Source organism: Apium graveolens, chromosome 9 (assembly GCF_009905375.1).
Source record: "Apium graveolens cultivar Ventura chromosome 9, ASM990537v1, whole genome shotgun sequence".
NCBI classification, from domain to species: Eukaryota; Viridiplantae; Streptophyta; class Magnoliopsida; order Apiales; family Apiaceae; genus Apium; species Apium graveolens.
The window spans coordinates 19628943-19701031 of NC_133655.1; the positions used below are offsets into that span (position 1 = coordinate 19628943).

Below are 72089 nucleotides of genomic sequence, written 5' to 3' on the forward strand. Positions count from 1 at the left end.
AGAATCACATCAGATAACAATCAGTATTTAATATATTACAATTTAAGCACAGATTACATGAAGATAAGACAATCTGTAAACACTGATCATAAAGTCTGATGCATGAGAACAAAAACTAAACAGATTTTGAGAAAGAACCTGAAACCATTCCAAGTTCATTTACCAGTCTTGTAAAAGTAGCTTCACATAGTGGTTTTGTGAAGATATCTGCTAGTTGTTGATCTGTTGGGACAAAATACAATTCCACTGTACCTTCCATCACATGTTCCCTTATGAAATGGTACCTAATGTTGATGTGCTTTGTCATTGAGTGTTGAACTGGATTACCTGTCATAGCAATAGCACTTTGATTATCACAGTAAATGGGTATTTTAGAAAATTTTAACCCATAGTCCAGTAACTGATTCTTTATCCAAAGAATCTGTGCACAGCTTCCTGCAGCAATATATTCTGCTTCTGCAGTTGATGTGGAAATTGATTTCTGTTTTTGCTAAACCAAGAAACCAATCTGCCTCCAAGAAATTGGCAGCTTCCACTAGTGCTTTTCCTGTCAATTTTGCATCCTGCAAAATCTGCATCTGAGTAACCTATTAGCTTAAAATCTGATTCCCTAGGATACCACAATTCTAGATCAGCTGTACCCTTGAGGTACTTGAAAATTCTTTTCACAAATATTAGATGAGGTTCTCTTGGATCAGCCTGAAATCTTGCACAAAGACAGGTATCATACATGATATCAGGTCTACTTGCAGTTAAATAGAGTAAATAGTCAATCATACCTCTGTAGTTAGTATATCTACTGATGCTCCAGTATCTTTATCTAACTTGGTTGTAGTGGTCATGGGAGTTGATGCAGTAGAACTGTCTTGCATTCCAAATTTCATGAGTAAATTTCTGGTGTACTTGGATTGATTTATGAAAGTACCTTCTTCAGTTTGCTTGACTTGAAGTCCCAGAAAATAGCTAAGTTCTCCCATCATACTCATTTGATATCTTGACTGCATTAACTTGGAAAATCTTTCACAAAGTTTTGTATTTGTAGAGCCAAAGATGATATCATCAACATATATCTGTACCAAAAGTAAGTCCTTTCCATGGTTGAGGTAGAACAAAGTTTTTTCAATTGTGCCTCTGGTAAATCCACTTTCCAAAAGGAATTGAGCTAAAGTCTCATACCATGCTCTTGGAGCTTGCTTAAGGCCATAAAGTGTTTTGTCAAGCCTGTAGACATAATTTGGAAATTTTGGATCTACAAAGCCTGGAGGTTGTTCAACATATACCTCTTCTTCCAATTCTCCATTGAGAAAAGCACTTTTCACATCCATTTGAAAGACTTTAAACTTCTTGTGAGCAACATAATCCAAAATGATTCTTATGGCTTCCAATATAGCAACTGGAGCAAATGTTTCATCATAGTCAATACCCTCATATTGAGAGTAACCTTTAGCAACCAGCCTTGCTTTATTTCTTGTAATTATGCCATCACTGTCAGTTTTGTTTCTGAACACCCATTTTGTGCCAACAACGGATCTGTTCTTTGGTCTTGGCACTAGGGTCCAGACTTTATTTCTTTCAAATTCATTTAAGTCTTCCTGCATTGCTTGCACCCAATCAACATCTTGAAGAGCTTCTTCCACTTTCTTTGGTTCAGTCTGAGATAAAAAGGAATGTAGAGACATTCATTTGTTGTTGTTGTTCTAGTTCTGACACCTTCTTCAGGATCTCCAATTATTAGGTCAGGTATGTGTGATTTAGTGCACTTCCTTGCAGATGGAAGTAGATCTCTAGAACTGGATCCTCCCCCATGATTCATGTTGTCTCCATCAGCATTTTCTGATGCTCCCCCTGAAGTTATGCTCTCTGAAATTTCAGAATTTGAGTTGGATCCTTCAGGAATTGAATAATCAGAGTTTCCAGAATTATCAGAATTTGGCTCATCAGCACTTGATGAATCAGAACTTGAAGAACCAGTGACAGGTTATGATGCTTCTTGGAGTCTTGAGATGTGCTATGATCATTAGCTTGCTCCCCCTGAACATGTACATTTTCCTTTGGAGCAATTACCATAGTTTTAATGATATCAGGATTTAACCCGTCAGAACTTACAGGATCAGGATTTAAGTCATCAGAATTTACAGAATCAAAATTTATATCTTCATTTTCAAATCTCAGCTGATCATGATCATTGAAATCTTCAAGTACAATAATCTTTTTATCATCAAAAGATACATTAATAGATTCCATGACAACCCTTGTTATTAAATTGTAGACTCTGAAGGCTTTTGTGGAAAGTGGATATCCAACAAAAATTCCTTCATTAGTTTTTAGATCAAATTTTGACAGCTGTTCAGGATGAGTCTTAAGAACAAAACACTCGCATCCAAATACATGAAAGTATTTCAGATTTGGCTTCTTTTTCTTCACCATCTCATATGGTGTTTTTCAATGTAGCATTCTGTGTAAAACAAGCAGTCTGCACAGCTTCAGCCCAAAAATAGGTTAGTAGCTTTGCTTCATTAAGCATAGTTCGTGCAGCTTCAATAAGAGTCATGTTCTTTCTTTCTACAACTCCATTCTGCTGTGGAGTTCCAGGTGCAGAAAATTCCTGCTTTATTCCATGCTCTTTGCAGAATTCTTCCATGATTGAATTCTTGAACTCAGTGCCATTATCACTTCTTATTATTTTAACAGAATCTTTGACCAACTTATCCAGCGGTCTAACATGATCAGTTAGAGTAGATGCAGTTTCATTCTTCTTGTGCAGGAAATACACCCAAGTGTATCTTGTGAACTCATCCACTATAACCATAACATAATTTTCTTCTTTGCAATGGACATAACATTGACTGGACCAAATAGATCAACATGCAGTAAGTGATAAGGCTCAAGAATTGAGGATTCAGTTTTGCTCTTGAATGAAGATTTTCTTTGTTTTGCCTTTTGACATGAGTCACAAAGACCATCGGGAGCAAATACTGATTTTGGCAGCCCTCTCATAAGATCTTTCTTTACTAGCTCATTTATGTTTTTGAAATTTAAATGAGAGAGTCTCTTGTGCCAATTCCAGCTTTCTTCAATTGATGCTCTGCTTAACAGACAGATTGCAGAACCATCAGAGTTTATTGAAAGTCTGTCTTCATATATGTTACCATGTGTGACGCCCTCAATCTTGGGGTTAGGAAATGAGGACTCACACACACCTCTAATCTAGTAATTAAATAAGCATAAACCCCGATTAACTACTAACAGGATTAACATGATAAAGTATGAGACAAGATTATAACTACCAATCATAAAATATAACTTACAAACCCAAAATATTATTAAATAAACAATATCGATTCCGGCTGGGAACCGACAGATAACCCATTGTATCTTTAAACATTTCCTTCTAGGCGCGAGCTCACTCATAAATACCACTACCTGCTCTGGAAACTGGAAGCCCTCAACACGGTAGGGACCACCAGGTACGCTCTTACGAGCAGTGCGCCTAAGCCTGGCCATCTTCTTTCTTAACTGCCATGGTTAGATTAAAACAAAACATATGAGTATAAAACTCAGCAAGTAACTATATAGCAGTTCTACAATATCAATTCACAATATGCTTGACCAAACTCAGGGCATTCTACTTTATTTGATCTAGGTGGCAGATTTCCAGCTTTTGGGTTAAAGAAAGGTTTTGAAGGATAATGTGGGGCTTTCAAGGAACAAGGCTCAATGCAGGACGAAAGCCGACATTCATCACAAATCATTAAAGGATCAGAATAGATCTTTCAAAAGAGGAAATCAACAGTATTTCAATATATGGAATCAATCATATGATCAACAAATTCAAGAATCAGGGTTCTCGAGCTTTAAGCTTCACATTGACATAATCAACTATTTCCAAAACAATATAAACCATTTTCATTTTCAAGAATCAATTTACTGAACAGAAAGTTTCAGTTCCCTTTTTAAATAATCATTTAGAACCCTTGATTGGATCACTTTATCTTTCCATTTCATTATATACGGGTGATCAGCCCGTACCGACCTCCATTCCGGTCTTTAAGGTACCAATCGACATAATTTCAGCCTTAAGTTGGACTAGCCCCGCTAGCCTCTTACCATGACTGGACTAGTCCCACTAGCCTCTTACGTCCCAATCCAATCCATCATGAATTCATTTGGAAAACCTTGAGTTGGAAAAACAAATAGGTTTTCTAAAATTCATTTTATCATTACCAAGAATTTGAAATCATTCGGACTCTTTCAAGTCGAAACTCATTCTTAATTCAAATTTTAAGGAAACAAAGTTCAGGGAGTGATTTAAAAGATAAGCAAGGAACAATTCATAAGGATTCTGTATCAGGGATAACAAAGCACTTAAGTTAGAAGGATCAACATCTGTTTAGGGATCAATAGGATGATCAGGAAATAAGGTATCATTAAACAGGGTTAACAAGGATAATCAGAGGGTTCAATACAATTCATGGCTTAATAAATAACTTGAACAGAAAGGACAGATTATCAAAGGGTTGAATCATTAAGCTTATCAATAACAGTTTATCAAGAACAAAGGCAGGGTATCTCAAATCAATATCAGGGTTTCGTAATTAACCAGTTCAATACTCTACATGGTATGAACAACATTCTCTTTATAACCATTTACACAAGTAATCAGAGTTACTTGCCTGAATTTGCTTTCCTGAAGGTTGAACTACTGCCACCTAATATAACATTTCCTTTCCTAGCCTGAATGCCCTCACACTCCGAATCTATAATAAGAATCAAAATCTCAATCAGTTTCTCAACTCTCGTTCCCGGAATGATCACTCAATACGATAACTCGATTATATCCTTGACTCGAGTATACGATTATAGCTTATACACATAAGCACATAACACATAGCATATCCTTTTCTCGTAACTTTTATATCCTTATATACTTAGATATTTCTCAAATCACACTAATATAACTCTTTTTATGACCATAGCTATCACTTATAGCTTTTAATAACAAACGATTTAATTCCTTTTTTTCTTTTATTCCTTAATTCGAACCATACATACAAAACACAACCAAGTATATTCAATTTCAATATCATATAATCAATCACAACTAATGCAAATCACAAGAGTCATTTACGCACTTAAACTTCATCCTTTTTAATCAAAAATCCGAATCATAATCACATTAAGAATCAAAATCAACACCTTCTTTTAATCATCAAAATTCGAACATAAACACCACCCCAATCTTTGTCATGCAATCAAGTTCTCACTAGCCATTAAGATAATTGACAAAAACCAACTTAATTCCTCTTTTTACTCCTAAGACCCATTCGGGTTTTTCCATAAATCAAACATGCAATAATCAATTTTGACATGCAAGGTTATATATCACATTTCCCACTTGTTTTAATCCTTTACTAAGTCATTCCATTCATTTAAACACCAAACCATGCATTACCTAGCGACTTCAACTTTAATCAATCCATTCAATCAACATGCATTCACTTAATCATCAAATTAACCCCTTTTTAAACTCATTTTCCATTCGGCAAAAATCAAATTCACAACTCAAGGACTAAACATTGACATGCATAACTTGATCTTCTTTAAAACTAACATGCAATTACTTGATATATTAACTAAGCTATGATCAAGTCATCAAATTCAATTCCCCTTTTTAATTAGCACAAAGCCGAGGTATAACCCAACATGCAAACCTTAATTTTTGATTTTCTAAGCAACATTCACTTACACACATCCATTTACTTCCTAAAACAATCAATGCAATCATTTTATCAATCACATACTTGAGTTTCAGAAAAATACGAAACCCTTTTTCAATCTTTCAAGAAACCATAACATGCAAAGCTTAAAAAATCAAATTATCATATCATGGAAACTCCACCGGCTCTCCTTGGATCATAGCCGTTGGTGGTCGAACTTGAGAGAGCCCATAACGGGTCTCCTCTCGAGTTTATAACCCCAAAAATCTCTTGAATTCACTCTTATAGTTATGTATCAAGAAATCATTTTCCTTGAACACCACCATAGTGATTAATCATCAAAACACTTGCAAACACTTACATGCAAATGGGAATCGAGAGGTATACCGAAAATAAAGACTAAAGGAAGCAATATCTTTGAGTTTGAGTGAGGTTTGAGTGTTGCATGCAAGAGAGAGATGAGAGATGGAGAGAGCCGAGAGAGAGTGAGAGTGTTCGCGAGAGAGGGATGAGAAAGAAAAGAGAAGGGGAGAGTGGGTGCACGGGGAGGAAAAAGAAAAAGGGGGGGAATGGATTTATATACCACCAAAACAAGGGCAAACTTGTACTTTACTAATGCTTTTTATGCTTATATGTCCCTTTTCTTTTTACTCAAATGCAACAAAAATTAGATATAAAATATATCTCTCTCAGAAAGTCGGAAATTATTGCAAGTGACGATTTTAACACGTAGATCTCGAAATTAGCTTTTTAACCATTACTCATAATAGATTTTTGAGCGGACGGTTGATTTTATATGAATTTCGCAAGCTTGCCTTAATAATAACATTTTTCCACATAAAATCAATTTAAAAATGCAAAGACCACCAAATAAATCCACTCACCATTTTTAAAAAGTCTCTAGGACTACTAAGAAGATATCAAAACAAATCCCATGTTTTTGTCTTACTCGGATGATTTTATAAAAATACGCAAAGGTTAATTAAACCTTTATTTAAATCACATAATCCCTTTTAAATTCATAAAAACGTCACAGAACACATAGTCATGCACACAGACAACAATCTCACATATATAATCACATAATGACTCAGGTCTGATCATAGAATTTATCCCTCTTTAATCTTTATCCTTTTCTACGCGTTCCGGGTCACGTTCAGCCTGATGGCCCGACGCTCGGCGTTTTGATTATGCTTCTCATTATCTTTACCAATCAACACGTCACTTAAGACGAAATACTTTATTTAAACATTCATTTCATTCAATCACGCATAATTCACATTTTATATTCTTTAACTCCTTATTAGGACGGGTTCCGTTCTACCTGACGGCCCGATGACACAGCTTAACTCCTAAGCTGACTCTTTAAACTGGAACGTTTTTATCTACGCTCCTATATTCTAATATACAGAAAAGACAATTAATCAGCACTTAGTCACATAATTATAATCGCATCACATAACACATACTTTATTGACTTAATTACGTCACAAAATTCTCAGTCGTCACACCATGTCAGTAACCTTTCAGGACCACTTTGCCTGTAGAATTACTTACAACTTCACAGTGTTCTTCAAAGAAATCCACATGATAACCTCTGTCACAGATTTGACTCACACTTAGGAGATTGTGTTTAAGTCCCGAGACAAGAGCTACTGTTTCAATTATGACATTCCCAAGATTGATATTGCCATATCCCAGAGTCTTTCCCATGTTACCATCTTCATAAGAAACTCCTGGGTCAGCTTTCTCCATAAAGTCTGATAGCAGGGCTTTATGTCCAATCATATATCCTGAACATCCATTGTCCAAAACTAGGATGTTTCTCCTGTTGCCCTGCAATCACAAAGATCACTATTGGTTAGTTTTAAGGACCCAGACTTGCTTGGATACTTTGGCCTTTTTGTTAGCATTTGCAGCGGATTTAGTTTCAGAGTTTATGCTAACATGCTTTTTATCAGACTTTGCATCAGAATTTACACTAGAAGGAATTACTCTAACTTTCTTTAAAGAAGGTTTTATTTGATAATAATCATAGTATAAACTATGATATTCCTTACAAGTATAAATATAATGTCATAAACTACCACAATGAAAACAAGGATTTTGTGGTTTAAACCTAACAGACTGACTCTTAACTCCTGATCTAGGAGGTAAAGAGTTTATATCTTTATTTTTCCTGCAAAAAGAAGCAAGATGGTTAGAGTTTCCACAATTATAACATTTCTTTCTAGGAGCATTAGGAACATGCATATAATTATTGCTTTTATTCACACCTTCCTTTCCATTCCTATTTTTCCTAGCTTCCTTTACCTTGTTCACATTTTAATCTCCTTCAGCTTATGCTTAAGCTGCTTCTTTGTCATTAAACCTATGTTTACTGAAGCTGGTTTGTCCTGTTTTAATTTGTCAGAAATTGACTTTTCTTTGACTTCTGTCTTAGAGTCTTTCATCTTTTCAGAATCAGACACAACAGTTTTTGCTACAAATTTAACATGATTAACTTTAGGCTTTTCATCTTTCTTAGTAAAGTTTGGTTTTGATGACACAGTTTCCTTTTCTTCTTTATCATCTAGGTAACCTAGTCCCTCTTTCCAATTTCCATTTTCTAAGATTTTCTGAGTTGTTCTTCCAGAGTTAGTCCAAGTTTTGATTATCTCCTTTTCCTTTTCCAGTTCAGATTTAAGAGATTTATTCAGTTTTAGCACTTCATCTCTAACATACAAAGCCTCATCTCTTTCTTTCTGAGTTTGATGAAATATAACTAACTCTTTTTCTAAGTAGTCATTTCTGTTTCTAAGAACAAGACTTTCAGTTGTTAATCTTTCATTTGTTAAAGTCTGATCTCTAAAACTAATGAACATGGTTTTAAGATATAATCTTAGCTCAGAAATATCATCAGTATGAAAAACAAGAGTTGAATGAGGTACCTTCAATTCAGCAGCATCAGAACTGCTATCAGATTTGCCATTAAGGTATAGTTCACCTCATCTTCAGAATCTGAAGTGTCTGCCCAGTTTTTATTCTTTGTGATAAGTGCCTGGCCTTTATCACCTTTTCCTTTCTTGTAGTCAGGAAAGATGTGGCCTCTTTCACCACAATTGTAGCATTTGACATTTGAGTTGTCTCCTCTGTCAGACTTTCCTCCTTTGCGTTCAGACTTTCTGAACCCTTTCTTTTCAGAACTTCCACCTTTCCTGGAAAACTTCTTGCCCTTTCTGAATTTCTTGTAGGCTATCTTTGTGATACCCTTCACCATAAGAGCACACAGTTGCATCATCTCTGCATCAACATCCACTTCAGATAAACTTTCAGGTTCTCAATCATCATCATCAGAATCTGATGACTCTGAATCAGACTGTATGATGAGAGCCTTTCCTTTGTCCCTCTTTGAGACAACCACTTTAGGAGATTCCTCCTCAGCTTTAAGTGCAACTGTTTTTGACTTTCTTTCATGCCTTTTGCTCCTTTGATCCATCTCAAGTTCATGAGTCTTGAGCATATCATAAATTTCATCAAGAGTAGTTTTAGTAAGGTCAGAGTTGTCTCTTATGGTAGTAGACTTCAAATCCCAATTTTCAGGAAGAGCTAAAAGGAATTTTAGGTTTGAATCTTCAAGATCATATTCTTTGTCCACCAGTGACAGATCATTCAAGAGTTTGGAAAACCTGTCATATAAATTAGTTAATGACTCATCAGCTTTTGAGTCAAAGTGCTCATACTCTTGTGTGAGTATAGTCTTCCTGTTCTTTTTGATGGCTTCAGTTCCCTGACATCTTGTCTCCAAAGCATCCCGTATCTCCTTTGCAGTCTTGCATCCAATTACCCTGTTTGACATGACATTGTCAATTACACTATGCAACAGATGCCTTACCCTTGCATCCTTGGCAATAGATGAGATGTCTTCAGTTGTGTAATCACCTTTCTCCTTTGGTATCATCTTTGCTGGTTGATCAGCAACTGCAACAGAAAGCTTGGTAGGCTTATATGGTCCATCATTAATTCTATCAAGGTATTCTGGATCTGTGGCTTCCAGGAACATAGCCATCTTTACCTTACATATAGAATACTTAGATGCTCTCAGTATGGGAACCCTAATGGTTTCATATCGACTGTGGGTTTGATTGTTTTGAGTGTCTTGAGTTTTGGTGGGCTTAGGTGGAGTTTGTGTTTCTTCAGACATGATTGTAAACTGGATCTCACTATTTGTATATCAACAGAGAGACTCTGATACCACTTGTTAGGTCACACAACACTATAGAAGGGGGTTGAATATAATGTTTATACAATCAAATCAATTTAGAACACAAGTGTGTAACAGTATTCAAGTTTATTCAATATAATAAGCTCTGTTACAAAGTAGGTTAAACTACTCTCTCAGTGATGAACAATATCACTAAGAGCTGCTAGGTTACAATGAATAATCTTTCTCGTGACTGATAACACATATAGTGTAAACCCTAAGTTGTGTTTATATAGTACACAGTTACAAGATATCTTCTAATTGATATGGAATATAATTTTGTCTCCTAAAATATATCAATCAGATATTATCTTCTACAAGTCTTCTAGTTGTCCAACTCTTCATGCATATCTTCTATTGTTTAATCCAGATCCTCTCCTGTAAATCAGCCGCATTCCTTATCTGAAGTACCCGCACTTAAGTCCTGATATAAATCCTGACGACATTAAGTTCTGATATAAGTTTTGACTTCAGTAAGTTATGATTTCCAGTAATCCTGATAAGTCCTGATATTAAGTTCTGAAACTAAACAAATCAGATTAGACATGACATCACAAATATATCTAACAAAGTCCGTACGCCTAGTGAGGGCTGCGATGACTCAGTTTGACGAGTGTCACGTTGAGCACATCCCAAGGGAGGAAAATGCTAAGGCAAATGCATTGTCTAAGTTCGCTTCCTCAGAGATAGAGAAAAGTTCAGGTAGTGTGTACTTCCGCATTTTGAAAACACGGATTATTGATGTTAAACTTGTTGCCCCTATAGGGTTGAGGGGGTTATGGATAGATTCCATCAAAGCCCATATTCAGACCGGTTGGCTCCCGAATGATGCAACTGAAGCAGAAAGTTGGTCATGCGAGCACTGAGATACTCCTTGATCGATGGAATTTTATACAAGAGGTCTGATGTGGTTCCTTACTTAAGATGTCTTAGGCCTAGTGAGGCACGTTTGGCTCTTGAAGAAGTTCACGAGGGCATTTGTGGTCAACACTTGGGGGCAGAGCTTTAGTACACAAGATAACTCGTTTAGGCTTTTATTGGCCAGAGATGATGGCCGATGCCAAAGAATATGTGAAGAAGTGTGATCGTTGTCAGAAATATGCACCGGTTGTTCGACAGCCCCCTGAGATGCTGACTTCCATCAATTCATCCATTCCCTTTACCATGTGGGGAATGGATATACTTGGGCCTTTTTCCCATGGTCACTGCACAAAGGAAGTTCCTGATTGTAGCTATAGATTATTTTACTAAGTAGATTAAAGCTAAACCTTTAGCCAAGATCACAACCAAGCAAGTTGCACAATTCCTGTAAGAAAACATCATGTGCAGATATGGAATCCCTCGTATCCTGGTCACCGATAATGGAACACAGTTCAACAATGAAGAATTCAGAAAGTATTACGAGGAGAATGAGATCGAGTTGCGATTTACCTCCGTAGCTCATTCACAAGTCAATGGGCAAGCGGAAGTGGCAAATCGTATAATTCTAGATGGGCTGAAAAAGAGGATTGAAAAATCCAGGAATAATTGGGTGGATGTAATACTCCCAATACTTTGGGCTTATCAGACTACTTGTAGAGTCACGACCGGAGCGTCACCTTTTACGTTGGCATATGGAGCAGAGGCAGTTGTTCCTGTGGAAATATCGCATTAATCTCCCAGAATCCAAGCATACAATGCTGAAGAAAACGAGAAAGGGCAAAGGCTATCCCTAGACCTAATTGATGAAGTACGAGATGAGGCACATGCCAAGATATTGGAATATCAGAAAAAGCTTCTTTCTACTATAACTTAAGGGTGAAAGAATGGTTCTTCAAACATGATGACTTGGTTCTAAGAAAAGTGGAAGCTTCTGGTGTAGGGCAGAAAAGAAAGCTTCCCGCAAATTGGGAGGGGTCGTACAAGATCAAAAGTGTTCAAGGAAGAGGATCCTACAAGCTGGAAACTATGGATGATTTTGAAGTACCAAGGACTTGGCACGTGCAGGACCTGAAAGTCTACTATGTATAAGCCTGATGGGCAAGATTATCACTTGGCAAATAGGTTGAAAAGCACCTTGAAGCTTTGCTCGCATAGAATTTTATGTTTTAGTTTTACAAGACTATTATTTTTAAGTTTTAGTTTTACCAAGACTTATGTAAGGGATGTATCCCATAGTTGATGAAATTCATGAAGCTTCCGATATGTGGTATTAAGTTCATATAGCACACAAAGTTATAATAAATAAAACTAAGTTCATAAATTCGGATATAAAAACGTAGGGTTTGATAAGTAAAGAGACTATTACAAGTTCTGATCATAAATAACAAAGCCACGCAGGGCCAATAAAAACTCTAAGGAGCAGAGGTGTCATCGGCATCCATGTCGTCACCTCCTTCGCTCTCATCAGAAGTCTCTGCAGTAGCGGTCTCACCAGAAGAAGAGCCGGCATCGTCCTCTGCGGGTCGAGAAAATGAATCAGGGGGAGGAAGAAGCTGGTCATGAGGGATATCATGAGACAACTACGCGGGTACGGAACCTCTGTAGTAAGGTCTCGTTATCGGGGCACACGTAATCCGTCGGGTTAACATCAGGACAAGCCTCGTTCACTGTCCCGAGGGCCGTGTCCCAAGCAGTCCTGAAGAACACAGGGAACACAATATTATCCCTATCCCTCATAGACTGAGCGAATTCGTCCGTATCCAAATAAGCGTCGATAACTCTATCCTTCTCAGCCTTCAGAGTAACTAGCTCAGCATTGGCCTCCCCTAACTATTCCTCCTTGCGCTTCATCTTCTTCTCCAGCGCAACACATTTTCTCTGTTGTCTTCTGAGGACGTTATCCGCATTATCCGAGGCTTTCTTCCAGGACTTGGCTTGTCTCACATCCGCTAGGAAATAAGCGTTGGACTGAAATAAAATGATAAATAAAGGTTGTAAGGCAAAAGAATGTTACAAGTATATAAAAAAAGAGGAGTTAAAAGGGGAAGACCCTTACCGAGGCTAGAGATTGGGTACCCATAAGCTTTACCCTCTCCAAGTCTGAACCAACCACAATATCAGTGAAGTCCTTAGGGGTCACAGAGTGATAGGACCAATCTCATGCGTGCTTCGTGGAACCAACCACGGTATCCCCTCGACGGAATCCCCAGAGAGGCTGGAAAGCACCAGTAGCTATAGAAGCAAGAACAGCTAGGGTTTCAGTCCCCCCAGAAGAAGCCTCCACTATGGGCTCTTTATGCTTCTTCAGAAAGCTAGGTTTCGTTGCCTTACCACGGAGGTCTAACCCCGCAAGCCGGGCCTTTTTCATTCTTGTTATTTCCTCAACAACAGGCAAGTTCTCATTGTTGATTTCCTTGGCGGCTGCAAAAACAAGGGAAAAACAAAAATAAGTGGTGTCAATAATGCACGAAAGAAAATAAAAATAAGAAGGGAAGAAAAAATACCCTGCACGGAGACTGAGAAAAGCCCCACTTGGATCAAAGAAAACTCCTCTAACAGAATCCAACTGGGAGTTTCGCCGTTATCCTTTATAAGATCATTATATATGGCAGTCTATTCGGGAGTTAGGTGAATGGATTTGGGGCTACCATCACTGACCTTCCCAAAGGAGGATCTAAAAAGTGTGCCCCAGTCTTCATTCTCCCACTTAAGACAGACAAAACTGTCTCTCCATTGTTGGTTATTATCAGGAATTGAAGCACTGTTAAAAATTTGTTTACACTTGGGCCTTTGCCTAATATAAACCCAACTACAAGAGTTTTGGGCACTGTTATAGCACTGGAAAATTTTCCTAAACTCAGCTACTGAAAGAGGGAAACCACTCCTAAGACACAAAACCGTGAAACAAAGAATATTTCTCCAGGGATTGGGGGGAAGCTGACAAGGATTAATTTGTAAATCTGATAACAAAGTGGCAATAAATTCGTGAAAAGGAAAACTAAGCCCCGCAGTAAGGGCGTCTGCATAAACAAACAAAGTATCGGGCTTCTAGTGGCATGTACGGTCACCACCTTCGGCAGGAACTATTCTAAGAGGGGGACGAACGTTAAAGGTTACGTTAAGTTTGTTGATAGCATCTACGTCATACCATTTATTACAATAATCAAAGGAGTCTAAATGAGCTTCAGATGGATATTCATCCCCCTAGTTTTAATCATATCTAGTAACGACATATAAGATGAGCAAATTTTGATGTCGTTACCTCTCTTAGATGCTGAAGCAATCTTGCCTGCCCTTTCTGAACTCTTCTCCGCCATAGATGGAGGCTGAATGAAAGCTTGAGGTTGAATATTGGAGAAAGAGGATGACCGAAAAATGGTGACCTACCAGGAAACTCTAATGAAAAGGAGGAGAAGAGATTTTTTAAGAGGGGAAGTGAAATGAGAAATAAAAAATCTCACTCCACTCTCCCCATTATATAGCCCCCCTCAACCGGTCAATGGGCCGGTAATCTAGGATTCCAACCGGCTATAGCCGGTCAAAAAAGCCCACCCCATTAACGAGGGCCCAATTCTGGAACCTTCTAGATTCCCCTATAAAAATAAAATAAAAGAAAAGAAAAATGATATACATGTATACAGAGAATTCTGGAACACTCAAGAATTGGGTAAATAACAAGCCCAGAAAAATTGGGCCCAAAAAGGGAAAGCCCGTGATGAAAGGCCCAGTAAAAAGCCCATGAATGAAAGGCCCGGCCTAATTAAAATCAAATCAAGAATTAAAATCCTGGCCTAATTTCGGTCAGGATTATGATTTAATTCCTGATCGAAAGCACCTGCTTGAAAAACACCACGACCAGGAAATATAGAGGCGTAATTCGGTCAAAATTTTTAAAGTTCGGACAGAAATTTTGTCCAAATCCTGGTCGAAAGATCTTCGTCGAAAAAACATTCGATTAGGAAAATAATGATCTTTAATTCGGTCAGAAAATGGGATAAGCATCAGGTCTTGACCGAAAATTCGATCAGAAATTCTGATCGAACATTCCTGGTCAAAAATTCCACGAGCAGAAAATATTGGACCTTAATTTGGTCAGAAAGTAATATTGCATTAAATCCTGACCAAATTCAGTCAGGATTCTAATCGAACCAACATGACCGAAAGTAGCTTCGACCAGGACTTTTGGGACCATTCGACCAGGATCCTGGTCGAATGGATTCTTGGTCGAAAATTTTATTAAAAATAAAAATAAAAAATAATGATCCTTAATTCGGTCAGAAAATGGGATAAGCATCAGGTCTTGACCGAAAATTCAATCAGAAATTCCGATCGAACGTTCCTGGTCGAAAATTCCACGAGCAGAAAATATTAGACCTTAATTCGGTCAGAAAGTAATATTGCATTAAATCCTGACCGAATTTGGTCAGGATTCTGATCGAACCAACCTGACCGAAAGTAGCTTCGACCAGGACTTTTGGGACAAAATTTTGGTAAGAACTTTAAAATTTTTGATCGAATTACGCCTCTATATTTCCTGGTCGTGGTGTTTTTTGAGCTGGTGTTTTCGATTAGGAATTAAATCAGAATCCTGACCGAAATTAGGTCAGGATTTTAATTCTTGATTTGATTTTAATTAGGTCGGGCCTTTCATTCATGGGCTTTTTACTCGGCCTTTCATCACGGGTTTTCCCTTTTTTGGCCCAATTTTTCCTGGGCTTCTTATTTACCCAATTATGGAATGTTCCAGAATTCTATTTATACATGTATATCATTTTTCTTTTCTTTTATTTTCTTTTTTTAGGGGAATTTAGAAGGTTCCAGAATTGGACCCTCGCTAATGGGCTGGGATTTTTTGACCGGCTATAGCCAATTGGAATCCTAGATTATCGGCCCATTGACCGGTTGAGGAGGGCTATATAAGGGGGAGAGTGGAGTGAGATTTCTCATTTCTCATCACTCATTTCACTTCCCCTCTCAAAAAATCTCTCCTCCTCCTCTTTAGAGTTTCCCGGTAGGTCACCATTTCTCGGCCATCCTCTTCCTCCAATATTCAACCACAAGCTTTCATTCAGCCTCCATCTATGGCGGACAAGAGTTCAGAAAGGGCCGCCAAGATTGCTTCAACATCTAAGAGGGGTAACGACATCGAAATTCGCTCATTTTATATGTCGTTACTAGATATGATTAATACTAGGGGATGAATATCCATCTGAAGCTCATTTAGACTCCTTTGATTATTGTAATAAGTGGTATAACGTAGATGCTATCAACAAACTTAACGTAACCTTTAACGTTCGTCCCCCCTTAGAATAGTTCCTGCCGAAGGTGGTGACCGTACATGCCACTGGAAGCCCGATACTTTGTTTGTATATGCAGACGCCCTTACTGCGGGGCTTAGGTTTCCTTTTCATGAGTTTATTCCCACTTTGTTAGCAGATTTACAAATTAATCCTTGTGAGCTTCTCCCCAATCCCTGAAGAAATATTCTTTGTTTCATGGGTTTGTGTCTTAGGAGCGGTTTCCCTCTTTCAGTAGTTGTGTTTAGGAAAATTTTCCAGTGCTACAACTTTAACAACCCAACTAATTAAGGTTTCTCAAGATAATACTTATTTAAATCCAAACTCCATTAAAATCTGATAAAACTTTCAATTCTTGAAATAAAATACAACCAAATTACAACCAAACCAACAAACTCTAAAGAAAATCTAAGAAAATACAAAACTCCTCAAAGTCTTGGAACTCGCACTATTCCCCTTAAACAACCCACCTAAAAGAGAGAATACCTGCCAGAGGAAAACAAGAAAAACAAAAGACCGGCAGTGAGCGAAAGGCTCATATACGGATATAAAATAAAGCATAACTGAACAAAGATTAAAAGATGACGAAGCTAAGAACACAACTGAATATCTGAATGAAGCACAATAATAATAGTGAATGAGATAATATAAAAAAATGAATACTCAACTCACAAAACAAAACTAAATGCTTACCACCCAAAACTTATCATATTCTTACACATATCCTTATCAATTATACATAATATTCACAAATAATATAATTGAAAGAATAATGATAAAATGAAATCATACCCTTACACATACTCTTACACATATTCTCACACTTACAAAATAATACATAAAATAGCTTACATACAAACATGGGAGATAATCTTACACTTACAGGATGTCCTACATTTTCGGTAATCCAGAAATATGTAGTCATCAAAACTTACAGGGGCTTGCACAGCACAAAGCAAATGCTACACAATATCTTACAGGGGCTTGCACGACAATAAGCACGTGCTACCCAAAAGGCCAAATCATACACATACTAGCCATGGTTATACGTGTCCCACAACTTCGGCGATACGCCCATACAATTTAAGTACACCGCATAGGAGGTGCCAAGCACGAGATTATCCACTCGCGACGGATGTCTTACAACTCCCAAGTCATACAAATAACATAAATAACTCAAAATAAATACTCGAAGATCACACACTCAAATATCTTACATCTCCAAAATCATATATAAATTTATCAAATAACCTAAAAACACTATAACCCAACATCACGAAACAAAATAACATAACAAACTACTAATTATTGATAAGCTCAAATCTGATCAGTTTCAAAGAATGTCAAATTACTACATAAAGATGAAGTCAACTGAAAAAGTACGAAACACAAAAGTCGTAGGAAATTCCGATGCCTTTCCAGAATGGTAAGGCTCGTCAAAAACGAACAAGTAATGAATTCAGAAAACAAATAAATGCGGAATGCAGAACAGAATTAGCCCCTGATTACAATTATATTTTGATTTTTAAGACATCAAAATCACAGAATTTAGCAGCAGAATGTAAACGCAAATTGCAGATATCGAAAAGAGCTTTCCAGAATGGTATTGCTCATAATATTTGAACAAATATTCAATTTAATATGATTTTTCAAAGGTTGGATATTCAAATCCCGAAGTCAAACAGGCAGGTCATACAAATTATAGAAAAACTCATATTTAGAGACCGAATTTCACAAACGGCAAGGAACGAAAGTTGTAGATAATTAAAAGACCTTTCTGAAATGACCAAAATCAACAAATTCTAACAGATAACGAATCAGATATGAATTTAATAAGAAATCAGATCGTATACAATGAAGAATACGGAAACGAAAAATAAGAGAACAAAGAAAATATCCGTACACACCAATTCGAATTCGAAAAGAAAGAGTACAAAAAAGATGTCCGTACCTCGAGATCTTAGTTATCGAGAATGCTAACAAAGAATTCAAAACCCCAAATCACAAGAACCCTAATCCCTTAAACTCAAAATCCATAATCTTCGATTTGACTTTGTTGTTCATCTATTTCTCCTTGTCTTGCCTTCTCTTTTCCTCATTTTCTATCTATTTTACTCTCTCCTCTTCTCTCCATCTCTTTCTCTTTTCTCCTCTTTTTATAAAACGTAAGTAATCTCTTTTTGTTCTCCCTGTTGTTTTTTTTCAAACCCTAACTCTTTCTTGCTCCTTTCTTTTTTTTTATTAAAACCCTCACTCTTTTTTTATAATAGCCTTACTATTTTTTTAAACCAATACCTTAAAATAATATTCTGAATATAAGAATAAAAATAAACTTATAAAACTATTTTAACTACAGCACACTGACATTAATAAATAATTAAATCAAATAATTCAACTAAAAATAATTATAAAAAATCGGGATGTTACAACAACAGTGCCCAAAACTCTTGTGGTTGGGTTTATATTAGGCAAAGGCCCAAGTGTAAATAAATTTTTAACAGGGCTTCAATTCCTGATAATAACCAACACTGGAGAGACAGTTTTGTCGGGCTTAAGTGGGAGAATGGAGACTGAGACACACTTTTTAGATCCTCCTTTAGGAAGGTCAGTGATGGTAGCCCCAAATCCATTCACCTAACTCCCCAAGAGACTGCCATATATAATGATCTTATAAAGGATAATAACGAAACTCCCAGTTGGACTATGTGAGGAGTTTTCTTTGATCCAAGTGGGGCTTTCCTCAGTCTCTATGCAGGGTATTTTTTCTTCCCTTCTTATTTTTATTTTCTTTCATGCATTATTGACACCATTTATTTTTGTTTTTCCCTTATTTTTGCAGCCGCCAAGGAAATCAACAATGAGAACTTGCCTGTTGTTGAGGAAACAGCAAGAATGAAAAAGACCCGGCTTGCGGGGTTGGATCCCCGTGTAAGGCAACGGAGCCTAGCTTTCTGAAGGAGCATAAAGAGCCCATGGTGGAGGCTTCTTCTAGGGGGACTGAAACCCCAGCTGTTCCTGCTTCTATAGTTACTGGTGATTTTCAGCCTCTCTGCGGATTCCGTTGAGGGGATATCGTGGTTGGTTCCACGAAGCACGCATGGGATTGGTCTTATCACTCTGTGACCCCTAAGGACTTCACTGATATTATGGCTGGTTCAGACTTGGAGAGGGTAAAGCTTATGGGTGCCCAATCTCTAGCCTCGGTAAGGATCTTCCCCTTTTAACTCCTTTTTTTTATATACTTGTAACATTCTTTTGCCTTACAACCTTTGTTTATCATTTTGTTTCAGTCCAATGCTTATTTCCAAGTGGATGTGAGACAAGCCGAATCCTGGAAGAAAGCCTCGGATAACGCGGATTAACGCCTTTAGGAGGCAACATAGGAAGTATTCCGCGCTGGAGAAGGAAATGAAGCGCAAGGATAAAGAGTTAGGGGAAGCCAAATGGTGAGCTAGTTACTCTGAAGGATGAGAAGGACACAGTTATCGATGCTTATTTAGATACGGAGGAATTCGCTCGGATAGGGATAACACTGTATTCCCTGGGTTCTTCAGGACTGGTTGGGACACGGCCCTCGGGACAGTGAACGAGGCTTGTCCTGATGTTAACCCGACGGATTACGTGTGCCCCGATGATGAAACCTTACTACAGAGGTTCCGTACCCGCGTAGTTGTCTCAAATGATATCCCTCAGGACCAGCTTCTTCCTCCCCGAGTCCTTTTCTCGACCCGCAGAGGACGATGTCGTATCTTCTTCTGGTGAGACCGCTACTGCAGAGACTTCTGATGAGCGCGAAGGAGGCGACGACATGGATGACGATGACACCTCTGCTCCTTAGAGTTTTTATTGGCCCTGCGTGGCTTTGTTATTTATGATCAGAACTTGTAATAGTCTCTTTATTTATCGAACTCTACGTTTTTATATCTAAATTCATGCACTTTGTTTTATTTATTATAACTTTGTGTGCTATATGAACTTAATACCACATCTCGGAAACTTCATGAATTACATTAACTATTGGGATTCATCCCTTACATAAGTCTTGGAAAAACTAAAACTTGAAAATAATAGTCTTATAAAACTAAAACATAAAATTCTATGCGAGCAAAGCTTCAAGGTGCTTTTCAACCTATTTTTCAAGTGATAATCTTGCCCATCAGGCTTATACGTAGTAGACTTTCAGGTTCTGCGTGTGCCAAGTCCTTGGTACTTCAAAATCATCCATAGTTTCCAGCTTGTAGGATCCTCTTCCTTGAATACTTTTGATCTTGTACGACCCTCCCAATTTGGGGCAAGCTTTCCTTTCTGCCCTACACCAGAAGCTTCCACCTTTCTTAGAAACAAGTTACCTTATTTGAAGAACCATTCTTTCACCCTTAAGTTGTAATAGAAAGAAGCTTTTTTTTATATTCCACTATCTTGGCATGTGCCTCATCTCGTACTTCATTAATTAAGTCCAGGGCTAGCCTTTGCCCTTCCTCATTTTCTTCAGCATTGTATGCTTGGTTTCTGAGAGATGAGTGTGATATTTCCACAAGAACAACTGCCTCCGCTTCATATGCCAACATAAAAGGCGTCGCTCCGGTAGTGACTCTACAAGTAGTCCGATAAGCCCTAAGTATTGGGAGATGGGTGCGATATTTCCACAGGAACTCCTGGATTTTTCAATCCTATACTTCCGCCCATCTAGAATTATACGATTTGCCACTTCCGCTTCCTGCCACCATTGGGCTCGTTGTTCACCACCGTCTTCCCCATACTTTCCTCCACCTTGATATACTTCCCGACCCTATCGTGGAGCTGTAACACACTTTCAGGGGGCGCTTGGCTAAGGACATCTTGAAAAACACATCTCTAGTTCCTTGCTGCAGCGCTATCATAGCTACCTTGTCATCGAGGTTCGGAGCCTTCATACCCTCCTTTGTGAAACGGTTCAGATAGTCTCTCAAGTACTCCTTTGCTCCATGCACAATGCTCATGAGAGATGCTGAACTTTTCTCATGCACTCTTCCGCTGATAAATTATTTGAAAAAAGCTTGACTTAGATCTCTGAAGGACCCAATAGAATTCGGTGGCAAATGACTGTACCATCTTTGAGCCATTCCTGACAGGGTTGGGGAAAGACCCGACAATTAATAGCATCATTCACGGGCTGCAACAACAGTGCGTTAGAGAATGTCCTGAGATGATTAGCTGGATCTCTAGTACCATCATATGCTTTGATGATGGGCATTTTAAACTTCCTTGAGATGTGGACATTCATTATTTCTTCATTGAATGGTGGAGTTGGATCATCAGGATCTCATAGGGGCAGAAGATCACTTGGATCAGCCCTTGGGACAACAACCCTTCTTCATATTGGACCATCCAGGTCTATGATTGGAGGAGGATCTTTCCGCCTCGGAGGAAGTGGGGGTCTTGGGGTCACGTGTGCCTCCAGATCATGCTTCAACCTTTGGATCTCAGCTTCATGAGCCCTGATCCTCTCCTGTACTTCTTGGGGATTCGTCCCTCGGGTGCTCCTAAGACGCTGATTAGCATCAGGCATCGATTCTTTACCAACACGCCTCTTTCTTGGAGCCACATCATTATCCGATTATTTGGAGTCTCTCTCAGTATAAGGCCTAGAGAATTCTTGATCCTCCGGAATAGGAGCCAAACACGTATGTAATGGGGCGTCTACCCTTGTGCTTCACTCCGATTGGAGTGCCCACTCCCTCCAACCTCTGGGTATAAGGGCATCCCGTAAGGGGGGTTAGTGGTCACAATTGTTGAATACTCATACCCAACGGGTTGAGGATTCACAGGTGCTTGTGGCTGCTGAAATTGAGGATTCATCCCTTGAAGAGTAGGAGTATTCGTCCCTTGAGGCTGTGCCTCGGTTGTTTCCACCAGAGTTCCTCCTTGGGTGGAGACATAGGTTGAATGTGGGGGTATATATCCACTGACGAAATTGGTTGGGTTGTCCCAGCCGGTGTTCCTTCAGGGGCGTTATTTCTGCTCCGTGTGTTCACCATGGTTGTTGTTATGTTTTCCCCACAATCGGCGCCAAATGTTATGGATTAAAAACTAGGTCGAATTTATTGCTAGGGTTTGTGAGCTTCGAGGCTCGGTTGGACTGCTCTTGTGTTTCGTGACTCAATTTGCCTTAACAAGATGCCTACGTACCTTGCTGTATGCCAAGGATTAAGTCAAAAACGTAGTTCTGATCTGTGGGGGTGAGACCCCTTATATAGGCATGTGATGCCTTGAATTAGATTAGGGTTAGGAGACTTGGTGAATAAGTCTCACAATTAGAGCGGACTTTGGAGTCTTAGGAAGTAGGAAACTGATTCCTTATCCTATAAGGCCTCTTGGAGGCTGATCCACAAGGACTCATATCCTTTCTAGGACTTTTGACAATAGCCAATTTTTCCCATTTTTATTAATTACGAAAATAATTAATATTTAGGGGTTTTGGGCCTTCATAAATGGGCTTTATTGTTGGTCCAACCCGGGCATAATTAATATCGCATTAATTAACGACATTTTGTTGTTCTCATGCATTAATTAACAACATTTTGTTATTCTCATGCCTAATTCACGACTTCTACGCAACAACATTTTGTTATTATAATGCCTAATTAACGACACACCTACACACTCTTCTTTTAATTTTTGACTAACTACACTCTCCAGGGTCTGAAAAGAGGCGAAGTGAATCACAAAAGGGCACCCTTAACCTAATATCAAGGTCATTTTTTAAACAATCCGATTCGAGGCGTTAATATGCCCATCCTCGACACAAGCCGACAAAGTATTCTACTGGATCACTGTGTTCCAGACTTTAATGAACTAACCCAATGTCATATTATAAGAATCCTTTTTCAATGTTCAGATGATTTTGTAATAAGTTCTTCAATATTAGTATTACAATGATAAAAATGACCACTTAAAAAATAATGATAAAAATGACCACTTAAAAAATAATGATAAAAGTAACCACTGAAAAGCAATGAGAAAACTTCTATTCAAAACACGTGAAGTTAATAATTTCAACCAAGTAATCATTTCAACTGTTTAGTCATTTCAACTATTGTCACGCTGATTAAAATAACCACTGAAAAAGCAATATTGAAAGTAACCACTACAAAATCACGGATAAAAGTAACCACTGAAAATCAATGACAAAACTTCTATACAAAGCACGTGAATTTAATAATATCAAATAAGTACTCATTTCAACTGAGTAGTTACTTGAACTCTTATTATTGTCACAATGATAAAAGTAACCACTGAAAAAAACAATAATGCAAGTCACCACTACAAAATCACTGATAAAGGTAACTACTGAAAAACACCGATAAAAGTAACCACAATGACAAAACTTTTATTCAAACCATGTGAAGTTAATTATTTCACTTGAGTAGTCATTTCAACTGTTTGGAAATCATTTCTTACCATTTCTTCAACTTAAAACGTGATTGGACAAGTCATATTTAATTTTATGTTAAAAATAGACTATATTATCACTTCTCGTATTCATTTGTTCTATATATACTTTCATTTGATTCAACAAATGAGATATGCTCTTGCTGATATTCACAAAGCAAACATTTATCAATCTAGAGTTATACACTTGTTGATATTTATAAAGCAATAGGTAGGAATTGGTTTTGTGATGATGATTTAAGGTACTCAGTGAATCAGAATTTATGTTACTCAACAGCGTCAGTAATAACGATGGAGAGGGAGTGGGAATGGCGTGTAAGGTGCCTTGCATGTTGTGTAAGCCAACGTGAAGCTCATGGAGTACGAATACCAAAACAACGCGACATTCACATGCAACGAGACACTCATGACCAGCTAAAATTAGCGTTGTTTCGTGCGAAAGAGATCAATTGAGGATGCGCTTAACTCGCAAGGATCTAGAAATAAAAAGTAGAACGGGGGAACCTCGGATTCTATCAATTTAAATAATCGAGGCCTCTTCCATCAATTAAAAAATTAATTAATTATAGAGTAAAATGGACTTTATATACGTGTACTATGTGTGTTAGACCACTTGAAATACTGAACTTTAAAAACTCTCACTTTGTCTACTTGTACTTAAAACGTTTTTGCAATTTGTGTATTTCTGTCAACTCAGCTTAACTCCATTACTTTTTGAAGGGTATTTCAGTCTTTTTGCATTCATCTTCTTCCTCAATGTTACTTCTTCTATGAAGATCAGTTATCACTATTTGGGTTAGGGTTACAAACTTCATAACATCAATCGATGATTTCGAGCTGATCTGAAAATAAAAACACCTTAAATTTGTAGTCTAATTGAATAACCCTAATTGAATAACCCTAATTGAATCTTGCATCAAATCGTTTTGAAAGTCGGTGAATCTCAAAAACTGATTCTAGGGTTCATATCTAAAATTGGGGTTTTTTTGTTTCTAGATATTTTTCATTGATTTTGATGTTATAAGTATATCTACTCATTTGCAATCTATTTTTTCATAAATTTGTAGTTATCGTGCACAAATTCAACATCATTGAAACGTGAATGTTGACCGAAATGTTCTTAAACTTTTAGGAATTTTTTTGATTTGTTGGGTGATTGTTTGAAATCGTATTTGTTGAATGTGAGATGGGAAGATGTTTTAAATGGATTGCGAATTGAAAAATGAAGAATTCGTGCCATTTTAAGCTCCGAAACTTCGCTGGATCCTGATTCCAAGTTCTGCATATAAGTAGTAAACGACCAATTTTCCCCATGTCAAAGTAACTGCAACGGCGTTGCCATTATTTGACAGAAATACACAAATTGCAAAAAAGTTTCAAATACACCAAGTAGGAGTTTTTAAAATTTAATATCTCAATTGGTCTGACACACATAATACACGTACACAAAGTGCGCTTTACTCGTGTTTTAACGAATAAATATGGTACCGAAACTTTAAAATATTCTTGTTAAAAATATTACAAATCATGAAGGACCAACACCTAAAAGTGGAAGCATGTTGGATTTAAGATAAGTTTTGCTCAAGTTTCCACCATACCCCTACAACACCTAAGTAAAATACCATCAATCTCATTAAAGCAAATTACATTTTACAAAATAAATTACCGAAATGAGGTGCAGAAACCCAATAACGGAACATGATAGTAAGTGTCTTACACAGAATATAAAGCAAACATCATAAATAAAATAACAGTGCATTGCAGCATCTAGCATGCAACAATACATTACATTGATTCATATAATCAAATTACAGTTCACAAAGATAAACTCAAGCCATTGGCTGGGTTTCTTGTACTACTTCAATGCTCTCCATTTTCCTATATAAGAAAAAATAAATAATAAGTTAATAGAGGATACGAGTGAGACACAGGATAAGAGTAAAATACATACTTCCTAAAATAACCTTTCTTGACAAGGTCAATCCTCTCTCCAGGACTCCTAGCACAAAACAGAGACATTTGTCCATCATATTTTGTCATCTCGTTTTCAGCCCACGATAACTCGTCATCTGTCAATGCCCCTTTTATCAGTTGTAAACTTTCAGCAAACTTATTATATTGTTATAGGTCTGACTGGAGTGGTAGGATCATGTCAGACAATCCAGACCCACGTGAAACCCCCGTTGCTGATGATCCCTAATATAATTCTATTGCAAGGGGCCGAAAGGACAAAAAAATGAAACTGAGGTATTCACCTACATTTTTCCGTCGGACTTCGAAGGCTTGATGGACAAAGTTCAATGTATTTTGCACCAAATATGTTTCAGGAAGATTTAATTTTTGACATTTCTCCATCCTTCACAAAGAGTACATTCACAAAAAATCATAATTATTCATTTTATATCGATAGAGTCATAACATTATGTGCTAAACTGAATACAGCAGACACTGCAAAATGCATAAGTGACTATAATAATAGTGAGCACTAGCAGCTAGCCATAATTCATCATACATAAAATAACATTGCAAGCACCTACGAAGCAATTTCACAGAATTGAAAGCAACAGTACATCACACTGATTCAATATTATGAAAATTAAACTCCAAAATTCAAATTAACCTTTTGATATATAATACGGAAGCACAATCAGTTTCAAGTCTTCAACTGAAACTCTTATCTGCAAGAATAAGCACATTCAAAGATCATTTGCATGAAATCATAAAAAAAATCAGAGGTAAAAAAACTAAACCTCACCGGCAACATCAAAATGTTTATAATATTGCCACAACGAAGCATCTTCTCATCTAAGTGTATGACTTTCATAAGGATTATGGTAAGTCTTTACCTTAACCAATTGCCAAATAATCCCAAAAATCATGTCTTAATTAAAATGTATAATCTGCGGGAAAAACATATTAATGTTGTCAACCCTTGGTCATTTTGAAATGGACTTCAAAACACACACAAACCTAATTAAATTTCAAAGTAATTATCTAAATTAGTAGATAATTCAAGAAGGGCAGTGCTTTACCATTGGGTGGGAGTCTCCCGTGCTTTCGAGCTCTTCCGCTAATTTTTTTTTCAGGTTTCGAATACGGGGGTGACATATTAATAGTATAATTATTCCCCTTAAATTACTTGACAAGGACAAGCGGCAACTCAATATATAATACAGCTACATTCTATTGTGGCATTATTTCACAAATACCTTGCCAACGAACTTCCTACACAAACTAAAGCTAGGAAATTCACTTGATGCTGAGATTTGCAAAAGATGCGGGAAGGAGGTTGAAACACAAGACCATCTTATTTAGGATTGTGAAGACTTTGTTTAGGTCTGGAATTTTATCCAAAAGTTGTGGAGTTTGTACTATCAAAGGACTATTGTTGGCAATCTATATTGTCTCTCAAAATCTTGCAGTTAAAATTGCTTCAAGAATTACTGTTTCTGCGACAATATTGATTGCCAACAAGAGTCCTTTGATAAGTCCAAACCCACCACTTTTGAATAAAATTCCAGACCCAAACAGAGTCTTCACAATCCCAAAAAAGATGGTCTTATGTTTCAACCTCCTTCCCGCATCTTTTGCAAATCTCAGCATCAAATGAATTTCCTAACTTTAGTTTGAGTAAGAAGGCCGTTGGCAAAGTCTATGCGAAATAACACAAAAAAAAAATTGAGCATTAGATTTACATCCTTAAAATGAAATTGCATACTCTATATGACAATATGTATTTCAGGGCTTCACCATTTTTCTTCTATGAAATTTTTGTATGAACTTTTGGTAAGTTGTCACATACCACAAAAAGGTAGAATGATTACATGTGATTAGAAAAACATTTTATAATTTTATTTAAATTTGTCATTTCATTTTATGCTCAGTACAATTAGTTATTAGATTCTAAAATTGTTTGCAAGAAATTATTACAATAAAATGTAGTTGTAGTGTATATTGCGGAATTCAGTTGATACTTGTCCATGTGAAGTGATTTAATGGGAATAATTATAGTATTATGTCACCCCTGCATTCGAAAACTGAAAACAAAATTAGTGGAAGAGCTCGCAAGCACGGGAGAATCCCAACAAATGGAAAAGCACTGTCATTTCTAAATTATCTACAAATTTAAATAATTACTTTGAAATTTAATTAGATTTGTGTGTGTTTTGTTTTTGTAGTCTATTTCAAAACGACCAGAGGTTGACAACATGGACATGTTTATGCCGCGAATTATACATTTTAATTCAAACATGATTGTTAAGATTATTGGAAATTGGTTAAGACAAGGTCTTACCATCATAATTCTTATGAAAGTCATATACTTAGATGAGAAGATGATTCGCTGTGACAAATTATTAGACACTTTGATGCTGCCAATGAGGTTTAGTTTTTTAACCTTTGATTTTTTTATAATTTCACGTAAATGATGTTTGAATGTGCTTATTCTTGCAGATAAGAGGTTCAGTAGAAGATTTGAAACTGATTGTGCTTCGGTATTATCGAATATATCAAAAGGTTAATTTGAATTTTGGAGTTTAATTTTCATATTAAATTAGTGTAATGTATCGTTACTTTCAATTCTGTGAACTGTTGATGTTTGCTTGCTAGCTGCTTGCAATGTACTATTATTTTATGTATAATATTTGATTGCTAGCTGCTAGTGCTCTGTATTATTATATGCTAGATTATATTACTTATGCATTTTGTAGTGTCTGCACATGATGTTATGATTTTTTGTGAATGTACTCTTTGTGAAGGATGGAAAAATGTGAGAATTAAATCTTCCTGAAACATATTTGGGGCAAAATACATTGGACTTTGTCCATCAAGCCTTCAAAGTTCGAAAGGAAAATATAGGTGAATACCTCCGTTCCTTTTTTTCCTTCCGCCCCCTTGTAATAGAATTGTATCGGGAATCATCCTCAACGGGGGTTTCGCACGGGCCTGGATCGTCTGACATGATCCTACACTCCAGTCGGACTCATCAGTATAATAAGTTTGTTGAAAGCTTACAACTGATAAAAGGGGTATTGACAGATGAAGAGTTATCGTGGGCTGAATACGAGATGACAAAATATGATGGACAAATGTCATTGTTTTGTGCTAGGAGCCCTGGAGAGAGGATTGACTTTGTCAAGAAAGGTTATGCTAGGAAGTGTGTATTTTACTCCTATCCTTTGTCTTTCATTCCTATCCTCATTATTTTTTTATTATATCGAAAAGTGAAGAGCATCGAAGTAGTACAAGAAAAATCCTACCAATGGCTTGAGTTTGCCAATGGCTTGAGTTTGTCTCTGTGAACTGTAATTTGATTATGTGAATCAATGTAATGTATTGTTGCTTGCTAGCTACTGCAATGTACTGTTATTTAAATGTATGATGTTTGTCACTTGCTATCATGTTCCGTTATTGGCTTTCTGAACTCCATTTGAGTATTTTGTTTTGTAAAATGTACTCTACTTTAGGGAGACTGATGTTGTTTTACTTGGATGTTGTAAGGGTAAGGTGGGAACTTGAGCAAAGCTTATCTTAAAGCCAACCACCTTTAGGTGTTGGTCTGTTGGTCCTTTGTGATTTGCAATATTTTTAACAAGATTATTTTTAAGTTTCGGTACCATATTTACTCGTTAAAACACACACATGTAATTAATTAATTTTTTAATTAATGGAAAAGGCCTCAATTATTTAAATTGATAGAATATGAGGTTCCCTGTTCTGTTATAGTGATAAAAATAACCGTGCATTGCACAGGTTTATACTAGTGTATATATATATATGGGCGATATTACGAATAAAGTACTTGAATTTCTTTTTTTTAATTATATAACTATACTCATAGGAGAATAGGGAGCCTGACGTAGAACTCAAGAATATCCCAGAAGCACTTTAATAAAACACTGCCGTATTGCCTACCACCTACCACACACTCGATTTTACTCAAATATAGATGAAGTGTCTAATCATACTCCATTTACTCTTAATATAGATGAAGTGAATAATCTGCTTGACATGGGTAGAGTTAGTTTGTGTTCAGCATATGCGCGTGACGTGTAAATCACTTGAAACAGCATCATTAGCTTAAATTGTCTAATTTTCTAAGATTAACCTCAGCTTTCTTTTTCTCACACACATAAAGCTATTTTATGTATCTATTTTTCAGGGTAATTTGTGAAATAACACAAGATAATTATATATATATATGTTGGGAAAATATTCCAGAATATAACCTGAATTAAGTCAAGTCATGTATTCTCAAGTCACAATCTTAGTTGTGGGGTTAAAAAAAAATTTGTAGGACAAATTTTTCATTATGTCTGGTCAAATTCTGAATTTAAAGTTTTAAGAGTTTAATTTAGGTATACAAAGTATACCATATATTTATACACTGATTAAGTTGTCCCCATTTCCACAATGGCGGCTATGCCATCTAGGTAAAATAGAATACTAGGAAACAAGTTTCACACTACTGCTCATGCAAAGGGTTAAAGATTATGTCTGATTCCTATTGAAAGTGATCTACATAACTTTCAGATGCTCAAGTACAGTTTTCCCTTGACAGATTATCCTCTAAAGAAGAATCTAGATATGAGACAACAAGATCAGCTGCTTTGCACCCAGAGGATATTGCTTTCCCGACAGAGAGTCCTCCCCTATGGTTTCCTAAAATGTTCAGGAAATTAGAGAAAAGTAATTAGTAAACTAAGTGCAAAAGGAAAAGGTTGACTTCTTGTTAGGCAATTAGAACCCCAAATATGAAAGAAGAGTAATGTCAAAGACTATGTATTACACAGATCAGGGTAAATTTATTTCCCTGTTAGAGGTGCTATTTCACCCAAGGAGAGGAGTAGTTATTTGTTTTCGAGAGATTATAATTGACTAGCAGTAAATGGGTGGAAAAATAAATGACTACAGAAATGTATGGTGGTTGTCACTACTAAATAAAACAATTCATTAATTCAATATGATAACAATAACATATTAGTAAATTATCCAATCACATAACAACGTATCCTGCTCCACATGCACCTTACTACAGGATATATTCCTACTAGAATAGATTTGGTTATTTATTGTTGAATTGGGAATTTGAAGAGTTGGGTAGTAGTAATAGTCTTACAGCAAGTTAAAGCATTATCCATTTAATCCCAGTAGGAGCTGGAAATAAAACAAGTAGACTCCCCATGATGTGAACACTAATTACCTGCGTAAAAAAATCCTGGAAGGTTCTTTTCCATCTTATCAATTGCTTCTATGGCAGAATTGTAGTCACAACCATAAAGGGGAAATGCTTTACTCCAATACAAATGACTGCAAAATGAAGAATAGAACTTGCGATAATTGGATTTGCAACAGATCCATAATATAACAAGCCCAAAAGACAATGGCTTAAGAAAATTGATAGAAAATATAAGCACCATTGACTTGTAACACATACTTCACAAATGTTGGCTCCCCTTCCGCACCCAGTAATTGTCTAAGATCAGAAGTCACGATCTGCTTCAGTTCATCTCTACAACAATTAAACATGTAAAGCCTTGTAAACATTTGCAACAAAAAAGTAACAGAAGAAAAACAACATAATTGAAATGTGCACGACAACGACGTAAGCAAAAATAGAACAAGCACGAGGAAAACATAGTGAAAGAGATAACCTTGAAGCTTTTGCTAATTCTTGGTTTCTACTTCCCCCAATAAAAGTAGTATAAAGATACAAATCACTAGGTGCACGATCAGGAAACATCATAGAGGAAAAGAGAGTACCTGCATAGCAAAAGATAGTGAAAATACTGGTATGTGCTATAGTTTCTTTATAATCGATAACCAAGTATTACCAAGTGATTTCAATCCATTTTGCTGCTCTTTGGAAGGAACAAGAACTCCAAATCCCTCAAGGGGTCGTTTTACATTCTTCTTCTTAAATGAGGTGATAACAATAGATAGTGGCATATAATTCACCTACATTATTGACAGGCATACCATATGAGAGAAAAGAATCCATAAAAAAGTTTGCAAGGTCTATTAGTCTATGGAAAAGTTTGTTTATGCATTGTCATAGCATATGTGAAAAAGTAAATATGTGCATCACTACAAAGTGATTAACTTAAGTTGTAGAAGCATAAGGATGAAGTAGATGAGCAAGTATTGTGATTTAAGTGCAAAAATAGTATTTTATTGTACACCCATAGATGCAACGAACCTCAGGAATGAAATCAAGTACAAAGGGTTTTCCTCTCTTTGTAATCTTCATTTGTTTGACATCGCAAAGTGGAGCCTGTTGCATATTAGTTCCTTTTAGTAAATAATGTCTTAATTTGAGCAGCAGAAATTCGACACCTTACAAGCTTGGCATGTTTCTTCGAATTGTTTGCAGTTTCACAATGAGCTCCATTACAAAAGAATGAAATTCAGTGATGGAAAAGGCTCGGGAAACGTATTACTGTCAAGATAGGTGTTAAAAACGATGTACTCACTGTCATGATGACTGCATCAAAAGATTGTTCTTTTAAGTGCTTGCCGAAATCTGGAGCATATGAAATGGACCAATTTTTCAACTGAGGTTCCTGGATGCAGGGACAAGATAATTCCAGAACCCTTGTTTGCAGGTTGAGTTTATCTTTGCCTACCTCTTCGCAGAGTGCATCAGTTAGTGTCTACAAAAGAGATAAGTACTTGCTGAAATAGAACACGGCTAACTGAAAGTCTGAAACACATAAGAATCTCTTTTTTTTTTGAAATGTAGTCACTATGTTTCACAGCTAGAGAAACAATTTCATACTAGTCTTCGAATTAATAAGTTTTATAAAGTATAAATGTGCCTTGTAACTAAAGTTTAAACTCTCAATCTGTAATGTTAAGACAACTCCATTTCTAACAATAACAAATACTATAAATCCATGCTTAGCAGTTGGCCATTATTTAATTTAATATCATATTGCAAAATAATGTCAATAATAGCGATTCAAGAGAACTAAAATAATTAATATAATAAATGTATTAGATTACAGACAAGTATAAACCTGCACATTGCAAGTGGTAATTCTTCTAATATCTTATTACAAACACATATCAATAAAAAATATTCTAGGGAATTTGAAGTTAATAAAAAATAATGCATTTCATAATTATGAATAAAATATTTAAGAAACTAGAATTAGGCAAAGCACTTGAATTTATAATATTCATACAAATATAAAATATAAACAATCAAATAGTTTTTGAATAGATTATTAGGACAGAAAAACACTACTATTATAGTTTTTTTTTTTTTTTTTTTTTTTTGCTAAGTTACTATTATAGTTTTTATTTTCATTAGTGTAAAGAGACCTTGATTGAATTACATGTAATATATACTTGTTGCATCCCACATACATGAAAGAGATTCTAAACTAAATTTTCACTCATATTATAGTGGTTAATGTTTTTCTAAAATTATCAATCCCCGCAGGTGAGTTAGACATGAAGTAGTTTTGTGATTTGATCGTTAGGACACTTGTACATGTATATAGACTACTTAGTTGTAGTGTGTACTAATTATAACAATTAATATAACCTACTATGGTACTATAATTATAAAACACTTTTGGCGGTGTGTAATAGTTGTAAACTTGAAAAAAATTATCAGATATAAGATTGTGTTATTAGTTGTTTGCTTATGTAGGATCTAAATGTTAAAATTCTAGATGCCAGTATTGAGACCGTAACTTGTATTGCAATGGATGCGGGTTAGGGCATTACATATTTTGTTTTTGATTCTTTACGATATTAATTTATTTATTTTTTAGAGTCCTATTCATATACACTTATTCATAAACAATAAAAAAAATAGGGATATTCTCAATGGTACCATTGTACAATTGGCTTTTCTATTTAGTACCATGCGATCTAAGTTGTACAATTGTACTTGTGACTTCATCCATCTCATACCATTTTGTCGAGCAAACTTTATTTACATGTTATAAAATTATGAAATATTCTTAACAGTACCATTGCACAATTGGCTTTTCTATTTGGTATTATTAAATGTTTTTTACTTTTATATGGAACCGCTTTTCCTTTCTAAAATCATATAGTTTCCCATAAATTTTACAATGTATCTATTATCAACTGGTATGTTTGTATAAGACCAAATATATAGATATGTATTATAGGAAGCAGTGTTTGAAACAACGAGATGGAAGAGTAAACTGGAGAGTGTATATGAGTATCTGTTTGTTATATTATCAGCTGTGTTATAAATGAGGAGGCTATTGCCTGTTTTATAGAAAGCAAAACTTGGTCTCTAAGTTGTTGACACTAAGCCCTAATGATGACATTATGATTGTGATGTCATGAACCATAAGCCATGCCTACATCTTAACACTTATACATTTTTCTCCCTACCAAGTCGGTAATCCTCTTACTATCACTACTTCACATAAGCATTCTAGGTTATTTATAAATTATAAGTCATGTATCCAATTCTCTAGTGAAGTACAGGACCCGCTTTACCTGAAAATAAGAGCCAAAAAGGCCGAGTTCTGCCATCTTGTCAAAAGCCTTTATAAAGAGGCAATGGTAGGCATAGGCCTAATCGAAGGGCAATAAGCCGCTCCACAATGGTAAAGTCTCATGTTGGAATATAGATCTTACGATTGGTAAAAAAAATTACATTTTTTCCATGCAAATAAAAAATTTATTGTACTTTTTGTCTGAGGCATCGTCGTCCGGCTCCTCATAAATGATGTGCTCCCTTTGCTCGGTCCAAAAAGGATCCGGATCCAATTCCGACCTATAATTTCGCACGTGAGGGGTTATTTCTTGGGTTCGTCCAGTTTGTTATATGGAGGCAGGCGGAAGTTCGGCCCGATTATTGGTGTCGTAGGGGAGGGATTTACCTTTCTAACGCCTCAATTGTCTCACTAGAATAGTCAGGCTTGTTTCTCTGCTGCCAAACTAATACTAAGGCATAAGGAAGTGGCTATTCTTTTTCATTACTCCGCCACAACAACAGAGTCAGTCGTTCCCTTGAGTTACGAAGAAAAGAAGAAGCGAATCCCCTTATTAGGTAACTAAGTACCACCAGCGCTCTTACCCGAGGAGACTGACTTCACTAGATGTCTGAACACTCATTACTGACGGAATACGCCTAAGACGAAGAAGTCAACTACGACATGGATGACATGAACTCTTCTTTTTCTAGGGTATTCCAGCCCGAAGTTCTACTGCACGTTCATTCAACGCCTGAGCCCGAGCGCCAGAAGCGGCAGATGGGTGAAAAGCATAATCATTAGTAGTCATAGTCGTCGTTGGTTCAGGTTCAACATTTTACACCCGAGGAAGGTACAGCCCAACTATTTTAGAGGATAAAATCCAAATCAATCGCAAGGTCCCCAATTAGACAATGGAATTCTGTCTGATGCCAGCACCTGACGATTCCAAAGGCATGAACGGCCCGCACCCGCACAAAAAGAGATTCTTAGCACGGAGTATAAAAGAAAGATCCCCCGTTGGGAATGAAATTATGCTCCCTGTCCCGTTGATATTGGAATTTCATGAACGCGGAGCCAACGAGTCAGTCGAACAGCTTATATTGTAAATAAATAAAAGTGGAAGAGCCTTTGTCAGGTTTGGTGAGAGGGAGGTACTGAAGGGCGCTCATCTTTCATCTTATTGCCTCGAGCTCTCTTCGATAAAGTGTAAAGGTGTACCCTGTTGCTCCTTGATTTCAAATAAACAACTGAGTGCCTTCTGCCCCTTTTGGTCTACTCTTTCTGTGTCTATGAATCTCCCGCCCACCCACATTATGCTATTTGGCTTCGAAAGAATAAGAATGAACTTCTATGAAATGAAAGAGTTTAACGGGAATTGTCTTGATCGTCGGATATCATTGATAAAAAAATAGGAAGAAAGTGTTCTCGAACGATTTACTGCAATTCCTCCCAGTATGGAATGAGTAAAGAATCAAGCTACAAGGGGATTACGCGACTTACAACTATTCATTCCGAAATTTTGAACTTTGTTCCACTCAACTTTTAATGCTTCCTACTATTTGCTACAGTAATTTTTACTATTTTTCATGCTTGCTACTATTTACTATAGTTTTGATATTGTTCTTGTTGTCCATCTTCAGGTTTGGCCTATTTCTAGCTCTGATACCAGATTGGGGATCGTTTACTATATCTGATAACCCTAAAGAGGGAAGGCACACAGATATATAAATCATAAAACATGTTTTATGAATTATGTTTTTATGATTTCTCTACAATCCATAACAATTTAAACATGACAGTTATTTTTATATATTTAAGCATCCTAACATATTAATCGCATACCAAATAAACAAAAACCATTTAAACAATTATAAAGTTGATGAATCAAGAACAGCTCACCGGAGTCCCTGGTGAATGCTATGCCCCTATTTCGACTTCCCCGTCATCTTAAGCTTTGCAACTTCAGGCGTCTCAATCGACTATCTACCGTTCCTTGCTTCTTCATTTTTATAATTATTATAATAGTAGATGTTTATTGGGTACTTAATCTATATGAAATTCTGCTTAAATATATATATATAAACTGTATGCTATCTTGTTATAGATTGCAGAGGTGAGGTTTTTAGCTGGTCATTAATGTATAAGGAAAAGAGATTTGTATAAGAAAACTAAGAGAGAAAATAACTAATCAAGTGATCGATTTCAAAACTCATAAAAAAACCACACTTCTTTTGTTACAATTCTCCTCTTTTATAGAGGGAGAGATTTCTATTCTTTTCTGACATATTATTCTTTCTGTTTCCTTCTTTTTCTTTTCTTCTGTCTTCTTTTTCAACTTTTGCAATTTTTCTTTAGTCCCGCTTTCTCTTTTACTTATGTCCACTTATGAATTATTCAGTCTTCTTTTTCAACTTTTGCAATTTTTCTTCTGTGCTTTTATTCCTCCTGCTTCCTCTTTTTTTTCATCCACTCCTTTTGATGCCTTCTGCCTTCTGTCTTTTGTCTGGAATTCCATAATTTTTGGCTATCTATATTTACTAATATATTACGGTCACCAATTTTCATTGGGCCGTGGAATCATATATTAATCATATATTACAATCACCAATTTTCATTGGGCCGTAGAATCATATATTACAGTCACCAATTTTCATTGGGCCGTAAAAACATTTTCTAATCTGTCATGGTCACCAAACTTTGTTTGGGCCATAAAATTACTTTAATATTACATGTTGAAATAACAAGAATTATTACAATCTTACTCGAAAGGATTAGAACATGCTCATTCCTTTACTAAGGGTTTTAAAACTACTACAATCTTCTTTCTTTGTCCTGTAATAATATCCTTAATAAACTCCTTGGTTTTTGGTGCATGATTGTAATTTCCATCCTGTTATGCAGGACTGCTAAATCACTTGTATCTGTTTTCAAAACATCATTATTATAATATAATGTTAGTATTTCTTCTACGTCTCCTTTCATACTTGTTCCTAATACACATGTCTTCCTCCCTTTTATAAGATCTTCAGGTTTGGATTTTAGAACTGATAATCCAATTGCTCTTTTATTTAACATCCATTCTTGAAATCCTTCTATTGTGCATGGCATAGGAGACTAGTATTATCGCCTTCTATAGTAGTATTCCTACCATACTTGAATATCTGACATATTATTATTGGTTTTCCTACAAAGTCGGTACAAGCATCAAATACCTGTACTCCATATATTCCTCTTAGTCCATATGATTGCATCATTGCATTAACGCTTTCAACTATTAGTGGTGGAAGTTTTGATATGCTTCTTAATGTTTCATCAACCATGATTTTATCAATAAATCCCCACATTAATAAGCATTCTACCACTTTAGGATCAGCGTCTTCTTTACAGATATACCTTGGATATTTACTAAACTTTCCAGTTCTGAGGATGGTATTATTGGACTTGTAGTCATAAAATTTTGTTATCTTTTCAAAGGCTTCTATATACTCTTTTGGATATTTAATTCTATCTGATATAGAAACTTGATGTTTTGGTTGTTCTGGTTTGGATATTTCTGTTTGGGTAAGGGTTGATATTGTAGGAGTTGCAGCTAGTTTTGATACAAAGGTTTGGGGTGTAATATTTTTGGTAAGCTTTATAGCTCCTTCAAGAGTTTTTATAAGGTTTGGTAAGCTTTATAGCTCCTTCAAGAGTTTTTATTAGGTTATTAACTTCTTGGGTCAAGGTTGCAATTTGTTCATTCTTCCTCTTGATTTCTTCTAGTATCGTTTCCATCGGTTGAATATTTTTATTATCTCTGTCCATTTTCTCTGCTAAGAAAATCTGCAAGAATATTTTTAGTACCTGATATATTTTTAATAATAAAATCATAAATAAAGAATGCTTGCCAATTTCTTCTCTTATTTAATTCTGGTAAAGGGTCAATTTTATTGAAAAATATGCTATACAGATAGAATTTAATTATTTTGGAGCAATAGAATTTACAATAAAATCATATTTTCAGAAAAATATTGATACTCCTCTACATATATAGGTACTAGACGATAGAATAATAGGAAATATACAAGATTCATTAATAGCAGTAGTAAAAAGAAACTTGATATATCAGATTTTAAAATTTATAATACAACCTGATTTTAGCATATCATTAAGAGATGAAAATAAAGAAAGATCTTTAACATTTACCTTCACCTTATAATACCGAAATAACTAAAGAATATAATAATCTAGAACCTAAGGAAAATATATTAGGAGAAAGAATTAGATTATTAAGAGCATATTTAACTCGAAAATGTGAGGAATATAGAATTCAACAGAGCATTAAAAAGGATAAAAAACAAGGATTAAAAGAAATCTGTAATTTCACAGAGAAAAAATTAATATTTGGATGTGATTATCAAAATTATAAAACTAGAAAGAAATATAGGAAATATAGAAAAACAGATTATAATAATCAAAATGAATATTATAAAAAACAAAATAAAACTTATAGACCTTATAAACCATTTAATCGAAGATTTAAAAGAAGAAAATTTAAAAAATATAGAAATACTCCTCAAAATAGAAGGAGATTTAGATATAAGAGAAAGTTTAGAAAAGGAAATAAAACAAAAATAGCAGATTGTAAATGCTGGAATGGTAATGAAAAAGGACATTATGCAAATAAGTGTCCTAAATTGCAACAAAAGGAGTAAAATACATAGATACTACTGAATTAATAATGAAATTAGAATATATAAGAGAAGATAATAATAACTGGTATGATGCAGAAGTATTTTATATAAGTGAAAAAGAACTAGAGGAAATAAATTATATAAATGAAAATGATAGTGATGATGAAAGTTTAACTACTGAATAGAATAAAATGGTAGCTATATATATTGAAGCACAGGTAGAATATAAACCTACTAAATATATAGAACAAAAGATATTTATAGATAGCGGAGCATATATCTGTTTAGCTAAAGAAGAAGTATTTACTCAACACAAATGGAAACGTACTAAAAATAGAATAATAGTAACAAGATTCAATAACCATAAAAAAGAGATAGATATAATAGCAGAAAATGTAAGATTTATATTAGGAAAAACAAGATTTAGGTTACCTATAATATACCAAGAAAATAATATGAAACAACAAATGTTACTAGGAAATAACTTTTTAGATTCTTTTAGAACTCAAATAATAAAACAAGATAGGATAAGTTTGTTAACACCTTGCGAAAAATGGATAGTATTAAAAAAAATAGTACCTGTAAAATCAATAGAAATAAGTAATATCAAAGCAGAAATAAAAACTAATTTAGAAATATTAAAACAAAAATATTTAAAAGCCTTAGAAATAAATTTTGGAGAACATCCAATAAAGCTATGGGAAAAAGAAAAAACATACGCCGAAATAAAACTAATAAACCTAATGATATAATTAGGAACAGACCAATAAGATATAGTCCAACAGATCAAAAGGAGTTAGAAGTTCAAATAAAAGAATTATTAAACTTAGGACTCATACAAGAAAATAAAAGTCCGCATAGTAGCCCAGCGTTTTTAGTAGAAATCATAATGAAGTAAAAAGACGAAAAGCTAGAATGGTAATAGATTATCGAGAACTAAATAAAAAGACTATATTTGATGGATATTTACTACCATATAAAAGAAATTTAATAAACCAAACAAGTAATTAAAAATTGTTTAGTAAATTTGATTGTAAAAGCGGATACTGGCAAATAAAATTAACTAAGAAATCTAGATGTTTAACAGCATTTAGCGTACCACAAGGACATTATGAATGGATAGTACTACCATTTGGATTAAGAACAACCCCACAAATATTCCAAAGAAGAATGGATAAAATATTTAGAGAAATGAATGATTTTATTCAAGTATATATAGATGATATATTAATATTTAGTGACAATCTAACAGATCATTCAAAACATCTAGAAATATTTATTCAGATTATTAGAAAACATGGAATCCTATTATCAGAAAAGAAATCAGAAATATTTAAAAACAGAATAGAATATTTAGGATATATTATAGATTCTGAAGGAATTCAATTACAAGAACATATATCAACAAAAATAAAGAATTTTAAAGAAATTTTATAAAATAAAAAGTACAACAATTCTTAGGAATAGTAAATTACGCTTCAGATTATATAAAAGACTTGCCAAAATTAAGAAAACCACTACAAGATTTAATAAAGAAAAATAAAACTTTATAGTGGAAAGAAGATCATACAAATGCAATAAGAGTACTAAAAATAAAGATAGAAAATTTACCTAAACTACGATTACCCAAAGATACTGATCAATTAGAATTATTTACAGATGCTAGTGATATAGGATGGGGAGCAGTATTAGTAGCTTTTGAAAAAGACGATATTAATAAAGAAAACCCTTTAATATGTAGATATGCAGCTGGAACTTGGAAAACTAATGAAAAGAATTATCATATTAATGAAAAGGAATTATTAGCGGTAAAATTAGGAATTAAAGATTTCATTATTATCTGTTACCTGTAAAATTTGTTGTAAGAACAGATAACACTCAGATCATTTATATTCAATAAAATTGACCCTTTATCAGAATTAAATAAGAGAAGAAATTGGCAAGCATTCTTTAGTTGTTATGATTTTATTATTAAAAAATATATCAGGTACTAAAAATATTCTTGCAGATTTTCTTAGCAGAGAAAATGGACAGGGATAATAAAAATATTTAACCGATGAAAACGATACTAGAAGAAATCAAGAGGAAGAATGAACAAATTACAACCTTGACCCAAGAAGTTAATAACCTTATAAAAACTCTTGAAGGAGCTATAAAGCTTACCAAAAATATTACACCCCAAACCTTTGTATCAAGACTAGCTACAACTCCTACAATATCAACACTTATCCAAACCAGAACAACCAAAACCTCAAGTTTCTATATCAGACAGAATTAAATATCCAAAAGAGTAGCCTTTGAAAATATAACAAAATTTTATGACTACAAGTCCAATAATACCATCCTCAGAACTGGAAAGTTTAGTAAATATCCAAGGTATATCTGTAAAGAAGACGTTGATCCTAAAGTGGTAGAAATCTTATTAATGTTGAGATTTATTGATAAAATCATGGTCGATGAAACATTAAGAAGCATATCAAAACTTCCACCACTAATAGTTGAAAGCATTAATTCAATGATGCAATCATATGGACCAGGAGGAATATATGGAGTAATGGTATTTGATGCTTGTACCGACTTTGTAGGAAAACCAATAATAATATGTCAGATATTCAAGTATGGTAGGAATTCTACTATAGAAGACGATAATACTAGTCTCAAGTCTCCTATGTCATGCACAATAGAAGGATTTCAAGAATGGATGAAAGAAAAAAAAGGAAACAGAAAGAATAATATGTCTGAAAAGAATAGAAATCTCTCCCTCTATAAAAGAGGAGAATTGTAACAAAAGAAGTGTGATTTTTTTTATGAGTTTAGAAATCGATCACTTAGTTATTTTCTCTATTAGTTTTCTTATACAAATCTCTTTTCGTTATACATTAATGGCCAGCTAAAAACCTCACATCTGCAATCTATAACAAGATAGCATACCATTTATATATATATTTAAGCAAAATTTCATATAGATTAAGTACCCAATAAACATCTACTATTATCATAATTATAAAGATGAAGAAGCAAGTAACGGTAGATAGTCCGTTGAGACGCCTAAAGTTGCAAAGCCCAAGATGACGGGGAAGTCGAAATAGGGGCATAGCATTCCCTAGGGACTCCGGTGAGCTGTTCTTGATTCATCAACTTTATAATTGTTTAAATGGTTTTGTTTATTTGGTATGCGATTAATATGTTAGGATGCTTAAATATATAGAAATAACTGTCATGTTTAAATTGTTTAAATTGTTATGGATTGTAGAGAAATCATAAAAACATAATTCATAAAACATGTTTTATGATTTATATATCTGTGTGTCTTCCCTCTTTAGGGTTATCAGATATAATAAACGATCCCCAATCAGAGCTAAAAATAGGCCAAACCTGAAGATGAACAGCAAAAACAGTATCAAAACTATAGTAAATAGTAGCAAGCATGAAAGATAGTAAAAATTATTGTAGCAAATAGTAGGAAGCATTAAAAGTTGAGTGGAACAAAGTTCAAAATTTCGGAATGAATAGTAACCGATGAATAGTGGAAATTGAATAGTAATTATGAATATGAATAAAAATTTGAAAATTAAATGAGACCTCCAGCAAAATTACTAAGAGATAATAATAATAAAAGTTATAAATGTAAAATAATAGCAAACCTATTAATTTAAACAAAACAAATGTGTAAGAAAATTCTATATAGACAGTTAATATACTTATATAAATAAAATAAATAAATATTTGATTTATGGAAGATTACAAGTTAAAAAGTATTAAAATGATAGCAGATAAAAACTTTTACTTCTAATAAAGATATAAATCAACATATTGAAAGTTGTAAAATAAGTATGCAAATAATAAATGAAAAATTAGATATTATAGCTAGGTTACGAACAATGTTGGAAGAAAGAGATGAAAAAATTAGAAGACTGGAAGAAGAAAATCTTTTAATAAAACGAGAAAAATTTATTAAAGAAACTAATATAGAAATTCAAATAAAAGACTTAAAAGAAGTATTAACTGAACAATATAAATTAATAAATGATTTAAGACAAAAAATTAAAAAACGAATTGGATAAATCCAAATGCAATAACTAGAAATAATAGAAAAATAAAAAAATAATAAAAAAATCAAGAAAAAATAGAAATAGAACTAGATAAATTGCAAGAAAGAAAAAATAAAATTGAATGGACAAGAGAAAATAGGGATGAAATAATAAGATGTTATCAACAACTTGGAAATATGATAATAACATTTAGAAATAATAAACTAAGAATACAAGGATTTAAAAGAATAATTTTATCAAGTAATATAACTGGATAATAATATAGTTCGAAAAAATGTCATTAAAAAAATCAAGTGAAAAACAAGATGTATATTATCAAATGGATGAATACGGAGAAGGAACATCACAAACTCTAAGTTTTAAACCGGATATATATAATCAAATCCAAAGTGAAACAGAAGAACTAACAATAAAAAAGATATTCAAAACATCATATTTTGAAAGAAATAAAGAAGTTAGATATATAGCTCAAAAATATGAAAATGTAATAGATATAGATACGATAAATGGAAAAGCAAAAATAAATTTAATAACAGATGGTTTGATAAAAAGAGAACTATCCAGATTAAAACAAAAGGAAGCAAATAAACTAAAAAATATTTATTTTGGAGCAATAGAATTTACAATAAAAGCATATTTTCAGAAAAATATTGATACTCCTATACAGATATATGTACTAGACAATAGAATAATAGGAAATATACAAGATTCATTAATAGCAGTAATTAATAGCAGTAGTAAAAGGAAACTTGATATATCAAAAATTAAAATTTATAATACAACCTGATTTTAGCATAGCACTAAGAGATGAAAATAAAGAAAGATCTTTAACATTATATTACAAACTGTTGCCTTTGTCTTTGTCTCTGTTTGTTCGAAAGCAAGAGTTTCCCCCAGAACTATGTTTCAATCTTTATTGAAAACGGCCTAGCTAACGAGCAATCTTTCTAAAGTGCTAATGCGCCTTATATCAGAATCTTAGTAAAGCAACCTTTCTCCTGAACGATGGGTGGATTCCCAACATTAGCCAGCCGCTTAGATACTAAAACCTACTAGCCAATTGCAACCCTAGCTGCCAAAGACTTGGTTATTTACCATAATTGGACAAATCGAAAGAAGCTCTGAAAGATTTTTCCGATGCAAGGTGCGCTGCTGACGCGAGATAGACTGCTACATCAGTGCCAGAGAGAGCTCCAGCTTCTTACAAAGCTACTGATACCGCACCAACCCCAGCTCACACTCGACATGATCTTTGACAATCATGAGTCAGGAGGGAGGTTGTTTACTTGCTACTCTATATGGCTTCAATCTTTCTTCTGGGTGACATTCTCTATATACTCAAGTCTAATAAATCGAACAAAGCCATAGCTATAGATCAGGGATCGGAATGTAAGTACTTGTAACAATAGTCACTCTTATTCTTGTTCTTGCGCGAGACAAGGGCTGGCCCAGGGATCACGACTTCAACTTCAGGCCACTACTTGAAATTAGAACTTCAAGGCTTTAAAGGAAAGAGACTTATAGATTGGCTTCATTATAGATATAATTAAAAGTATAAACTTGTAACTTATTTAAAGGATATTCCTAATGGTACCACTATACAAATGGCTTTTCCATTTGGTAATCTTAGGAATAATGTTTGGCTAACAGATGACTAACGGAGTGGTATTAGATGGATAAAGTCAAAAGTACAATGGTATCACTTAAAAGTCAAAAATGTTGCATAGTAACAAACATAAAAACCAATTGTTCACTAATAGCATTAGGAATACCCAAAAATATACGAAAATAGACATCCACGGTTTATACACAAGCACATAACACAAATACTCTTTATTAACTTTGAATATATCCCAAGTTCAAATTCTGATCTATTAAAATATAAATAATAAAATAACAAATACTGAAAATAATAAATAACAATAACAAATATTAAAAATATTTTGTGCATTTGCACGTAATATAAGCTAACATCGTTAAAATTCGAAAACCGAAAGTTTCGTAGGTAGTTTGGCTGGTACAAAAAGAATAACGCCAGTCAAATGTAATGCTAAAGAATTAAATATTTAAACCATGTCTCCGTAAACAACATATCATAATTTAATAGTTTAATTGTTAATTTTAAAGAACAAAGTAATAAGGTTCGAATCCATCGAACACATATTATCATTTTTATGTTATTATGATATTGGCCTTCCATAATATATTTTCTTTAAACTACATGTTAAAATATAAATAATACAATAACAAATATTAAAAATTATCCGTGCAATGCACGGAATATAAGCTAGTATCCCTTTTTGAAAATAACGTTTTCGGTGAGACTTGCTCCCGTTGAAAAACAGCTTTTTGCATGGGGTGCATACTTTCTGTAGAACAGCTATTTTTAAATTTGACCAAACAGCTATTGATGTCTGCAACAACAATACTTAACAGACCCTAAAAGTTGAAAATCCGTTTCACTAGTACCTGATTTTAGTACTTCATTTAATATCACTCCTCTATATTCTTTTTTATTTCTTCTTTATTTATATATTTACCGCTTAAAACATAATTTGTTACTTATTGTTCATTAGAATTATACTACAATCTTTAACTAAAGGATACAATTAGAATTTACTTCAAAAGTTAACTAATAGATATAATAAAAACTTTATATGGACACACACATGTATGACAAATCCAATCGTTCGCGTCCAACTACTTTTCAATTTCTTTATTTTGCAGTTATAACTCATTAGTACTACATGCCAAAATTAAAATTAAGACTGGTTAAATATATTAATAATAGTGTAACGAAAAATGCATTCAATTGGGAAAAAAAATGACCCAAGTTCCCACTCATGCTTCACACGAAGTTACCTGCTAGTATATATAAGTTACTTGCCGGTATGTATAACAATTATTCCAAATGAAGTTAACAATCCGGCACGTTTACCTGCATTCCACCCAAAAACGAAAATGAACCGCGTGTACGCCTCTTAGACTTTGAAGAAGCATTCATTCCTCCACCCTCTACCTTTTTGGCAGATATTTTAGACCGAAATGCACCAACTATGATTGAACCAAAACTGTAATGATGGAACATTGTCATCGTCAAGCAGTAAAGAAACATATCTTTACCACCAACAGCAGAGAACAGAGAATAATGTTATAGATCTTCATACACGATTCCCATGTAGCAGTAGTGGTTGAAAGCAGATAAAATATACCTTTTCTCTAGATTCCACAATTCTGGAAATGCATGGACCATCTGTTTAAATAAAGTGAGCATATCATTTAAGAAAGTGAGTAAAAGGTTCAGATCTAATGTTGCAAAGATGCTAGGCTTGTTGATTCAATTTAGAAACACAAAATGTGCCATGTCAATGAAACTTTAGCATGCATCCAGTGACTATAACTAGAAAGGTTAAAATAACATAAAGATGAATTAAGTTGTCCTTGGTACTGAGATAGCCTGGATTAATCTGAAGAGATGAAAGAGATACTAACAGAGAGGGATTCAGGATCTCCAGCATTAACACCAGCAACAAAAGGGTCAATAAGATAGTCAACAACCTTGCAAAACATAAATTAAGCTCACAATACCAACTACATAAAGTTCAACGAGAGAAAATTTACTCAAATTGGGTAGCTGTATAAATCAGAAAAAAAGGGCAAACTAGATACTGAGCTGTATAAATACCTCCTGCCCAAAATGACGCCGAAAGAAGCCACCAACGCTGAAGAAACAAAATAACAAATTAGCATGTCCAGAACACTATAAGCAACTCGATACTGAGCTTTCTAATCTGCTTAGATCTTACAAAAAAACAGCAACATGTCATTAGGTATAAAAGAAGAGGAAAGTAAATATTACACAGAAGTATGATTGGCCTTAGAATACTTTTTTACTTAAAAGCTGAGAAATGGGATACGAAATGGTAGTCCAATATCTAGAATCATATCTATAAGATTAAGTCACAGATCAGTGATAATATTTACTTGGAAAAAAAATAACAAGATTTAAATATTGATTTTAGACAAGAATATAAAATGTGAGGCATGTATAAATGATGACATGATCAATCTTTTGCATTAGACATTAAGTGAGCAATATACAAGAGATGGCAAAGACGGATAACCAAAACTTTATACAACCATAAAACAGGACTTTAAGTTTTCCCTCTGTAAGGCATCCTTTGAACTTGTGATTTTCTTCGCGCACACTTTTTGTAAAAACATATAAAATATACAAAGTCACCAGCCATGTATTGCAAGTTGTAGATATCTATTTCAAATTTTTCAACAAGTAGTACTGATGTTTAACTCATTTCCAAGCCAACATGTCGCTGAACCAGAATGACTTGTTTTGCAGTAAAATATTAAAACTGGAAACACACAATTACACAGCAACAGCCAACACTCAACAATATAGCAGTAAGAATGTAAAGTAATTTCAAAATATTCAGTAACCACTTCTCCACGAGTGCGAGCTATATACCAAGAGACATACAGAAGCTGATAAACTTGCAAGCAAGGGGGGGAAAAGCAAAAGCATAGAATAGTTTCGGATAAACGTGGGCTGCAAGGTGAGAAATATAACTGAACTTGGATTATGTTTAAAATGCTATGTGCCAGGATTCTTCTTCGCGCCCGTTCATACACTTTTGTTTTTATAATTACTGCAGTATTGTAAAAAAGTCTTGATGCAACAGCAAGCTCATGGGTATGCCCCAGATAATACTTTTTTAATGATTATCACTGAAAAGAATTCATCAGCATATCCAAAATTACAAATTATTGATTAAAAAGTAATACATCCAAAAACAATAACAAGAAACCATGTCCGACTCAACAAAAAACGAAAAGAAGGAACCATGTCCGAGCCTTAGTAGTTGAACAAGACACAAAAGGCCAAGGCCAACGCTAAACTAGAGACATTATTAGCGAAGAAAGTTTTTATCTATCACCTTTCATGTGTCTCCAAGATCTCCGAGTCCTTTTTTTTCTTCCACAAGAATGGTTCCAATAGCATCTGAACCTGTACCAGTTACATACACTTCACAAGATTAAAGTCCAGAACTAGAAAGCTAGTTTCGAACTTCCAAATTATACTACCATGGAAGACCTTATCTAAGTGTATAATGCGGGATAACCACATTACATATTATCAGAGTTTCTCTAGTCCTAAATTGGGGAACTGCCAAACGTTTCTAACATGTGAATATCAAAGCCAACAAATCTATTAGGAAAATAGCACATCTTAAATCAGAAAATTAGTATAAACACATACAAACGGACCTATTTCACTTTAGTTTAAGTGGACACCATGCATAATACTATCAGTTCTTCCACAGAAGATTAGAACATATAATTAACCCCGAAAAAATTAAGACATGCAGAAGCATATAGTCCTCTTAAGTCTTAATCTTAAATCATGCAACACATACATGATTCAGGAAAGGTCTATCACATTATAATATGCTATGTAGGCTTGTCAAACAGCAAAGAATCTTTAGATCAGGGGACAGGGTTCTACTTTTGTATATAATTCAAATGCAGACCAAGGAGCAAATTTATTAATAGTTCATTTTTATATAATTTTTTCTATACGAGTACTTATCCCCACCGCATCATTTTCTACACAAGTTGTTGTCAACTTCTATGCATAATACATTCCGAAGAAAAGCGCCTCATCATACACTTCTCCAATCCCTTAATACAACTATTAGAGGATGCATATACTCGTTAGTTTTTAAATACAACCAATCAAATTTGAAAGTGATGAAGCAAGTGTGTGCGCGCGCGTGTGCGTACCTTTGATTGAGTTGAGAGAATATTGCTTTTGATCAGAGCAATTGGATTTGATGGTAGCTGATCAAGGACACGCATCTTAGTACAGTAACGTATGTCTATGAAACACACCTTTAAGCGATTGCATGCTAGATAAAGGTGAAATACACTTAATCAACAGCATACGGAAAAGGAAATTACCAGTACTGGAGTTCCATCTCTTACAATATAGCGTTTGTTCTGTGATATTGGCTGCAATAGGTTAAAATGAAAAGGCAGTTCAGATATAAGTTTGAAGTTTGATATCTGCTTAAAATCCAAAGCACAATGCTTCAGCTTTCAAATCATAGTATCATACATAATTATACTTGTTTCTTAGGATTAAGTACAAATAATATAAAGCCAATAATCAATCACCAGTAAGGCAAACTCCCTTACAAATTGTTGTTTTTCACGAAGCCTAAGATTATCAAGCAAATAACTGACATCCCCCTCAGCCTCTGTCTGCAAAAGTTGAAGCCATTATAGCTTTATTAGTGTCATTGAACTTTATGCGCTTTTGTGCAAGTAAGTCTCTGAAAATTTTTGCAACATTTGACAGTCCCTACACACCATAGTGTTTGCACCCTCATCCCATACTAGACCATCTTGGGATACACTTTTTAACTTGCCTCCAGCTCTCTCTTCAGCTTCAAATATTGTGACGTTCAAACCTCGCAGTGACAATTTGTAAGCAGCGGCAAGGCCACTAGAAGTCAAAGAATATTGTTAACTCACATTCTGATAATATCACCCAAATGGTCAAATTTGTAATTGTTGCCATTTCAAAGTAGCATTGGCCAAAGAAATTGATTAAAAATATAAGAGACGGACTAATAATTGGAAAACTTGTCTCAGATTCTGATCTCATGTAATTAGAGACACTGTGGGTAGTCCTTTTTTGTTTTACAACATTACCCTTCAATTACACATTAGATTTATTTTAAAATCAAATGCACCATCCAATTTCTAATAATATGTCATCGAGGCCACGAATACTACACTTCTATCTAATTTATCCCTAATTTCAAGGTATAATTCCAATTTAGTAATATCACGTCGCTAAGACCACCAACACTACATTTTTAAATAACTTATCCCCAATTGCAACATACATTTGGTATTATTACAACCCTGAGACTACGCTATATAAAAGAAATAATTTACATTTCATAATCACGTAACGAAGACCACCAACACTATGATTGTAGCTTAAATTCAAACACACATTACAAAATATCTAGTAAGGAAGAAGTCTATAAAAAAATTAAGTATGCGGTATAGATATATTTAATATGAATTCAGTTACTTCCAACAGTGAATTCTACTAATAAGCAAATGTAAAAAAAGTGAAAAAATTGAAATAAATTTAACATATGAGTGTGATGAACAGTAAAATTGAGATACCTAACACCGGCACCAACGACCGCAACTCTTTTTGCACCACCTGAATTCACGATTTCATTTTTTAGTTACGAAAATCACACAGATTAACATTTCAATTTTAATATGAATAACAGTACTTAAATTATCATCGAGAGCAGGATGTTGTGTGGAGGGGGAGAGGGAGCAAGAGAGAGAGAGAGAGAGAGAGAGAGAGAGAGAGAGAGAGACTTTTGTCATCTCGAGCAGGAGCTGAAGCCATTTTTGTGAAGGCTGCTTGTGAATGAGAAATGGAAGTCCTATATTGTATTCCCTCTTCTAAAAATGTGAGGTTAAATATCCGTTAATTCTTTTAAAATATTTATTATTACTTTTTCTTTCTCGAAACAATTTAAAAATATACGCTTATTTATTAAAATTAAGAAATTAATTTAATTATAAATAGCATGTTTCTAATAAATAAGATAAAGTAAGTAAATTAAAATTATAACATTTAAAAAAAAATATTTTTTACATCATATATTTTTTTAATTAATTTTTACTGATTAAAATTTTTCTGCTTGCCAAAAGTTGGACCCACTTATAAGTTGCTTTTTATGAAACCTTGGGCTGCCGCTGCCTGTAATCAAGTTCCCTGCCCTGGCTTTACAGAAGCACGTCAAAATAATACACTTGCAATGATTTTTTAAGTGACATATAATTGCAAAACATTAAACTATCACAAGAGCATATGCACCCTTCCGTCAATTCAATCAATGAAATTGGTTACAAGCTAAATCCACTCCATCAATTCATTAATTACTATTCATTGAATAAATAATTATATTATATATCATAAATTTAATTTCATCTCTATTATTTAATGGTCCTACAAATAGTATTCAATTATATATTGTTGGATTATTTTAGATTTTTGATAAGATTGTAGATAAATTTATATTTTTGATAAGATTTTCTCGTTTCTCAAGTTCTAGCATCTCCCTCGACATTTGAAGGGTTTCCTCGTCTCTTTTGATGTTAGCATCCACTAGTTGTTTTTGGTGACATTGCATATTATTGAAGATAGTCATAGACATCTCTTCTTTTTCGGTCATCCGTTGCTTTCTTTTCTTTTTTGCATGTTTGGCTTTACTCTCATCGGTCTAGCTGGACTCAAAAGACTTTCTGTTTCTCGGTTTGACTCTGGAGTTGTGAAACCTTCTTCATCAACGCGGTCATCACTATTCAAATTGAGTGGTGATTCAGTTTTTGTTGGAAAATTTCGTTGAAATGGTGGAGAAGTAGTGGGAACGTCTACAAATTGAGGATGTGTTGTAACTGCTTCATAACATTTCCATTTGTCAAATATCTTATTCATTTCCTTGAAATATAATCCTTGAGACTGGATTATCTAAAAAAAAATTTTGGATACTAAGTTAGCACATGAATAATATAAAAGCGTATTTAAAATATATATATATAAAGTTTACCTCATCTACCAAATTGGTTCCGCTTGCACTATATCGACTTGCTTGATTCTTTGCACATTGTCATTTTTTTAGTGTTCTCTTCAATGGTGCCCAATGTGAGTCAAGAGCAACTTTTGAACGAGGTTCGGCATGGGGATTTTTCGGAGTGCCACACCAATTTTTTGCATAATCCTCATAAATTCCTCCCATAAATTATTCTTGTTCGAATATCGACCGGTGATCGGATAAACAGATTGTCGAGCCCATGAAAAACATAATTGTAATTCCTCGGAAAGGAGCCAATTAGTATCCATTTTATAAAAATCACAAAAAATTGTAACAAAATATGAGTGTGTAAAATTTTTGTAAGAAAATATGAGTGTGTAAAAATTTGAGTTACAAATGAATATTGGGACCAAGTTTTATAAGCAAAAAAAATTGACCGTTACTAAAAAAATAGTTGTTATTAGAGCTGTTATAGAGTGAAAAGGACTGCAAAAAGTAATAAAAACATGCTTTAATATTGGGTCCCACATATTAATGCTCGTTGAAGACTCCATCAAAAATTGATGGATTGCTCCCTGAATTGATGGACCATTAAAAATTGGAGGAACAATAAGTACTGCGCTGCGTAGTCACACGGCAGGAAAAAATAAAAAATGCTCATGAATCAATATTTTAACGTGAGCGCTGCATATGCTCTAAGTGAAACAAAAAGTTCAGCAAGCTGCCTGCATGATTTCAAAAAAAATTGCAAACTACAAAAAAAATGCTCCAATATTTATTTATTTATACTAAAAAGAGTAATGGGTTCAAGATTCAACCGCCAATGATCAATCTCCTAAATGTGTTTGCTCTAAGAGAAATTGCATTAGAGCTATGTTAAGTCTAACACAACCATTTTAATCATCAGAACTCATTAGAGTTATATGTACTTTAGGAGCAACCAAATTGATTCAAATTTTCCCCACAACAAAATTAAAGATAGGAAATGAGGAGTTGCTAAAGAATGCTGCTCCTCAGCTTCCACCAAGCTCCTTCAACTTTGTATCACGAATTTTTTCAATCGACTTGACATACTTCTTAGTCATTTCATCGACCTGAAAAAAAAATCCAAATAAAAACTCCTTCCATCCTCCCAGTTTCCCCTTATACCTGTTCAGAAGTAAATCTAATGGAACTTACTTCCTTTTTCAGCCTTTTGATGTCATCTGTTGATAAGCCTGCAATAGATAAACCTGTTTTCTATTTCTCTTTTTTTCTTCGAGATTGAATTTCTTACAGTATCTCGTGCTTGGGATAAGGTGTATTTAGAAATTTGAGTAACAAGAGTGGGGTTAACAATCAGAAGCTTTTAGATGTACATACAGGCCACAATCTACACAAGAACAAAATTGCATCTAATAAATATTATTGGCAGTTGTCTATTAAAAAAAATGGCAAATGAAGTTATATGTGGGACATGATAGTTTGATACATCTCATACACTTAACACAAATCTTTTGTGTGAACATCATTACCAATGCAAGGTTATCAATTCTAAAAATAAGACAAATCTTCAGAAATTTATAAGATAATGTACTTGCTCAAAGAAAAATCACATTAGAGTTATGCAAACAGTCAACTTGCAATAAGGGGTCAACAGTAAATTCTGCTAGCACGACCATCTACTGAAAACCGAACAATATATCATGATGATCTGAAATAGCACAATGTAAATTTGAATATCTGTCAAAAACCTCAAACTGAATTCTAATACACTAAACACATACTCCTCAAGTGATAGACATTCTGTCTACTACATCTGTACCCATGACGAGACTTTTTCTTATATCTACACTTACCGTAACATTTAGTAACTTTCTCATACTGCAAAAATAACTTATAATTTAATTGTTTGATCAAACACATCTTTGCATTCGAGGATTAATAAATAGAGAACTGAAAACAGGGTGACAAAGCTATAATCTTAAAGGTGTACCTTTCGTCTGATTCTTCGTATCCGTTGTTTGACATGTTCACAAGAATTTGTCACCAAATCCCAAACAGCCTGGTAAGAGGTAAGATGTTACTGAATAGTTATACTCTATCACAAAGAAGCACGCTCTAAAAAATAAATAGACTGTCACTTTACCTTCTTCTGCTTCGGAGTCAACCTGATAAAACATATAAAACAATCAACTTAACCAATGACACAATAAATCACATATTATTAAGCACACATATTAAGCAAGTTGAACTTCAGTCCTCATATACTAAAATAAAATGGCGCACAAAAACTTTTTTAATACTGTCAAGACTTAAACATACATAGCCATCGCCTAACCACATTTTGAAGCTAGATAGATAAAGTACTTACCAACGCACAAACACACACAATCCTTTTCCTTGTATGTGAGAAGACAAACCAATTGGAGATGCAACAATAGCTTCCTGCAATCCTTGTATTATCTGAAAAAGTTCCATGTCAAAGAACTACTTAAATTCCAGCAAACTCACTCATTACCTTCTTATATAAGCACATTCAATACAGATGCGCCCAACAAAGATAGAGAGTTGCATACTCTATAAACATTGCTTGAAATAACGTAAATGCCCAAGGATAGCTAAAAGATTTTAAATTATAAAAACTTTAGAAGAGTTACTTTAATCTATCAATGAAAAATCATTCAAACATTCAATTTGATCTAAACTTAAACGGTTATAGATAAACTGTCGAACATATCAACCAACAAAAAAAACAGAACTTTAGGTCCTTCGCAAATTTTACTGCTAAACTGTCCTCTGCATTTGAAATAAGAAAATCAACATTAAAGAAATAGATGGAACGACGTAAAAGATAAAAGCAATTAGTACAATTGGATGATAAGGGGTTATAGACTTATAGTGAATATATGCAGATTATGTTTATTATAAAAGGAAATATCAGCCATCTCGCTTTCTACAAAAATGTGAATCTCCACCCCATTGCTTTCTACAAAAATGTGATCCACCATTCCTGATAATCAAATGACACAAGATATCTAGTAAACCGACCACACTTAAAACTACAAGCAAACTTTCACTGAAGATTAAATATAAAAAACAGATACCTAAGCACGCCTTTCCTGTTGACGATTTGGCCATATCATGTTCTAATGTTTTAACTGATGTCTCCATCTGTGAAAGAGCAACAGACCTAATTGCATTCGCAAAGTCCACACCTCGAACTGTGCCTCCTTCATTATCAGCTACAAAAAGTATAAACTTTAAGCATTTACCATAAATTGTACCGAATAAATATGTAGATCATAATCATATAAAATACTCACAGAACTTAGCACATTCCACATACAATGTCAAGGCTACTATTTTTTGAAACAATAGAAATAATTTGTATGCTTTTATTTTAACATATTTCATCTACTATTCAATAAATAGTGAACATGCAACAAAATAGTATTAGTATTTTTAAACGTGCCCATTTCTAGATCCGACCCATAAAAATATAAGGAGAGCGGGGATGTTACTTTGGGTGTTGCATCGCTGGGCGAATCCTCTACTAAGTTGGAATAGGGTAGTGGTGAATGTGTGACCAGAAGGAGTAATCGGATTGGAATTATTATAAATAGATGAAGCAGTGGAAGGAAAGTGGGAACGAAGAGAATATATGAGATAGGATTTACGAGAAGCTAAAAAAGAACGCATCATTAATAGTGAGTTGTTCATTGCAAATTGTTACTTCAGCTTCTCGGTGGATTTTTACTTAAGGGTTTTAATAAATCTGTATTTATTTTAATCTAATCATAAGCGTACAATATTTATTGCAAGTACAAGTTGACAAGTGAGTCATATTTAAGGAGACATGTTCTATTGAATATAATTCAATTATTGTAAATTGTTTCAAAAGTGGGACGACAGTTTGTATAATATTTAACTAACTAACAAACTAAACTAAATTAATGCTAAACGAATTCAGCTACACAATGGATATAAAAAATTAATAAATCATGATATCGGTCAATTGCACAAATTAATAATAAAACATAATCAATTAGACATAACATAATACATCGAACCACTGTGAAAATTGTGTCAAGATTATAGTGAAAATATGGCTTTTCATGTCTGAGAAAAAATTAATCGTTAATAACTAAACAAGTAAAATAATTAAGACAAGAAAGAAACATGATTAAACTAATAAGAACAAATAAGAAAATCAATAAGGAAACTTGTAATCTTCCATCTTGTCTTAAGACTAAAATTCATGCATTTCTTAAGTATTTTAATATTCTAATCAAATTACTTACAAGTGTGAGTTCTAGACCGAGCAGGATTATGTGATGAAAATTCACAACTGTCTGTTCACTGCAGTTAATGGGCAACTCCAGTTGTATTCTCCTTCTTAGACTATCTCTGAATTAAAGAAAATCCCGTGAATTTCGCGTGGACTGTAAGATTGTCATAAACGGACTTCTGAAACTCAAAATAAGGCCCAAACTGTTTTGACATCCTGGGTGACACAATAATACGAATTTTTCTCTATTTTCACTTTAAAATAGGACTTTTAAGTCTAAAATTTCTTTGTAACCTAAAATAAAGTATTAAAACTTATTAAATAAATATTTGAATCAATACAAAACACAATAAATATGAGGACAAAATCATTTAATATATATATAGAGAGAGTGCTATTCCACAAGAAATATTCTTATAATGGAAACTAGAAATTAAATTTTAAAAAAATCTAAATCACGCCGAAATATAGCACATATGGTATGCAAATCGATCGTTAAGAGATGGACAAAAATACAGTGAAGTCGGATTTTAAAAAACAAATATCGCTTGGCGGGAAATATCAAATTAACTTCTGATAACAACTTCAGTCTGTATAATATCACAATTTGAGCAGTTGTAGATCTTGACTTGGCTTCACTTTCTGATCTCTTCGATGTCAGAAGTTGTTTTGAGATAGTTCTTTAACAAACATCTCTCAGCATATTTGAGTTCATCAATCATCCTCCTTTTAGCATCTTTGAGTTATGCAGTATATTCACCAGTTTGGAAGATAACATATCTGAGATCATTAATTTTTGCTTTTCTCAACTCCTGATCTAGTCTTATAACATAGGCTTTGTCAGACTCTAGATTGAATCCAAATCCCTTAATACCAAGATATGTTCTGATCGTTGCAGTATTAGGCTTCATATCAACAATATCACCCTTGTGATCTCTGTACTTGGGATAGTATGTGATGTCAGACTATATAGAATAAAGCCTTTTCTGTCTCTGAATTTGAGTCTTCAAATAGTTTGCAACACTTTTGTTATTATGTCATTCACTTGAAGTAAGAATAAAACATGTTCTAGTTCCTCAAAATACTTCAGTGGTATAGCATTTTCCTTATATGGTAAACCCTTCCATATGTCATGAAATATAACAAGATGTGTTCTTTCAAGAAGGTATGGTAGACCATCTGTACAGATTCTAGTTGATTCAATCTTTCAGGAGTTGCTCCAACACCTGGTTCACTTAAGGAAGTTGGATCATTGGTTGTGTTCTGCACTCTTCTTTCATCAGCACTACCCAATCCAGATTTATCTCTTGCTTCCTTTCCAGTAACCACTCTTGCTTCAAAACCACTTGTTGCAGTCTTCAAAGGTTGAGTCTGTTTGGCTTTAGTGAATCCTGGTAGGAGTAACTTTAAGGATTTAACATGAGCAATGTCAGAGGTTTCCTTTGACTTATCTTCTGATATCAAATCAACTTGAGCTATGTCAGAGGTTGCTTGCTTCATTGTTATATCAGAACTAACTATATCTTGACTCTGAACAACTTGAGCCATGTCAGAGGTTGTTTTAGAAATCTTCCTTGAGGTCAGAGTAAGATCAGCATCTTCAACATAAATTTCTTCATCCATAGGAGGCACATAAACCTTTACAGGTTCACCAACTTTTTCTTTGCCCTTGGACCTTGGATCTATCTGCAATTGTGATTTGGCCTTGGTTGCCACATGATTTGTCCTTTCTTTTATCACAATGCCTTTAGCCGTAGTAAGTTTCTTTTTAACAACAGAAGCTTCAGATTTGGAGTTGACCTTTTCTAACTTAAGTCTAGCTTAAACTTCCATTAGACTCTCAAAGTCCATTCCTGGATTTTTTTTCAGAAATAACTGTCTTGAAATTTCTTCATCAAGATCCAAAAGTTCATCAGAACTTATCCTTTTACCAGTATTAGAAGTTATTCTTCTCCCAGTATCAGAACTTGTTCTATGACTTGTAGTTCCAGCTCTACTTGATGAGAGACCTCCACCCATTCCAGAGTTTCCCGGGTCATTACCATCATCCTTTTTCTTCAGTGTCTTATCAGGTTTGCATTTGGACTTAATTACTTTCTCCCCCTTTTTGGAATCAGCAGGTAAAAGAAGAGAGAGAAGCAATTTCATTGAGGATTGGATCTCATTGATTTGAGATTGCTGAGAAGCTTGATTTTTCAAAATTTCATCAATCTGAGACTGTTGCTTCTCTTGGGTTTTCTCAATGTTGGTAATTTGGTCGAAGGAAGGTTTGAAAAACCTTTTCTTGTCCAGCTTGATAAGTGTATCTTTCTGCATTAAGGATTCTTAAATCTTGTCCATCTTGGTCTGAGTTACAGACTGTTGACCTTGAAGGTGCCTTGTATTGTATCTTGAAATCTTCATTGACTAACAACTCATCAGCTTTTGCCAAATGACCAGCAAGAATATTTTCAGTAGGAACAAAGGTAATTGAGTTCCACTCCTTAGTCCACTCCTGTTCTCTAGGAGTTTCACTCCAAGGTACTGGTGCTTCCCCTGTAACAAACTTTTTGACTATTTCAGCCTTTAAAGGAGCTTGCAGAGGTGCATGTCCAGAAGGACCAGCTGCATCAGCATCTAAATTTGTAGCAGCATTACCATTAGCATCAACATTTGCAGCATCAGAACTTACAGAGTCAACAACTTCAGCGTCGTCTGATACAAGAATAGAATGAGAAGCTATGGAGGCTTCCACATCATTATCTAAAGACTGATCTCCAACTAAGTTCTGATCAACATCCATATTCTGATGCTCACCAAAAATCTGATCTTCAGTGTCTAGATGCAGAGAAGGTGTTGTAGGCAATTCTGGATGAAAATCAGCATCAGGAATTGGTGTTGTTGGTGGAGTGACTTGAGTTGTTGGAGCTTCTAGATGCAAAACTTGAGGCACTTCCAAGTTATGACTGTCAATTTCATCACTTGGCCCCTGGGTATCAGCATTTATTGGAGATACTGGAGGTGTAGGAATGTGAGTGGATTCTGGCTCATGTAGTGGTGAGTGATCAGTAGCATGAGGATCTGAATCAGCACTAGGAGAATTGTGAGCTTCAACAGGGTCTTGTGAGATCAGAGATTCCTGATCCCCTTCCTTAGCTGCTGCTTCCATTCTTTACCAGAATCTTCATGTCTTTTTGCCAATGTTTTGAATCTTTTAGCTTTTAAGGTGACTGTAGGAGCTTTATCATTAGAATTATGCTTTCCAAGCCTTTTTAGAGGCCTAGAACTCCCAATATCATCATCATTCTGAGAAGAGACCTTCTCAGCTTCTTGAACAATAGGTTCTGATACAGGAACCTGTTCCTCAGCATCTGATTCATCTCACAGAATGAATCTCCTTCTCTTCTGTTATGTCTGAGGTACTTTCTTAGTCCTCTTAGATTTGGAAGATGAAGGTTGCACTGTAGGGTCTGATGGTTGAGGTTGAGAAGTTTGTGGTACTTAACAGGATCATAGGTTATTAAGGCTTGTTTGACAGATAAAGGAATTAAGAGGGGTCTTAACACAACCTTCTTATTATCAGTAGATAATAAGTCAGTAAAAGCTCTTTTAGCTATTCTGAATGATGAAATTAATTCACCATAACCTTGGGGCTTATTATCACAACAGAAACTATAAATAAGCTGACAGAATCTAGCAAATTAAACAGTAGATCTATCTTCATTCATTCTGTCCCCAATAAAACCTAAGACAACACTTGTATAGTCAAAATCAGTTTGATTTATGAGAGCATACCCGATTTGTTGGCTGAATATGGGAATTGCATCAAAATTGGAACATTTGTTTGCAAAGGCTTTAATTATGCAATCAAAGAAGAAAGTCCATTCCCTCCTAATGAAAGATCTCTTCAACTGGCCCAGCTTTGCCAATGTTCTTTCATATCCCAGACTGGCCATCATGTTTTGAAGAACTGGCTCATCAACAGTAGAGTAAACACAGTTCTCAGGTAGCTGCAGTGCTTGTTGAACCGTAGACAAAGTCACAACATACTCATCCTCCCCAGATGAAAAAATGATACTTGGGGACCCTTGAGCACCACCATCATCATACACACCACTTCTCCAGAACTCTAGTACTTGAGTACCAGAAACTGCTTCGGGTTGAGTCAGAGCATACCCAATATCAGAACTAGCAAGAAAGTCCTGAATGAAATGAAGTTCAGAGGGTGCTTCTGACTTGCTAAGAATAACAGAGAAGTTATTGGGAACACACGTTGCTCCATCGAAGATTATGTCCTTGGGTGCCATGAGAATTTGTGAGAAAGAAAGTTGCCTGTAAGGTGTTTGAGAAAATGTCTGTATGAAAAATCGTTAGTAGATGAGAGAGAATAGAAGTAAAGAGAGAGAGATAAAATGTGAAAGTAAATAAAAGATTTTATAATCTTTTCTCTCTTTTACTTATACACGGTAGAAAAAGTAACCGTTGGGACACCTGTCAGACATGCAGCAGTAAAAGATAATTAATGGGCACGTGTATTCAGTAATCATTACTTATCACATGCAGTTTTTCAAGGAAAAACCGTTCCACTTACCAAGTAATCCCATTAATCAAGGTAGTTCAGTTTTATATTTAAAATTTAAAACTGTTCTCACTTAATAAATTTTTATCACTGCGTGACCAATATTCTGTAAAAATATGACAAATGAGAGAATAACCAAAAATAAATCAAGTAAATAAATTCTGCCACGTCAGAATCAGAACTTGATTTGTATCAGAGCTTGAAGGTCATCAAAATATGGTTAGTATCAGGATTTAACATGTTATCAGAATATCTAACGACTCAGAGACAAAATCTTCCATAAATATAAAATTTCATTAATATATTTAGCAAATACATTTCATGAAATTCAGATTACATGCTGAAAAGTACAAGATTGTCCTAAGCTACAAATCCTAACATCAACAGCTTTTGTCCTAAGCTAAGAAGCCAGACAAAGCTGACGGTGAAGAGAAACAGGTAGGAGAAAATATTTCTTCTTCCTACTCTCAACAAAAAGAACAGCAAGACGAATAATACGCTCCTGATGTCGGAGAGCTTCCAGCCGTTCCTCTTCCAGTCGCTCAAGATGGCGATAGTAGTCCATGTAAAAGAACAAGAGGTCTGTGAGAACCTCTTGGGGAACCGAGTCCCAAATTTCATCAGGGATGGCAGTAACATGCCATTCATGCTGCCATTCTGTACACCTCATATTGATAGTGAAGGTGTCATAGTTCAGAACTAAGTTGTAATGAACCATGGTTGTGATGAATGAAAAAGAAATGAGTTGGAGGGTTTGAGAGAAAATGAGAGATGTGATGGCTGAAAAGAAGTGTTGGTTTAAATAGCCAAGAGACGCAAGGAAAATTGAATGGTTATAGGTAGAAATAATTCTACCTCGTCTCCCTAGACTGATGAGAATAAAAACAGCCATTGGAAGTGTAAAACAGGATTTAATGCGCACATGAAACAAGTAAAAATTACTGTGTATAGACGTGTACCACTAAATTATATTGACTGTTAATATCTCACCCAAATATATTCTGATTTTAAATAAGACTGTTTCAGATTTTAACCACAGATAAGCCAAGTAAAGAATCATAGTGTAATATCAGAACTTAGACTTATATCAGAACTTAACAGTCATCAGAACATGATTTCTTAACTCGAAAAATGAATGCCTATTTCTGTAGTTCTTCACACAAATTTTGATTTCGTTTCTTCAGAACTTAATCATCAGAACTTCTATCATAACTTGTCCTCGGAATTTATGTAACTGACACTTAAACGTTCATCTAAAACACCATTTATCACCACAGTAATTTTCATCATTCATATGGAGTGTATGTGTGTGCAGTAAGCTAAATATCAGATAAAGATTAAAGTCTGATTCACTTCAGTACATCTTAGAAATAAGGCATAACTAAGAACTTTGCTCAAAATCTGTCATGATTCTGAAGTCTACTTTAGAATGAGTTCATGCATGAGTCCACCTCAACTGTTTTGTGCTCATTTTATGCATCTTTTGAAATTCCATTTTACAGTGGCTTCTCAGTGTAAGTGAGTCACGACTGCTTATCAGAATTTATGTTATTATCAGAGTATTTCTCCAATAATCATAGAGTGTGAAAAGTCACCAAGAAAAATATTTATTTTTGCTTTTCTGATGCATATTACTTAATACCAGCAATGCACTTGGGTCTTCCCTTTCACAGTTTTTGCTCTAGATCTCAAAGGAGTACCTGATTTTTATTTCTTTTTCTTTTCCTTTTCTTTTGATAAGTGAGGCTTATTAGCACTTAGTACATTCACAAGATTTACTAACATCAGAACTTAACAGATGAGAAACATTATTCTAGTTTTTGACTTAGTAATAAGATAGACAAAGTAAAGTTAACTAAGCTCAATATCAGAATTTGCTTGTGTCAACAGATTTCCACATAAACAATTACTTCAAACATGGGATTTGTTAGTATATTAAAGACTACTAGGTCAGCATGTAGCAAATTTATCCTCATTGGATTGAATAATCACAGAAATAGTCATATCACTATCAGAGTTTTAGAAATTCACATCAGACAACATTCAGTACTTAAGCAATTTTCAATTAAGCACAGAATACACAAAGATGATAATATCTGTAAATACTGATCATAAAGTCTGATGCATCAGAACAAAAACTAAGCAGATTTAGAGAAAGAACCTAAAACCATTCCAAGTTCATTTACCAATCTTGTAAAAGTAGCTTCACACAGTGGTTTTGTGAAGATATCTGCCAGTTGTTGATCTGTTGGAGCAAAGTGTAATTCCACTGTACCTTCATCCACATGTTCCCTTATGAAGTGGTACCTTATGCTGATGTGCTTTTTCATTGAGTGTTGAACTGGATTACCTGTCATAGCAATAGCACTTTGATTATCACAGTAAATAGGGATTTTAAAATATGTTAACCCATAATCCAGTAACTGATTCTTCATCTAAAGAATCTGTGCACAACAGCTTCCTGCAGCAATGTACTCTGCTTCTGCAGTTGATGTGGAAATTGACTTTTGTTTCTTGCTAAACCAAGAAACCAATCTGCCTCCAAGAAATTGGCAGCTTCCACTTGTGCTTTTTCTGTCAATTTTGCAACCTGCAAAATCTGCATCTGAGTAACCTATTAGCTTAAAGTCTGATTCTCTAGGATACCACAATCCTGGATCAGCTGTTCCCTTAAGATACTTGAAAATTCTTTTCACAGCTGTTAAGTGAGGTTCTCTTGGATCTGCTTGAAATCTTGCACAAAGACAGGTAGCATACATGATATCAGGTCTACTAGCAGTTAGATAGAGTAGAGAGCCAATCATACCTCTGTAATCAGTAATATCTACTGATTTACCAGTATCCTTATCCAATTTTGTTGCAGTGGCCATTGGAGTGGATGCACTTGAACAATCTTGCATTCCAAATTTATTCAGCAAATTTCTGGTGTACTTGGTTTGACAAATAAAAGTGCCTTCTTCATTCTGCTTGACTTGAAGGCCCAAAAAATAGCTAAGTTCCCCCATCATACTCATTTGATATCTTGACTGCATTAGTTTGGCAAACTTCTTGCAAATTCTGTCATTTGTAGAACCAAAGATGATATCATCAACATATATCTGAACCAAAAGTAAGTCCTTTCCATGGTTGAGGTAGAACATAGTTTTGTCAATAGTTCCTCTGTTAAATCCACTTTCCAGAAGAAACTGAGCTAAAGTCTCATACCACGCTCTTGGAGCTTGCTTAAGGCCATAAAGTGCTTTATCAAGCCTGTAGACATGATTTGGAAATCTGGAATCTACAAAGCCTGGAGGTTGTTCAACATATACTTCCTCTTCCAACTCTCCATTGAGAAAAGCACTTTTCACATCCATTTGAAAGACAGTAAACTTTTTGTGAGCAGCATAAGCCAAAAATATCCTTATGGCTTCCAATCTAGCAACCGGTGCAAATGTTTCATCATAATCAATTCCCTCCTGTTGAGAATATCCTTTCGCAACCAACCTTGCTTTATTCCTTGTAATTATGCCATCACTATCAGTTTTGTTTCTGAACACCCACTTTGTACCAACAACAGATCTGTTCTTTAGTCTTGGCATTAGGGTCCAGACTTTGTTTCTTTCAAATTCATTTAACTCTTCCTGCATTGCTTGCACCCAATCAGCATCTTGAAGAGCTTCTTCCACTTTCTTTGGTTCAGTCTGAGAAAGAAAAGAATTATAGAGACATTCACTTGAAGTAGCTGTTCTAGTTCTGACACCTGTATGAGGATTTCCAATAATTAAGTCAGGTGTATGTGATTTAGTCCACTTCCTTGCAGATGGAAGGTTTTCTCTAGAACTGGATGCTCCCCCATGATCCATGCTATCTTCATCAACATTTTCTGATGCTCCCCCTGAAACCATGCTCTCTGAGTTAGATCCTTCAGAAATTGAGTTTTCAGAATTATCAGAACTTGGCTTATCAGAACTTGATGAGTCAGAACTTGAAGAGCCAGTTGTATGTTCTGATGCTTCTTGAGATGTGGTTGTATCTTCAGTATGCTCCCCCTGCACAGGTGCATCTTCCTTTTGCGTAGTCACCGCAGTTTCAATAATATCAGAATTTAACCCATCAGAGTTTGCAGTATCAGGATTTAGACTGTCAGGATTTTCAGTATCAGGATTTAAGTCTTCATTTTCAAATCTCAGCTGATCATGATCATTGAAATCTTCAAGTCCAGTAATCTTCTTATCATTAAAGGAGACATTGATAGATTCCATGACAACCCTTGTTCTTAAATTGTAGACTCTGAAGACTTTTGTGGAAAGTGGATACCCAACAAAAATTCCTTCAACAGCTTTTAAATCAAATTTGGATAGCTGTTCAGGGTGAGTCTTAAGAACAAAACACTTGCATCCAAATACATGAAAATACTTCAGATTTGGCTTGTTTTTCTTCACCATCTCATATGGTGTCTTTCCATGCTTGTTAATGAGTGTTGCATTCTGAGTAAAACATGCAGTCTGAACGGCTTCAGCCCAAAAATAGGTTGGTAGCTTTGCTTCATCAAGCATAGTTCATGCAGCTTTAATAAGAGTTCTATTCTTTCTTTCAACAACTCTATTTTGCTGTGGAGTTCCAGGAGCAGAAAATTCCTGCTTGATTCCATGGTTTTTGCAGAACTCTTCCATTGTCAAATTCTTGAACTCAGTGCCATTATCACTTCTTATGATCTTCACAGAATCATTGACCAATTTATCCAGTTGCTTGACATGATCAATCAAGATAGATGCAGTTTCACTTTTTGTGTGCAAGAAATACACCCATGTGTATCCGGTGAACTCATCCACTATGACCATAACATATTTCTTCTTTGCAATAGACATGACATTCACTGGACCAAATAGATCTACATGAAGTAGGTGATAAGGCTCAAGAATTGATGATCCAGTCTTGCTCTTGAATGAAGATTTTCTTTTTTTAGCCTTCTAACATGAATCACAAAGGCCATCAGGAGCAAATACTGATTTTGGCAGTCCTCTCACAAGATCTTTCTTGACCAGTTCATTTATATTATTGAAATTTAAATGAGAAAGTTTCTTGTGCCAATTCCAGCTTTCTTCAATTGATTCCCTACTCACCAGACAGATTGCAGACCCATCAGTACTTGTTGAAAGCTTGGCTTCATAAATGTTACCACGCCTGTATCCTTTCAGAACAACTTTTCCTGTAGATTTGCTTACAACTTCACAGTGTTCTTCAAAGAAATCCACATGATAACCTCTGTCACAGATTTGACTAACACTCAGCAGATTGTGTTTAAGTCCTGAGACCAGAGCTACTTCTTTAATGATGACATTTCCAAGATTAATATTGCCATATCCCAGTGTTTTTCCAATATTGCCATCTCCATAAGAAACACTTGGGCCAGTTTTATCCACAAAGTCTGATAGCAGGGCTTTATTTCCAGTCATATGTCCTGAGCATCCACTGTCCAGAACTAGGATGTTTTTCCTGTTGCCCTACAATCACAAAGACCACTAATGATTAGTTTTAAGGACCCAGACTAGCTTGGATCCTTTGGCCTTATTAGGTTTGTTAACATTTGCAGTGGATTCAGCATCAAAGTTTATGTTAACATTTTCTTATCAGCATTTACACTATCAGACTTTGTATCAGAACTTACTCTAGAAGGAACAATGCTAACTTTCTTTAAAGAGGGTTTTATTTGATAATAATCATAGTACAAACTATGATATTCCTTACAAGTATAAATGGAATGCCATAAACTACCACAATGAAAACAAGGATTTTGTGGCCTATATCTAACAGACTGACTCTTAACTCCTGACTTTGAAGATAAGGAGTTTATGTTCTTATTCTTCCTGCAAAAAGAAGCCAGATGGTTAGAACTTCCACAGTTATGACATATTTTTCTAGGAGCATTAGGAACAGACTTATAATCATTGCTTTTATTCACACCTTCCTTTCTATTCCTATTTTTCCTAGGTGACTTTACCTTGTGTATTTTCTTTACATCTTTCAGCTTATGCTTAAGCTGCTTCTTTGTCATTAAGCCTACGTTTACTTCAGTTGTCTTTTCCTGTTTTAGTTTGTCAGAAGTTAATTCCTCTTTAACTTCTGATTTCTCAGTATCAAACTTTATAGCTACAAACTTAACAGGTTTTAACTTTGGCTTTTGTTTAACAACTGTAGGCTTAATTTCTACAGTTCCTTTATCATTCTTATCATCTCCATAACCTAAGCCCTCTTTCCAGTTTCCACTACATAACAAATTTGGAGTTGTTCTGCCAGAGTTAGTCCAAGTCCTGATAATCTCTCTTTCATTTTCTAACTCAGTCTTTAGAGATTCATTCATTTTAAGTACTTCATCCCTAACATAGAAAGCATCATCTCTATCTTTCTGAGTTTGATGGAACATGACTAACTCTTTTTCTAAATAATCATTCCTCTTTTTATAAGCAAAATTTTCAGAAGTTAATCTTTCACATGTTAAAGTTTGATCTCTATAACTAATGAACATGGTTTTAAGATATCTTCTCAACTCATTAATGTCATCAGTATGAAAGGCTTAAGTAGTTTGAGGTACTTTTAACTCACCAGCTTCAGGACTGCTATCAGCATTTGCCATCAAGGCATAGTTCACCTCACTTTCAGAATCCGAAGTGTCTGTCCAGCTTTTCTTCTTTGTGACAAGAGCCTTGCCTTTGTCACTCTTCACTTTCTTGCAATCAGGAGATATGTGGCCTTTCTCACCACAGTTGTAGCATTTGACATTTGTGTAATCTCCTCTATCAGACTTCCCTCCTTTGCCTTCAGATTTTATGAAACTCTTCTTATCAGAACTTTCACCTTTTATGGAAAACCTCTTTCCCTTTCTGAATTTCCTGTATGCAATCCTTGTGATTCCTTTCACCATAAGAGCACACAGCTTCATCATCTCTTCATCAGCATCCATCTAAGGAAAGCTTTCAGTTTCTGAGTCATCATCACTATCAGAACTTGATGACTCAGTATCAAACTTTGTGATGAGCGCTTTTCCCTTGCCTTTCCTTGAGGTAGCTGCCTTGGGGGATTCTTCTTCAGCCTTAAGAGCAACTGTCCTTGACTTTCCTACTTTCCTCTTGCTTCTTTGTTCCATCTCAAGTTCATGAGTCTTGAGCATCCCATAAATTTCATCAAGAGTTATTTCATCAAGATTATAGTTGTCTCTTATAATTGTTGCCTTCAAATCCCAACTTTTAGGAAGAGCTAACAGGAATTTAAGGTTTGAATCTTCAAGATCATACTCCTTATCAACTAGTGACAAATCATTCAAGAGTTTGACAAATCTGTCATATAAATCAGTCAATGACTCATTAGGCTTTGAGTCAAAGTGTTCATACTCTTGAGTGAGTATTGTCTTCGTGTTCTTCTTAATCGAATCAGTTCCCTGGCACCTTGTCTCCAAGGCATCCCATATCTCCTTTGCAGTCTTGCAGTTAATTACCCTGTTTGACATTACATTATCAATGGCACTATGCAGCAAGTATCGTACCTTAGCATCCTTAGCAATTGATGCTATATCTTCAGCAGTGTAATCACTCTTCTCCTTTGGTACAGACTTTGCTGCTTCACCTGCAACTACAACATCGAGCTTTGTTAGCTTGTGAGTTCCTTCATTGATTCTGTTAAGATATTCTGGATCTGTAGCTTCCAAAAACATAGTCATCCCCACCTTCCATATGGGATATTTAGATGGTTTCAGTATGGGAACTCTAATAGCCTCATATCGACTATGGATTTGAGTCTTTGGGGGTTCTTCAGTTTTGATGGGCTTGGTTGGAGTTTCTGCTTCAGACATGATTGTTTTTGGATCTTAAACTGTTAATGTGTTAACAAATAGGCTCTGATACCACTTGTTAGGTCACACACACTATAGAAGGGGGTTGAATACAGTGTATAGAACAATCAAATCGAATACAAAGCAGAAAACAAACTTTATTAAACTCTGTTACAATGTAGAACTGTCCTCTCTCAGTGATGAACAAATATCACGAGAGCTGCTAGGGTTACAATGAATAATATTCTCGATAATGATAACTTTTATAGTGTAAACCCTATGTCTGTGTTTATATATCACACAGTTACAAGATAATCGCTAATTGATATTGAATATAATTCTGCTTCCTAAAATATATCAATCAGTTATCTTTTCTTCCAAGTATTCCATTCTTCACAGAATTCCTTCTTCCAAGTATCTCTTCTTACGTTTGTCTTGATCTTCTTTCCTTTCAAACAGCCGCCTTCCTTATCTGAAAGTTTTTTTAAGTCCTGATATTATCTCCTGATAAATATCTCCTGAACCTTAAGTACTGACAACTTAAGTTCTGACTTCAGTATAAGTGCTGATTTCAGTTAAGTAATGATTTGTCCTATTTAAGTAAGATCTGAAAACTAAACATAAATCATATTAGACATGATATTATCAAATATATCTAACAGAGGTGAACTATGCCTTGATGGTAAATGCTGATAGCAGTACTGACACTGCTGAATTGAAGGTACCTCAAACAACTTTTGCTTTTTATACTAATGATATTACTGAGTTGAGATTATACCTTAAAACCATGTTCATTAGTTCGTTTTTCTTCATCAAACTCAGAAAGAAAGAGATGATGCTTTGTATGTTAGAGATGAAGTGCTAAAATTGAATAAATCTCTTAAATCTGAATTAGAAAAGGAAAGAGAAATCATCAAAACTTGGACTAACTCTGGCAGAACAACTCAGAATATACTAAGTAGTGGAAAATGGAAAGAGAACTTAGGTTATGGAGATGATAAAAGTGAGAAAGGAACTGTAAAAATTGAGCCAACTGCTGTTAAACAGACTGCTAAGCCAAAGGTAAATCCTGTTAAATTTGTAGCAAAAACTGTTATGTCTAATTCTGAAAAGATGAAAGATTCTAAGACAGAAGTAAAAGAAAAGTCAACTTCTGACAAATTAAAACAGGATAAACCAGCTTAAGTAAACATAGGCTTAATGACCAAGAAACAACTTAAGCATAAGCTGAAAGAGATTAGAAATGTGAACAAGGTAAATGAAGCTAGAAAAAATAGGAATGGAAAGGAAGGTGTGAATAAAAGCAATAATTATATGCCTGTTCCTAATGCTCCTAGAAAGAAATGTTACAACTGTGGAAACTCTAACCATCTTGCTTCTTTTTGCAGGAAAAATAAAGATATAAACTCTTTACCTCCTAAATTAAGAGTTAAGTGTCAGTCTGTTAGGTTTAAACCACAAAATCCTTGTTTTCATTATGGTAGTTTATGGCATTCCATTTATACTTGTAAGGAATGTCATAGTTTGTACTATGATTATTATCAGATAAAACCTTCTTCGAAGAAAGTTGCTTTAATTCCTTCTAGTGTAAAGTATGACGCAAAGTCTGATACCGTAAAATCTGATAAGAAAAATGTTAGCATAAACTCTGATGTTAAAAGCGCTGCAAATGTTAACAAACTTAATAAGTCCAAAGGATCCAAGCAAGTCTGGGTCCTTAAAACAAACCATTAGTGGTCTTTGTGATTGCAGGGCAACAGGAAGAACATCCTAGTTATGGATAGTGGATGTTCAGGACATATGACTGGAAATAAAGCCCTGCTATCAGACTTTGTGGAGAAAGCTGGCCCAGGAGTTTCTTATAGAGATGGCAACATTGGAAAAACTCTGGGATATGGCAAGATCAATCTTGGGAATGTCATCATTGAATCAGTAGCTCTAGTCTCAGGATTTAAACATAATCTGTTGAGTATAAGTCAAATCTGTGACAGAGGTTATCATGTGGATTTCTTTGAAGAACACTGTGAAGTTATAAGTAATTCTACAGGCAAAGTGGTTCTGAAAGGTTAAATGCATGGTAACATTTATGAAGCCAGACTTTCAACAAGTACTGATGGTTCTGCTATCTGTCTGTTAAGTAGAGCATCAATTGAAGAAAGCTGGAATTGGCACAAGAAACTATCTCATTTAAATTTCAACAATTTAAATGAGCTTGTAAAGAAAGATCTTGTGAGAGGACTGCCAAAAACAATATTTGCTCCTGATGGCCTTTGTGATTCATGTCAAAAGGCAAAACAAAGAAAATCTTCATTCAAGAGCAAAACTGAATCCTCAATTCTTAAGCCTTATTACTTACTGCATGTTGATCTATTCATGTCAATTGCAAAGAAGAAATATTTTATCGTTATAGTGGATGAGTTCACAAGATACACTTGGGTGTATTTCTTGTACAAGAAGAATGAAACTGCATCTACTCGAACTGATCATGTCAGACAGCTGGATAAATTAGTCAAAGATTCTGTTAAAATCTTAAGAAGTGATTATGGCACTGAGTTCAAGAATTCATTCATGGAAGAGTTCTGCAAAGAGCATGGAATAAAGCAGGAATTTTCTGCACCTGAGGGTGTCCAGCGACCACACAGATTTCTTTCCCATTTCTGTAAATGTTAGCAATTCTTCTATTTAGCACCGAGTCATTTGGATCTTTAAAGAATGCAATGGACCTTGCCAACAACTTCTTTTCATCTGGCCTTGGAGTCTCAAACATAAGATCCAAGGGATTTTTGTCAGATGACTTTGGATAATTTCTTTTGGGCTTGAAAGCCAAGTTTGCTTTTGGAGACTTTATACATGAAGGTTGGCCCCTTTCCAAATTACCCAGACTCATTTCACTTACAGAAATTTGCTTGACTTGAGAAAAGTGATGAAATATCTTGTCTGATTTCTCAATTGGGCCAAACTTCTTTATTATTTATTCATCAATTTTCTTCCATTTGTCATCCAGTTCCTTCTCAACTGCTTCAACATCAAGCTTCTTGAAATTTGTATTTGAATCCAACTTAGCAGCTGCTATTTGGATCAGATCAATGCTGTCCAATACTGATGGCTTAGGAAAAGTAATTGCTGGTACAATCACTTTACTGACTTGAATGTTGAGCACTTTCTCCCCCTTACTTGTTGACTCACCTTGACAAACTGAGATGATTGAGTCTTTCTCCCCCTTTTTGTTAGCATCAAGTTGAATAGAGGTAGAGAGTTGTGCAACCACCAACTATTGAAGTAAACATGTTTGAGCCTCCTGATTTGCAAGTACCTTGGCCACTGACTTTTCCACATTTGACAGTCTAGAGTCCATGGGCTCAACCTTTCTGCTCAAATGAGCTTCCTTCCTTAGCTTTTGAGTTATTTCAGTCATAGTGGTTCCTGGAAGCCTAGCATCCAACCTTGCAACAAAATCTTGTTTGACTTCAGAAATATTTTGCTTGATTGCATTTACATTTTGACTTTGTCGGAGAGCTTGAATCTTGTACAACTGTAGAGATTCCAGGTGTGCTTTGAGTAACCTTTTGGTGCTGGCATTTGTGGATGCCTGAATAGCTGTTTGGGTGTCATGAATAAGCTTGAATAAAGTGGATTGGAGATGTGAATATGAGCAGTCTTTACTTAGCATCCACGAAGGAATGTCTGCATCTCCCCCTATTCTCATGCTATCATCCTCACCATCATCCCCAAATGAGTCTTCAGCTAATTCAAAGTCACTACCAGTTGTGGAAGGCATAGCAGTTATGTTCTTGCGGAAATAGTCTCTCTTTTTCTGTATCACTGACGTTCATCGACTCACTAGCAATGGTTTCCATTCTTATATCTCATGTACCTACTTTTCTCTCATTTTCTCTATATTCTTGCATCAAGGGCTCCCCTTGGCTCACCACCTTCACCTTCACCTATTAAGGTGGAACTCCCCTCACTCACTTTTTCCAGGTTGGAAGAAATAGCCTGCATA

The 72089-nt window shown here is 34.9% G+C and overlaps 1 protein-coding gene and 1 long non-coding RNA gene across 7 annotated transcripts; both read right to left on the bottom strand.

The window, feature by feature from the left end:
• Positions 1-12231: 12231 nt before the first annotated feature.
• LOC141687393 (uncharacterized) lies at positions 12232-14295 on the bottom strand. The gene is made up of 3 exons (XR_012560999.1): positions 13386-14295; positions 12938-13302; positions 12232-12849 (listed from the first exon to the last, which is right to left on the bottom strand). It is a non-coding gene; the product is annotated as an uncharacterized LOC141687393 (long non-coding RNA).
• Positions 14296-25219: 10924 nt separating this feature from the next.
• Positions 25220-50309, bottom strand: LOC141683057 (protoporphyrinogen oxidase, mitochondrial). 6 transcript variants are annotated; one of them, XM_074487750.1, is made up of 22 exons: positions 50141-50259; positions 50025-50064; positions 49191-49326; positions 49017-49082; positions 48780-48830; positions 48603-48659; positions 47756-47826; positions 46489-46525; positions 46296-46361; positions 46016-46056; positions 45742-45874; positions 32081-32260; positions 31807-31881; positions 31442-31565; positions 31262-31370; positions 31045-31119; positions 30811-30917; positions 30134-30269; positions 26230-26287; positions 25869-25965; positions 25574-25678; positions 25220-25487 (listed from the first exon to the last, which is right to left on the bottom strand). In XM_074487750.1, exons 1-18 carry the CDS (start codon positions 50238-50240, stop codon positions 30145-30147), a joined length of 1593 nt encoding a protein of 530 aa, XP_074343851.1. In that variant the 5' UTR covers positions 50241-50259; the 3' UTR covers positions 25220-25487; positions 25574-25678; positions 25869-25965; positions 26230-26287; positions 30134-30144. The 6 variants fall into 6 exon arrangements, with proteins under 6 accessions (XP_074343851.1, XP_074343852.1, XP_074343854.1 ...); XM_074487751.1 differs by having other exon boundaries at positions 25865-25965; XM_074487753.1 differs by having other exon boundaries at positions 25574-25965; positions 50232-50309.
• Positions 50310-72089: the final 21780 nt, after the last annotated feature.

Coding starts and splice junctions, on each gene's coding strand:
- LOC141683057 (XM_074487750.1), bottom strand. CDS start 50,240: ATGACAAAAGTCTCTCTCTCTCTCTCTCTCTCTCTCTCTCTCTCTCTC. Junction 46,057..46,295: donor GAGATCCTGAATCCCTCTCT/GTTAGTATCTCT, acceptor TTATTTAAACAG/ATGGTCCATGCATTTCCAGA. Junction 31,120..31,261: donor GAATTAGCAAAAGCTTCAAG/GTTATCTCTTTC, acceptor TAATTGTTGTAG/AGATGAACTGAAGCAGATCG.